This window comes from Stenella coeruleoalba (assembly GCF_951394435.1).
Source record: "Stenella coeruleoalba genome assembly, chromosome: 8".
Lineage (NCBI taxonomy): Eukaryota > Metazoa > Chordata > Mammalia > Artiodactyla > Delphinidae > Stenella > Stenella coeruleoalba.
The window spans coordinates 107,635,816-107,706,583 of record NC_137154.1 but is presented as its reverse complement, the minus strand read 5'-3'; the positions used below and the strand labels follow the sequence as shown (position 1 = coordinate 107,706,583).

The 70,768-nt window shown below is 52.8% G+C and overlaps 1 protein-coding gene and 2 pseudogenes across 3 annotated transcripts in view; 2 read left to right on the top strand and 1 right to left on the bottom strand.

The window, feature by feature from the left end:
* Positions 1–18,882, bottom strand: part of JAM3 (junctional adhesion molecule 3) — a 60,352-nt gene extending 41,470 nt beyond the window's left edge. The window contains exon 1 of the mRNA XM_079928612.1: positions 18,686–18,882. Coding sequence (XP_079784738.1) covers positions 18,686–18,815 — 130 coding nt within the window. The 5' untranslated portion in view covers positions 18,816–18,882. The remainder of the gene's footprint in view (positions 1–18,685) is intronic.
* Positions 18,883–26,644: 7,762 nt separating this feature from the next.
* LOC307190294 (protein FAM162A-like) lies at positions 26,645–28,217 on the top strand (annotated as a pseudogene). The gene has a single exon. The product of its transcript is annotated as a protein FAM162A-like (transcript).
* Positions 28,218–52,286: 24,069 nt separating this feature from the next.
* On the top strand, positions 52,287–52,840 carry LOC307190252 (glutathione S-transferase Mu 1-like; annotated as a pseudogene). Its single transcript has one exon. The product of its transcript is annotated as a glutathione S-transferase Mu 1-like (transcript).
* The last annotated feature ends 17,928 nt before the right edge of the window (positions 52,841–70,768 follow it).

The window sequence follows — 70,768 nt, the reverse complement described above, 5'->3', positions numbered from 1 at the left end:
TGATAAAAATTTTTGGAATAGAAAAGAACTTCCTGAGATAGATAACAGAAAAAAAAAAAAAGAATCAACAAACCAGCTTGAGAGAATTTCCTAATCTTTTTTTTTTTTTTTGTGGTACGCGGGCCTCTCACTGTTGTGGCCTCTCCCGTTGTGGAGCACAGGCTCCAGACGTGCAGGCTCGGTGGCCATGGCTCACGGGCCTAGCCTCTCCATGGCATGTGGGATCTTCCCGGACCGGGGCATGAACCCGTGTCCCCTGCACTGGAAGGCGGACTCTCAACCACTGTGCCACCAGGGAAGCCCCGAGAATTTCCTAATCTTGATAAACAGTATCCACAACAAATCTACAGCTAAGATTGGTTATGATTAACGATAAAAGACTGCTTTCCCCCTAAGATCAGGAACAGGACAGGGATATCTGCTCTCACCATTTCCAGTCAACACTGTACTGGACAGTTTAGCCAGTGCCATCAGGCATGAAAAGAATTTTAAAATGCATCCAGATCGGAAAAGAAGTAAATCTATCTTTATTTGCAGACATCTGGATCATCTATGTCAGGAGTCAGCAAACTATGATGCGAAGGCCGTGTACATCCTGCTCCCTGTTTTCTCTTGCTGTTGTTTGTTTATTTGGATAAATAAAGTTTCACTGGAACACAGCCCCACCCATTCATCTACTTACTGCTCTCACCCCAAAGCGGCAGAGTAGGGTAACTGAGACAGAGGCGTCATGGAAAGGAAACACAAGAAAAGATGCTCCCCATCTTTAGCCATTATTGAAACGTAAGTTAAAGTAATGAGACACCACTACACACCTATTAGGATGGTTAAAACTAAAAAGACTGACTAGGTCAAGTCTTTTCGCAACAAGGATGCGAGAAACTGGATTTCTCAACCACTGCAGGTAGGAGTGTAAAATGGCACAATCACTTTGGAAGTGAGCTTGGCAGTTCCTTTAAAATTTAAACACATGCCTATCATTTGGTTCATTCTATTTATCTATATATCATCCTCTTCCCAGATACCTACCAAAGAGAATGATGTTCAAAGAAATACTGGTACACAAATATTCACAGCAACTTTATTTGTAACAGCTAAAAACTGGAAACAACACAACCAACCATAAACAATGAACAGATGAACAAACTGCAGTTATTTCCATTCATCCGTAAAAAGAAGTGAGTTACTGATGCTGCTGCAACATGTCAAAATAATTATACTGAGGGAAATAAGCCAGATGAGAAAGAGTACCTATGGTACAATTCCATTTACACAAAGCTCTGTGGAATCCAAACCAGCGTGCAGTGAAAGAAAACAGTAAGTGGTTCCTGGGGCCAGGGCAGGATGGGGTGGGATGGAGACGGTGGGCAGAGAGGAAGGGGCACTAGGAAACTTGGTAGCAGTGGACAGAACCAAAATCTTGACTGTGGCAGAAGTCACAGGAGTTCATGTACAGGCCAAACTTAACAAACTACACGAAATACGTGTGGTTTATTATATGTCAATTACATCTCAACTGTTTTCTAAAAGTTTCCAAAACTGAAAAACAGGTTCAGGTGGGTGGCCCTGTGACATGGTGACCTGCAGAATAAGGATGCAGCAGCTCTAAGCCAGAGCCCTTGCTCCCAAGACTGGGCACAGGTACAGAGGTACCCGGACTTTTTCCTTTCTGAGGAGCTTAGGGCATAAGGATACAGGACCAACACGGTTGCCTGAAGATGCCGCTTTGTCCTCACTACACCTTTCCTACACCGGGGCTGCACGCCTGCCTGCACCCCACACATCCATTGTTTAACTCAGCTACAGAAAGACACCAGTGACAATTCAAGCACTTTCATTTCTGTCCTTCTGCATGATCCTATGGGTGAGTAAAATCATAGTTTTCAAAAGGAAGGAGCTCCTAATTTTTCTCAGACCATGTAACAATCTTCCCCACACAGCCAGAATTAAGTTTTGGGCCCTGTCTTTGAACTTTAAAATGGGACCCTACAAGGTACCAAGGAATAAAGCAAAGAATGGCAAAGTGCAGAAATGGTTAAAAATCACAAGTTAAAAGCAAACTGTAAGGACTTCCCTGGTGGCACAGTGGTTAAAAATCCACCTGCCAATGCAGGGGACACGGGTTTGAGCCCTGGTCTGGGGAGATCCCACAGCCGCGGAGCAAGAAAAAGCCCGTGCACCACAACTACTGAGCCTGCACTCTAGAGCCCATGAGCCACAACTACTGAGCCTGAGTGCCACAACTACTGAAGCCCGCGTGCCTAGAGCCTGTGCTCCACAACAAGAGAAGCCACTGCAATGAGAAGCCCACGCACTGCAACGAAAGAGTAGCCCCTGCTCGCTGCAACTAGAGAAAGACCACGTGCAGCAACGAAGACCCAATGCAGCCAAAAGAATAAATAAAATTTTTAAGAAAGCAAACTATATAAAATAAACAACAAGGTCCTACTGTATAGCACGGGGAATTATACTCAATGTTTTGTAATAACCTGTAAGGGAAAAACATCTGAAAAAAAATATAACTGAATCACTGTGCTATATACCTGAAACTACCACAACATTGTAAAACAACTATAATCCAATTAAAAAAAATTACACGGCACATATACATGCACCTTAAATGTATATGATTTTCATTTCTCAAAAATAAATAATTTGCAAAATGAAATGGAAAAAGCAAACTGGAGCTTCGAAAAAAATGTGTTGTTCTCATTCCAGATAAATAATAAAGCAGGAATCTCTGTGTTCTTTTTAGATAATTTGTCTCAGCAGACAAGTGTTTCATTTTTTCGTTTCTGTAGATCCATAAATTAACAGGATACCCACATGCCCAATCTCCCACTGTTATAACTCAGGCCCAGCGTATTCCCTGAGCCAAGCAACTCGGCTATCCGGGTCCGGCCTCTCCTCCCTCCTCCCCAGCCTCCTTATCACATGAAGGCGAGGGCGGTTTCAGAACCAAGGAAGACAGCAGGTCTCTAAAAACAGAAAATAGCTTGTACGTGACAAGCAGCCCTCTCATGTGGCAACATTTAACACAGAAAAGCAATTTAAAATGAGCTGTACACTCGGGAACAGGAATGACATGCAGGTTCCAAGTGAAAACTACAGCCATACACTAAACAAGAATGCAGTGTGTGTGTGTACATGACATGAATTACAGATGTCCACACAGATACAGGGCTGCGCGCCATCTCTCACACACGCACGCGCACCGACGTCCTCAGGAGCATGCCTGCGTGCCAAGCACCGGCCCCTGCAGGCTCTGGGCTCTCACAGTCCTCCGGGCAGCCCCGTGAGGCAGCACTGTGATGACCGCCTCCTAAACAGAGAGGAGGGCCCGCGGAGAGGGCCGGCGCGGCCCCACACGTGCACTCTCGCCCGAGCTGCTGTCCTGCCGCGTGCAGTTCCACGCATGCTGCCGCCAAGGAGTACCAGCTCGCCGCCTGCTGGGACACACAAACGAAGAGCGAGACCGCAAGGTGGTCTTAGAGCTAACGGGAGCCTGATGACAGGTTTTTTCATCCTGCTACCCCCCCCACCCCGTTCAGCGTACAGCTTCCTGAGGGATCTTCCTCGTCATCTGGGCCTGAAAAGCACTGTGCTTCCCCTGCATGGCGCCCCCTCGTCATCAGGAAAGGCTGTGTGGGTGGACCCTGGGCCCTGGGGTGGGGCTGGTGCAGGGGCAGTGGAGGAGCAGCCATGCCTCCGGAAATGCGGGGCCTTGCAATTAAGTCCCGGAAACTCGTCTGGATCAGAAAAGTGGTCATTCCACGGAAGGTCCAGAGAAAGGCACTGAAAAGGGGGACAGGGGGTCACCTCAAAGCCCTCTCCTAATGGAAGCAGAAGCTTGGGGAGAGTTCACCCGGCCGGTTGCATCATGTTTCACCGCGTGCACCGGACCCTCCACCACGTAGAGGGCGGGGGTGAGGAAAAGAACATCTAGCCCAGGAGCGGCCTCGGCGCCCTCCAGGCTGGTGCTGCTGTAACCGGCGCCCCAGCCCAGAGCAGACTCTGCAGGAGGTCGGGGGAGGGGGCCAGCGCTGGCTCTTCAGAAGACCATAAAAATCAGGCCTGAAAACACAAGAGAAGGCAGTGCTATTGGTCTAATTCACAGCCAGTCGTCAGCTGAGGGCCCTGACGGTGCCCTGGGGTGATGGATGCAGCGGAAGGCGGAAGGCTTCCCACCTGTTACAGGTGACACCGACCCACCGCACAGGGAACTCGGCCTGGGAGCCTTTCGGCTCAGGGACCGCTGGTTCTGGCTTTACATGCCTGGGAAAAGCAGATCTTGCCCTGGAAGAAACAGTTTGCACCTTTCCCGGCTCATTAAAGCTAATTTTGCAAATTCCGAATATCTCACGTGAACCTTCTAATGGGTTTTATCTGGCTTTGGTTACTGTGCTTTTTGTAAGAACTAGCTTGCTTCACTAACAGACCTCTTTCCAACGGAAGACTTTTGTTAGCTTGGAAGCGCTGAGCCTTCCTCTCCGAAGGTGAACTTTCTGGCTCTCTCCTTAGACAACAGCCGTGTACGCCGCAGTCTACACCGCAGCCTCCGCATGCGTTCGCAGGCAGGCAGAGGCCCACAGGGCGTGGAAGAAGCGGCCAGCGCTGTCTCCTCCCCGGGCGGGGAGGGGCACGGCCTTGGCCACACCTCATCGTGATGCCCTGTGCATACAGCAGTCACTCAGTAAATAGGGACTGGACTCGGGGTGGGGGTGGGGGACCCTGAGGTTTGGGGAATGAAGTGGTGAAGCTCAAGGGGGATGTTTCCCGTGCACCCTACAAAGTGGACAGGTTTGTCACGGACGGGGAATGACTGGAAAAGACGAAACCGTGCTCACAACTGCGGAAGCATGAGATGTTCACGAACTCAAGGGCTAGAGCCCTTAATAAAGGCAAGAACTCAGTATCCATCTTACGGCACCAAGAAGGGCACGGATCTGGAAGAGGAAAATTAAGAATAGGTTTTAAATTTAAAAACCCGAAGATCACACCTTAAAATGACTTTCCATGATTTGGGAGATTTTTAAAGTGGCATCTTGTAATAGAAAAAGAAAGCAAGAAAACGTAAACCTGAAGTAAACATTCTCTGGTCAGAAATATAATAAATATTATTTCAAGTAAAATACAGTTTTAAATTGTTCTTAATTCTTTGTAGTTTGGATTCTGCGTTCCTGACAATGCTTCCTTCTCCGCTAGTAGAAAAAACCCTGTAGAGCTGACTCACAGCCACAAGTCGGCCTTCTCCCCGCTCAAGGCCAGCCCAGGCCAGGAGGTGTCTCTGCAACAGACACTGAGCTTGTCACTGATGCCCGAAAGAGACCCCAGCAGCGTGAGCTGAGAATGTCATTAATCTAAGGTGAAGGTGTTGCTAAGGACCCTGTTCCCACACATGAGGCAGGGAGCAGGTGACCAGCCAGGACTCCATCCAACGTGCAAAAACGCCCTGAAACACAGAGCAGCAACTGCAGACAGTTTTTAGGAGGTGTTTCCACTCTGTGTTAAGGTAGGGGAAACTGGGTGTAGCTCCACACTCCCACTCAGGCGGGAGTCGTGACCCACGCTGGGCACTGCGCGTCTCTGGGCCTCTCACAGCAGAGGGTTTCCACTGCAGAGACCCTGCCACCCGGGTCACCCGGAATCACCTGGAGTCGTCTCTGGGTGTCACAGCTGGGGGTGCTAGTAGTGGCACGGAGAGGCCAGGGGCGCTGCTAAACATCCACAACACCCAGGGCAGCGCCCCCATAACAAAGGATCAACCGGCCCAAAATGTCAACAGCGCCAAGCCTGAGAAACCCTGTCTCACGGTCTCTTTCGGCTCCAAAATTCTATAACCTACATGTCTGTTGAGTTGAGGGGTAAATACTACTTCTTTGGGTATAAAGCTAACAAAGGGGATTGGAGGACTTGCTGAGACCAAGTGTAAACCAGGGTGAACTCAGGCCTCCTGTAACCAGACAGGTGGTGAGAAATCAGGCCTGTAAGACGGTTCCCTCCTCCACAGATGTCCGACACCAACATCCCTCATAGGAAGAGGGAATGGCTTTAAGTATCTTATCTCGCGGGTCTGGAAAGAGGCGGATTGCAGGACTCGGCTCTTCAGCTGACGCCCTGAACTGAGCAGGGACGTAACCCAGGAGAGCTGGGAGGCCAGACTCCATGCCTAATGCATGCTCTGTTTTAGCACTTTTTGGAACTACACGCCCCTTGGGTCTAAACAGAGGCAGAGACTTGCTGAGTTCCTCAGGGCTTTCTTTCATTCTCTCCCCTACTTTCTCTGGACACGCCCGCAGCTGAGGGCGCCCACCATCACGTGGCACCCTGGTCCCAGGACGCGGGATTCCTGTGGATACTGAGGCCTATGTACTCACGTGACATTTTCTTGTCCTGAACTCATCCATTCTTCATAGCTATTTATCTAAAAAGATGCTTATTTTTAATGTAAACACACTGATTTATATTGGCAGCTCCTCTACTTAAAGATATGCTGGAATTTCCACTGAAACTTTTTATTATTCAAAGTTTGCTAGTGCAGGCCTGAAAATGTCCCCAAGCAAAAGAGGCCTAATCTTTTCTACAAATATCACTGAACCACTTTTTAAATCCAAGAATGTCAGATAATTTCTTCTTCTTTACTCTTGAAACGTAAAACTGGATTTTTGTTTTTCTAAGAAAAAATCAGGACACCAATATGTACTTTAGATGAAATGTCTTTCCTACACAGAAAAAATAAATGTAAAAACTTGCTATCTCATCAAAATAAGGCATCAGGGAAGCTTTAATATGAGAAAGTTCCTCTAAATTAGGTTTGTAACCTAAACAATCAGAGGACTATATATAAAATAGATAACTCATAAGGACCTGCTGTATAGCACAGGGAGCTCTACTCAATACTGTGCAATGGCCTATATGAGAAAAGAATCTAAAAAAGAACGGAGATATGTGTACGTATAACTGATTCACTTTGCTGTACAGCAGAAACTAACACAACATTGTTAATCAACTATACTCCAATAAAAATTAAAAAAAAAAAGAACCAGAGGACTAATAAAATCCTAGAACCCAAGGGGAATAAAGCCAAGAATGACACTGTTTACATCCGCATAGCATTTTATAATGTACAGGACCACTTTCACGTACAGTCTCACTTGATGCACCTAAGAATCCTGTAAAGTGGGTATTTATCTATAGATAAAGAGAAGAGGGCTCGGATATATTAGGAGACAATTACAGCCTCAAAACTTGAAAGTATCAGAGGCCAAGGTAGAAACCAGGTCTTCTGACTCGAAATTATTTAAAATAACAATTAAGAAACATACAGGGCTTCCCTGGTGGCGCAGTGGTTGAGAGTCCGCCTGCCGATGCAGGGGACATGGGTTCGTGCCCTGGTCCGGGGAGATCCCACATGCCGCGGAGCGGCTGGGCCCGTGAGCCATGGCCGCTGAGCCTGCGCGTCCGGAGCCTGTGCTCCGCAACGGGAGAGGCCACAACAGTGAGAGGCCCGCGTACCGGAAAAAAAAAAAAAAGAAAAGAAACATACAAATTAGGCCCTGGTTTCTCATCTGTCCAGGTTGTAATTTGTTTGAATAGAAATACGTGTCGGCCCCCATCTAAAATGGCTAGTGAACCCCCTGCCCCTTTCCCAAACCACAACTAAGAACAGACACTCACCTCCCTGTGCTGGGCCAGTGCAAGGCCACGAAGGCAGCAGAGGGGAAGAAGAGAACTTCTCAGTCTTACCTGATTATAGCTAAGGCGTCTTAAGTTCTGCAAATCTGAGGACACTGCTAAGACGAAACCTGGGGCCTGGGAAGGGGCCTCCTTGTGATGGAGGAGTCCAAAAACCTACACTTGATAAGGTTCATTTTCCATTTGCCTCTGATTAATTGAGGATTAAATGAATTGTAGTAAAGTAGTAATAGGAGTATTAGCAGCAGCATCAACAGTTAGTAGTGACAGTAAATCTCTAAAACCCAGCACTGAGAGCTTATTATACCAGGCCCTCTGCTAAGCACTTAATTATGTAATTAATTTTAATTTTACTATATCGATTAGTGTAATTTTTGTTAGCACTCATACAGATAACTTTAATAGGAACACTATATATAGTCACTGGTTTGCAAAACAATCCTACAAAGTTATATGTTTTTCTGCTTTTTTATAGGCAAGGAGATTGACCTGGACAAGTCCTACAGTGGAGCTGAGATTCAAACCTTGGTGTAGCTTACGTTCTTCCTGATGAACAGGAATTCAGAAAGGAAGAGATCACTACAGGCTAGAGACCTAAAAAAGCCTTTACAGAGAAGTGTGTTGAGCTGGATACCAGGGAATGAGTGGAACTGAACAGAAAGAGGGTGATCTGCACTGGGGTAGATGGGCCATGACAATAAAACAAATGGCGACACACAAGGGTGATTCAGGAGACAGTGATGGAACACTTCTACAGAGCCCAAGACCATGCTCCAAATCGCGTGATTTCCCCGACAAAACTGAATTGAGTGAATACACTCTCAGGGTCAATTTTCTCTTTATGACATAGCCATTATCTTGTAAAAGAAAACGAAAAGGCTACGCTTCTCTAGAACCCTACTCCTCTACGGAGAGGGCTGGTGTGGACGGCAAAGTGCCTCGTCTCCGCCACCCGAAGCCCAAACCCGGCGATTCTCCCGTGAAGGCAGCGACCCTGCTGGAGCCCAGGACTTGTACAGCCCAGTCTTGCGGGGCAGGGCAGGAGAGCCAAGACAGGACCCCCAGACTGGAGTCTCTGAGCGCCAGTTAAAGAGTCTTCCTCCAAGTTTTGTGAGGAGTAGTTTCAAAACTGGGAGCTGAGGGCTTCCCTGGTGGCGTAGTGGTTGAGAGTCCGCCTGCCGATGCAGGGGACGCGGGTTCGTGCCCCGGTCTGGGAAGATCCCACATGCCGTGGAGCGCCTGGGCCCGTGAGCCATGGCCGCTGAGCCTGCGCATCCGGAGCCTGTGCTCCGCAACGGGAGAGGCCACAACAGTGAGAGGCCCGCGTACCGCAAAAAAAAAAAAAAAAAGAAAAGAAAAAACTGGGAGCTGAAAGGCTCTGCTCGCACAAGGACAGAAACACCAAAGTCCTAACACGTTTTATTTACTCTGCACATAGAAAACGTACCTGCCGAGAACAGCACAGAAAGCAAATGTGTTAGTGGAAGAGGGAACAAAACACGAAAACGCACTCGTCCCAGAGAAAGTCACCAGCCTGAGGATGCCCAGGGGGAGCAGCCCTCTGTGCTGCAAACCACATGTAGGGGGCAGGGGAGGGGGGTCAGCCACGGGGCCACCAGGAGGGTATTTGTTCTGGCTTCAGCAAGGGCCAGATCCCTCATCCAACATCACGAGACGTCCTTTAGGCCTGTTCTCTCATCACCATTGCCTAGGGTAGAGACAGACAGACACAGACACGGACACCGAGGGAGATGGAAAGGCAGCTCCAGCAGGGGTTTCTCTGTTTTTCCTGGGGCTTCACCCTGCACACCTCCTGGACGTGTGCTAACACGACAGAGCACTGCAGAATTGCAGAATTAAGCATCTCTGAAGCCACGTGCATACTTTGTTTTCCATTTAAATCAAAGTCTTCCCTCTGACCTACCCACAGAGTGAGCTAAACTGGAAATGTACGGAAATTACGACCAGATGCTTCACACGGACAGTCACCATCCATAACACAGCCTCACAGAAGTCAGGCTGGGACGGAGTTAAGGGCAAGAAGAAATAACAGAATAATAAAAGAACACACTTGTATACCAGTCCTGAGCTCTGCATGCAGTCAGCATCTACTTCAGAAGACACACACTCCAGGGACCCTGGGCCCTCGAGGAGGCCTCTCAACCTGAGGTCACAAATGATCTTCTGGGGGTTGTAACCCCCAAACAGTATATAAAATTTCCACATATGTACATGAAAGTACTATTTGGAAAAAAGGGCCATAACTTCCATCATCTACACAGTGTTGCTGACATAAACTACTCCACAGACGAAGGTCTGAAACAGGACCTGGTGAATTAAAGACACAAACATTTGTTCTTACTGAACCACTGCTCTAGAGGTTCACGGCTAACGTTCTCTACCGGCAGTGGACTTAAAAAGCAAGACCAAATACGGTCAGAGTGAAAACTCCATATCTGACACTAGATATCAAACAACAGATTACCAACCCAACCAAATAGTGGTCTATTTTTTTCTTCCTGGTAAACAAACACAGGAACTCTTAAAACACTAGATCCAGCAAGTAAGGTTGTAGCAGATTAAAAAAACAAACAAACACAAAACCTGAGCTTCTGAAAGATGTAATTTCCTAACCTCTTGGAGTAGAAGAGGGCTTCAAACCAAAGTTACCTGGCTCTAAAAACTTCCAAACTTTCAGAAGAGGAAGACATTTCTATGAACTGGGCTTTCAAAACCTTCAAATGAATTTTTAATTAACAAATAAAGTAATTCAATGAATCAGTTAAAAATTCTCTGGTATTCCCATAAAACCACTTTTTTGGATCTGAAATTCACACTGTGAGTTATCTAACAGGGGAAAGAAATGTGAATGTGTTGGTGGTAGGGGAAGAGGAATGCTGCTTAAATTACTTTCAAGCGACTTGGATTAAAACCAATATTATTTCCCCAAGGTCCCCCAATGAATCACGTGCAAAGCTGGGAAGTGGGTCCAGAGTTCCTGACACCCACGTGTGCTCCCTCCTCCACCCAGAAAAGGATCTGAGAGGCAGCGGACAGCGGAGCCTGGGATGGGTGGTCCCTCTCACCTCACCCTGTAGGCATCTGAATCTGAAAACCTGGAGAGCTCTTCACCTGTCCTGTTACCAGCAGAGTGGGGAGCTGCTGTCCCAGACACCTGTATAGTGTGGCACAGCAGTAATTCTCCAAATTTTAAGTTGCTGCGTCTCAAATGATCAATGCTCATTACTCTTCAGATAAACCCACCCAAGGATGGGGATAACGGCTGTGCAGCTGGGTATATATATGTCTTTATAACAGGACAGCCCCATCCTGACAGCAGTGATGCTTACTTAGCAAGACTCATTCAACCCCTTCCCCCAACCCTATCAGACCTTCGTGGGCGTATATGTGCTCTGAAAAAGCAGAGCCAATATTTTAATTTCATTTTATACTTGAAAAATGAAAACAAAAGCATTACCTTCAGAATATAAACTTTTAAAGGAAGGTGTGTGACCCTTAAGTTATATAGAAGGGGGCCTACGTTAGGTAAAGCCGAGGTTCTTGTTTCCAGCTCCAGCTGTGGGTTAGCTTCTCCAAAAGGCCTCGGCACTCCAACTTTGGAGAGCCCACGCAAGCAAACTGCAGTTTTTACTGCACCTCTGGGCTCTCGAGAAGGGGGTGATCTTTAACGCAGCAAGTAAAATAGCTGTAGGCCGAATCCAGAAAATAATAGGATGGGTGGAGCATGACCCTGAGGGTCATTAGGGAGACTGCGCCAATGGGCCAGCAGGAAGGCAGAGCTGAGCCTGAGACTTCCCAACCCTGCCAGGCCCTGAAAGCCATCCCAGATGACCATGTCTCTCACACAAAGCGTCCCCAGATCTGCACAGATTGCGATCAACCAAACGTCATTTACGAGTAAAGAAAAACAAGTCACTGCAAGTAAAAGTCATAAGAAACAACAAACATTAGATTTAGACCCCCAAGAACGTCAGATATTTGAAGTCTCACATGCAGAATATAAAACAGCTGTACGTGAAATGTTTAAAAATAAAAAAGTAAGGGCTTCCCTGGTGGCGCAGTGGAGAACCCACCTGCCAATGCAGGGGACACGGGTTCGAGCCCTGGTCCAGGAAGATCCCTCATGCCGTGGAACAACTAAGCCCGTGCACCGCAACTACTGAGCCTGTGCTCTAGAGCCTGTGAGCCTCAACTACTGAAGCCCGCAAGCCACAACTACTGAAGCCTGCACGCCTAGAGCCCATGCTCCACAAGAGAAGCACCACAATGAGAAGCCTGTGCACCACAACGAAGAGTAGCCCCCGCTCACCACAACCAGAGAAAGCCTGTGCGAAGCAAAGAAGACCCAACGCAGCCAAAAATAAATAAATAAAATAATAAAATTTATTTTTTAAAAAATAAATAAATAAAATTAAAAAGGAGTGAAAATGAGCAGGCAAAAGAAACCAGATTATAAAAAGAATCAAGTAAACTTTTAGAAATGAATATAATGGGTTAAAAAAAAAACTTCATACATTGGTTAAATAACAGATTAGACATGGCTGGCAAAAGAAACAATTGTAAAACAAAACTAAATAAATAACCCAAAACAGCACAAAGAAAGAAGAACATGAAATTACAACAGAAAGGTTAACAGTCTTGGAAGATGGAAGACTGAATATATCTAATCAGAGTTCCAAAAGGAAAGAGTTATGAAAATAGAAGCTGGGCAGTATTTGAACTCACACTACCTGAGAATTCTCCAGAAAGATATAAAGTCACAGATACACAAAGTATAACAAATTAACAAGTAGAATAATTAAAAAGAAATGCACCCTAGGCACACATAGTAACATTTCAGAACGCCAAAGAGAAGACAAGATCTTTAAAGTGGCTGGAGAAAGACAGGCTGATGACGTGACGGCAGGTTTCACAACAGGAACGATGGAAACCAGAAAGCATCCGTGTAATGGGGCCCAGGCTCCAAGTCAAAATAACTGTCAACCTAAAATTACATACCCAGTAAATCTATACTTCAAGAACAAGATGAAAATAAAGATATTTTCGGATATAAACAAAAATGAATTCAACATCAATAGACCTACCCTAAAGGGAGTGACTGTGAACTATTCTAGAAGCTTCCTAACTGACCTACCCTCTCCCACCATCTTGAATATAATATCAGTCCAACACATGTAAAATCATTTGATCAGATCACTTCCTGCTTCAAACTGCCACATGAACTTCTAGAATCTACATAATAAGGTCCATGACCATCTATCTGGCTCCTCAACTTACCAGCTGTGACCTGGGCCAGGTAACTAACCTGCCTGAGCCTCAGGTTCAGCACTTGCAACGTGAACCCTATAGGGACTGACCGCTGACATGGGCTAAGACCCCCGTACCGTAGCGCTCTCCGCAGTGCCTGGCAGCTGTTACTAGTTATCATTATGATAACTCATTGGTCCCAAAATACAACATATGCATTCCCAATGCCACACCTTTGCTCACGGTATTTCCTCCACTTCACTGGCCCCTAACACGTCCATTCCCCAGAAATCTGCACTAAGTCAACCAAATTACTGCCAAAAGTCCAGCTGCTTCTTGAAATTTTCCTCTACCAGGCCAGCCCAAAGTAAGTGCTCTCACTTCTAAACACGTAAAACATTTACCCAAAGCGCTACTCTGTTCATTAACTACCTAAACTGTGTGATGTTTCTGGTCTGGGGAAGCGCTTATCTCAGCTGTCCCTGTTCCGCCTGTGGAAAGCTCTACTGCCATGAAAACGGAGATTTTTGCCTAATAATGATGGATTGGCTGATTGAGCTCCAGGGCCCTGGTAGAGACACTTTAGAGGAAAATCATGGCACCAAATTTAAAAAAAAAAGAAAAAAGGAAAGAAAAGGCAGTTGTCTTAGGATGTGCTGCATTCCTTGTAATCCTCCAGACAGCTGCACTTCATTCTAAAGACGTCAAATATTTTCCTTAGAGAAAGACATCCCACGAGGAAGTCCTGGTGGGCAGGAAGAAGTGATAAGGGAACTTCAGCTGTCAGCTTACTTCAGGAAACATCTTTCAGAGTCTGTTTCCCAAGGAAGTCAATTTGGCCTGGTATTTGTATCACCCAAGACAAAGAAAACAGTCCCCCAGGAGCTGCCCGGCTGGCACGAACGAGGGGTCCAGTAAACACGGGCTGATGCCGAAAAGGCAGAGCAAAGCAGCTCCTCAGATGATTCCGTTTGTTTGTTCAAAAAAAGGAAGAGGCAGGTATTCTCATCAACCCTCTTTCAGTTTTCCAGCTAAGCACTTGCTGAGGATGCCACAGCTGGCTGCCCAACCCAAGAGCCAGGAACAGCAAATCTCAAATGGGTCACAAAGAATGCGTGATCAAACACAACTTCAAGGCTGCCCGTCCTTCTTGCACTGCAGCTGACATTAATTCAGGAGCTAGAAAAAGCCACGATCACATGCTATCACTTTTAACTAAGTTTTCCCACTTTAAAAGAAAATCTTTACTAAGTGTCAAATTGAAAATTCCACTATTTTGTCTAGGAGGCCCCCAAAATGCAATTGTTTTCATTATATAAAAAAAATCCTTATCAAAGAAAACTTGGGGGAAAAAAACCCAAAAGAATCAGTCAGAAAAACAAGAGAAGAGTAGAAAACAATCAGCCATAACACCTGGTGGTCCAGTGGTTAGGACTCTGCGCTTCCACTGCAGGGGGCACAGGTTCGATCCCTGTTCGGGGAACTAAGATCCCACGTGCTGCACAGCACAGCCAAAGTAAATAAATAATATATATATTTTTAAATCAGCCATAAGACCTGCTACTCAAAGACAGCACCTATCAACCAATTTTGGTTCACTATCTTCCAGATGTTTTTCCTCTAAGGAAAAGATGTTTTGTGTAATTGGAATCCTATGGTGTATGACTGTGTTACTTAAATGACTCCACAAGCATTTCCCCATGTTTTTCTTCTTCATAACCTCATATAACTACATAGAGTAGATGAGAGAAAGAAGATGTTTAAAGTAAACCAAGTCAAGAAATGCCATTCTCTTTCTTCCACAAAAACTCCTGTTTTTACTGTAGTAAAAACCAAGAATTTCCAAAAGTTTCTGGGGTCACTGGAGATAAGATACATAAAAAAATGCTTGGACGCATAGGAAGTGTTTAAGAAATGTCAACTGACTTTCAAGTGACAAAGGCAATATTTACTATAGTCCCTGGAAAGATACAAAAGAAATTAAATTCAGCCTCTGTTCCCAATGGATTTTTAATAACACTGAGAAGATAAAATGCATTTACACCCAACAACTAAAGTGCAACATAATTCGGCATGCAATAGCCCTGGCTCTTCAAGGCCTTGGGATGCCTTGTCCCTTTCTGCACCCCTAGCATGAAGGACATATTACAGATACTCAGTAAATGTCTGTTGTACTGAACAGAACTACAGACTACAAGCTACGCTTCAGAGACAGTAAAGATCACTGTGAGCTGAGGTTAAGCTGGGCAAAGCAGACAACGTGAACATGGCAGAACTTGATTTGAGCAATATTTTGCAGAAAGAAAGCTGAACCATAGAAGCCTTGGGATGCTGTGAAAATGAAAGACGGCATAAGAAAAAATGTTTGTATAGTCCTCATCTATTAACGAGTTAGATGTTTCTACACAAACAGCTTTGAAACCTCAGCTGTACATACTAACTACTCATGGGAAAAATAATATATATAAAACACATAGTAGATATTACTTAAAAACAAAGAAAACACACCAACACAAAGTACTACAGCATTCCTAGACATCAGAAACAAGGGCTAATTCTCAGGAAGCTTTGTGTGTGTCATGACATGTGGGAAAAGGCAGAAAATTAAGGCCTTAGATCTCCATATACAGAACCACAGTGGATACTGTCTTTACTAAACTAGGTGTAAAAGAATGTGCGTACCAAAACTTTCTTTCAGGAACCCTTTCGACTCCACTGAAGCTATCTGCATGTACTGTGAGCATCCAGGGGGTAAACACAGGAGATGTGAAATCGGCTTCAGCCCTAACAGCATCACATTCACCACCTGATTATACACTTGTCTTAAAGAGAATCCAGTGTCATGACTAGGGTATCATTTAGCAGACTCCATACATCCTGACTTCATCCACACACAAATTTTCCTTTGTTTTACTCCACTTGTGCTTGTGAAAAAATGCAAAGAATTTATGGAGAAGGAATTTGCTAAGATTACATCGCTAACAGCTGCTGGCTGGATTGTACTAAATCGACAGCCTCTCCGGTCACATTATATGGCCATCTCAGAAAGTGGGCTATTCATACAAACCTGGTTTCTTTCAAAAGAATTGATTGAAGCCTACCCCGCCAGGCTGCCTTAAGAGCAAGTTTCCCAGAGCTTGGGGTTGGGTGTGTGAACATTCTGTCTGTATGTACCGCTGCAATTACTTGTGATTAAGAATCTCTAATAGCTGCCCATTCAGTCTCCTCAGCCTGAAGCACTCAGAACAAATGCCTTCAACAGGCCCTTCAGGAATGAACAGCTGATCTGTAGCAGTGCATGCTTCAGGGCAGGTGGTCCTTGTTTTTCTGAACACACACATGCACATGCATGTCTGATAACGCTTATATCAGTCAGATATAATTAATTCAAAAGACTGAAAACAACACAAAATAGGTCATTTAAAAATGTTTCAGAGGTCCAAACATATGCAAATGGAAAATTTACAATTTTTTTCAAAAATTTCCTGGAAATTATGATTTTCAGATTTTGCTAAACTTTCACACACAAATTGTCTTACCCCAAGAATACACAAACTGTAACTGTTTTAACTCTAAATGAAGCACTTCTCTAGGACATCAAAAGATTTGGAAACCTGACAATGATTACCACATAATCATTCAAAAAAGACATGTGGTATATAACATTTGCAAAGATGAATTGCACCTGTCACCAATTCAACAAAAGAATACTTTATCTACAAACCACGCAGCGTTGAACATTTAAAAATCTGGTTAAAATGATCCATAACAAGAACTCCATGTCAAACAGAATAGTACAAGTAACCAAAAAAATGGATTAACACAAATGGTTGATTTCCACATCTGAAACACATGGGATGTCACCCTGAGCAAGTTACTGAATCTCTCCGTACTTGTTTCTTAGTCCACAAAATGGGCAAGATGATACTAACAACCTTTTAGAGTTATCAATATTAAATTAATACATATTAAATTTTTATAACAGAGCCTGGCAAAGGGTAGCTAATAAAGAATGTTTGTATTATATCAGGAACCAGATTTTTTTTTAAATGCGAACACGCATAAATAATAGCAATTGAAAAGTGTAATCATGAAAATAAAAGAGACACAGCTGTGATGCCCTGTGACCGAATACAGTTTTCAAGATATTACTGTATATTTAGAGCATAAGCAAATAACAGAAAAGAGCTCCCTACTAAAAATGATAGCTACATCCCTTCAAAGTGTATTAATACATCCTACCACCTCTATTCTTTGTCATTAGTGCTATTTTGCAAAACTGTGATTATCCCTCCTGTGTTCTACAGGTGAATACCAGTCCTTAGCGTTAAGAAAGGCACACAAGTAGCCCCTCCGGGATACCAAAATAAGAAGTTAATGGGGACTTTCCTGGCGGTCCAGTGGTTAAAAAAAAATTAAATTAAAAAGAATTTTTTTTAAAATAAGTTAAGGGGATGTGAAGGCCTTTAGCATCCACTAGTTTTACTAACAAACCACCAACTTGAAACTCATTCCTGAACTAAACTGCCAAATGTTTCTGCGATAAAAACTGCAAACTCTCATGTGAACAGATCTTCTCAATAGGGAGTTGTTCCAGTCTGTGAATAGGACACTGTCAGTGTGACCAACAAAGCCGGGAGGGGACATTCCTGACACCCCTGTCCCCTGGCTAGCCTTTGATCATTCATCTCTCCCAACCACACGTTTGTGGAAACCACTTTCAAGCACAGCATAGGGACAACATCTACTCCCTGAACTTCGTCCTCATCACAGAGCCCTGCTCCCCGGCTTCTGCCCGGACCCTCACTGTTCACGTCACCCCCGAGGACCACCCCACAATGAGCCTCCAACACAGGAGCCTTTGTTTTCCTAGTACGCCGCCCACCCCACCCCCAAACAGTCACTTGGGGCTTCGCTGTGTACACTCTGGCAAACATCACGGGATGACGATGGCAACTAAGCAGACCACAGACCGACCCGAGAACGGGGGGAAACTGCTGATGCCCCAGGCGAGGCTGGCGCGGCGCTCGGGACCCCGGGTCTGAGTGTCCCTTGCTCCCGGGGGCAGACTTCGGGCTCAGTGCTCTCTCTGGACTCTGCTCTGAGGACTACGTGGGACCGCGGTCTCGAGCGCCTAGCGAGCGCCCACGGCCCCCAGCGTGTGGTCTCGCCGTCCGGCTGCCCGGGGCCTCCAGCCGGGGGTTGGGGGTGTTGGGGATGGGCTGGGGGGAGGAAGGACAGACCAACGCCCCGTCCGAGCCGCCCCCGGGCCACTCCAGGGCGGGCTGCAGGGCTGGGCGCCGGCGGGACAAAGGGGACCGGGAACGGGTCGGCTTTGTTCGAGGAGTGATGGAGCGCAGGGCCACGGGCCCCGGGTCGGACCCCGCACCCCGGGACGCCCTGCACCCAGACCCCCAGACCGCCAGGATTCCCCTACCTCTGGGACCCCCGACGCCCGCACCTCTTCCCCGGCCCGCACCCCCTACCCCGACCCGGGGCCCGCACCTCTGGGGCCCCCGCACCTTCGGGGCCGCTCCCCGCCCCTCCCGGACCCCGGGACCCCCACATCCCTGACCCCGTACATGGACCGGACCCCCGCATCCCCGGGATTCCCCTCCCTGAACCCAGGACCCCCCGCACCACCCACCCCCGGGCCCCCGCGCCCGCCCCCCACTCCGCCCGGACCCCTCCGGCCGCGCCCGGCGGAGGCCCGCGTACTCACCCCGCAGGAGCAGCACCAGGGCGAGCGCGGGCCGCCGCCTCAGCGCCATGTCGAGAGCAGCTGAGGGGCCGAGGGCCCGCTCCCGGCGCAGGCGCCCTGCCCGCGGCCCTGCGCCCGCCCCGGTCACCATAGCGACCACGGCGGCGCGCCGTCGCCATGGTGCACGGGAAGCCCGAGACGAGTCTGGTTGCTATGGAGGCAGGGATGCTCTGGACCGGGATACCGGGGTCTCTTTCAAAGAATTTGGTGGAAGGAGGTGAAGGAGCGCGTTCAAGAGTGGGCGGGGTTAATTTCCACATCTATAAAATGAATCCGTCACTACAGATCCGGGAAGGAACGCTCCATTAAAATTTGAGAAATGAAGTGCTTCTTATTTTACAAATAAGGATGGAGCCCAGTTACTGTGGAAGCATTATTGCCTGCGCCTCTTTTGGGGCCCAGACTGTAAATGTGATGAGAGGGGAAAGCGCTGAAATCTGTATAAAACATAAGCAAGACGTGCATTATACAGTACATAAAAATGATGTATTTCTAAAATAAACATAATCCTTCGTTTCTGTGTTAGATCAAAAGCATGATGGTATACCAAATAGTTTGTTATGCAGAAAAGCAAGATAATTCTTTGCTCTGATTTCTGAATATTGGAAAATGTTAAGGTTAGGGAGGAAAAATGGAACAGAATCTTTTGAGGACCAACACACAAAATGAAGAGGATTAAACATACTGGAAATTGGACTCAAGGATGCAGGAGATCTTGATACATTTAATACTGTGGGAAATTCTTTTATTATTTATTTATTTGGCTGCGTGGGGTCTTAGTAACAGCACACAGGATCTTTGTTGCTGCGTATGGGATCTTTAGTTGCAGCATGTGGGATCTAGTTCCCTGACCAGGGATCGAACCCGGGCCCCCTGCATTGGGAGCTCTGAGTCTTAACCACTGGACCACCAGGGAAGTCCCACTGTGGGAAATTCTTGAAATAGCTTGTTTTATATCCAACGTAGAAAGTACATCCCTAATGCTCCAGGAAGCAACAGAGTCAAAACAGAATTCTCAGTATAGTTATTAGTAAAATATGACAGAGTTTCTTTCCAATGACTAATATTTTTTAATGTTTAACTTAGGGACTTCATTTTTCATACAGTCACCCTAGGTTTTTTTTGTTTGTTTGTGGTACGCGGGCCTCTCACTGTTGTGGCCTCTCCCGTTGCGGAGCACAGGCTCTGGACGTGCAGGCTCAGCGGCCATGGCTCATTGGCCCAGCTGCTCTGCGGCATGTGGGATCTTCCCAGACCGGGGCACGAACCCGTGTCCCCTGCATCGGTTTTACAAAAGTAGAATTTTGTAAGTGTGTATATATGTATATATATACAGGGACTTCCCTGGTGGCACAGTGATTAAGAATCCGCCTGCCAGTGCAGGGGACACGGGTTCAAGTCCTGGCCCGGGAAGATCCCACATGCCGCGGAGCAACTAAGCCTGTGCGCCACAACTACTGAGCCCGCACTCTAGAGCCCGTGCTCTGCAACAAGAAAAGCCACTGAAATGAGAAGCCCGCGCACTGCAATGAAGAGTAGCCCTCGCTGGACACAGCTAGAGAAAGCCCACGCACAGAAATGAAGACCCAATGCAGCCAAAAATTAATTAATTAATTAAAAAATAAGTATGTATACACATATATAACTTACTATACTAAATTATGAATGCCAAGAAACATGAAATAGATTGACGTTGTTGACAAGGATATGCTTCAACTGTCATCACTATATGATCTTCTTTATGTCTTTGTAACTGCTCACACTTTTGTAAGTGTGAATTAATTACATTCCTCCAAATCTCATAAAGACAGAATAAAAATATTGAAATAACTCCATCACCTATTGTGTTTCTATTGTCTTCCTTTACTAAACCTTCTTTCTGCTCTAGTTTACCATGTTCCCAAGTCACAAGTAAAAATTATTTTATGGTGATGGTCTGTCCCATCACTAAACACAATAGAGAAATTAGAAACAGTAGAATTCTACTTAGGCTCATTGACTTTCCTTCTGCTCTCTCTTTGCTCTGCCATTCCCTTTAGCTCCCTTTATATGCTCCCTTTATATTCCCTTTATATGCTCAGGCATGTTTGCCATTGTGGTGACCTGGGAAATATGAGGTGGTGTCTGATTGTGGAAAGAGCAGTTTTCAGTATCAGTGTCTCTTTTCTCCTGCTGAATTTCCTGTGTTTGTGTTGTGAAATTGTTCTGTCTGTTAAATGGTCTTTTCCGCGAGGGAATCTTTTGAAACTCAGAACGAGATCACAGAGAAAGGCTCCATGAATATTCTATATGGAGCAGAGGTTCCTATGAGAGTGAATGCAGGTGCTTCGTTGTAAAACACTGATTTTCCTCCACAGATGGAGTACACATGTCATGACTAGTGGCTGAGACAGGATCCTGGAATGGAGCCTAACTAGTGACATGGTAGGAGGCACTTGACTGTCAAGTGATCTGCTCCTCCTTATGATTTCACTGTTCTCTGGAGAGCTCTGGCCCTGTGCAGAAAGGCAGCAGAGCCCTGGACGCATTCAGTGAGCAAGGCTGTGGAGTCTGTGCTTCTATCACCACATTGTCCAACTAACTACGCTTGTTTCTAATGGTGGCTTACTAAGGAGAGATACATGTCTTAAAAGAGCTCAGGGAACTAAATACATTTGTGCTAAACTTGAACAAAAGCATTTGCAATGCTTTTCAAACCAACACAAAGCGCAAATCAAGTAGCAAACGGGGAGTTGAATTCTCCTTCGAGACTTGAAATCAAGCAGGATCCTGTGGGGGTACCCCTAGGTACAAAAGCCTTTCCGTGTCCCCCGTTTCTTATTTGTAGTGTTGACTGAAAAAAAATGCACAACCTAAAAGTTGACAATTGGGTTTCATTTGGTGGACTTGCTGAGGACTTAAGCCTGGGTGGCAGCCTCTCCGATAGCTCTGAGGCACTGCTCCGAAGAGGTGAGAGAAGAGCCAGGATATATAGGAATTTTTGCAACAAAAACCACATGGTCAGAACAGCAAGAGATTACTGTTAATTAAAGAAAAACCAGACATCTCAAATTAAGGAATTAAGTGCTTTTCTACATATAGGAAGATGCAAGAGTCTGGACTTATTGAAATCATTCCTTTGATATGCTCCTTAACTATCTAGGGCCAGTATCCTGTTTTTCTCCCTCCTGAGTCCCTTCAGAGTATACAGTTGGGGGCAGCTGCAGTGGCTGAGGCCTTGATGGCCGAAACATCCTTTGTTTACTGATATGGCGGCCGACACTCTTCGTCTACAGCAGGGAAAAGGCTTCAGCCTCCTAGACCTTCCCTGCGTTCCAAAGGACAGATGCAAATGGTTACTAATTAGAGAAGGGGGGGGCTGCAGAGACAAGGGAGGAGCAGCTGAGAAACCATAGTGCTTCCATAAAGAGGGGTCCTGTTTCCTCCTTAAGGGATTTACATAACAATATGTCTTTGAGTTCTTCAGCAGGAACCAGGGCCCCCACCAGGTGGAGGATGGTAATTTCAGGCTGAGCACAAGATTCCTGGGGCACTGCCCTGTTACGTCCCCACCAACCAAACAGAAGGAAGTCACACACCTTGAAGCCCTCACCCCCAATTTGGCCTTTAAAAACTGTTCCCCAAAAACCACCTGGGAGTATGGGGGTTTTGAGCACGAGCCACCCATTCTCCTTGCGTGGCCCTGCAATAAACCTTTCTCTGCTCCAAACTTCAATGTTTCGGTTTGTTTGGCCTCACTGTGCGTCGAGCACACGAACTTGGGTTCAAAAAAAACTCACCTCCAAACAGACTGGAGAGATGCTGGAAGCAACATGGGGGGACATGGGCTCTGGAGTCTGAAGGACAATGATTCCAATTCTTGGTTTTTGTAAACTTGGGAAAGTTGCTTAACTTCTCTAAGCCTTGGATTCCTTGTCTGTAAAATAGGGATAACAATACCCACCTCAAATGGTCATTTTGAAGATCATGTGAGATAAAGATTTGGAGCATACCAGGTGCTCAATACATGTTTGTTGCCTGGATCCCTTCCCTTTCCTACTATTTTGGTTCAGATTGGGCAAAATGGTATAACAGTACTGGAAAGTCTTGATAAAGAAAAGAAACTTAAGTCTGCAGATGGGTCAGAAGGAATGAGAAGCAGAGAGGGAGATTTACATCAAAGTGTGTTTATTCTTTTCGTTTTGATGCCGAATTCAGCCTCTGTACCCCAACACTGAATTAAATCTCAGAGACAGAGCTTTGGGTGAAGTAGAAAAACATAGCTTTATTGTCTTGCCAGGCAAAGGGGGCCTCAGTGCGCTAATGCCCTCAAAACTGTGTGTCCCAACCTGGAGCGGGTAGTGAGGAGTTTTATAGTAATGGTTGAAACAGGAGGGTGTGATCAGCTGGTGGACATTCTTCTGCAATCAGAAGAATTGGTGGTGAGGTAATCAGGGGTCAACGTCATCAACCTGGCTCCAACTGGGCTGGGGTCTACGTGCTTGCGGGCAGCATACAGTTAACTTCTCCCACCTGGTGGGAGTTTCAGTATCTGCAAAACAGCTCAAAGACATTGTTATGTGCATCCCCTGAGGGGGCACCAGGACCCTGCCTCAAGGCTGCACTATTGTCTCCTGACTGCTCCTCCCTTGTCTCTGCATCCCCTCCCTTCCCTGATTAGCATCTGTTTGAACCTGCCCTTTGGAACTCTGGGAAGGTCTTGGAGGCTGAATGAAGCCTATTTCCTGCAAACAAGAAATGGGGAACACAGAAAGACTTTTGTGTCCTGAAGCCCCACAGGGTCCTGCTCAGTTTCAGTGTGACTAAGTTCTGAAAAAGTAACAGGACTGTGCTTCTGTTCCTTTGCTGTGCATTCTACACCACAGCAACGACCTGAAGTCAGCCTCCGGGAAGGAGAGAGCAGGATCCACTGACAGGGAAGTCACTGACCCCAGAGCCTCCCAGTAAAGCACGCCCTCTGGGTTGATCCAAGGTTCTGTGGCTCCAGGTTCCCTCTTGTCAAGTCCCAACTTGTTGCAGTATTTCCAACTCTGTTCTCGCATATTTGTCTCGTCTACCATCTTCTCTTTCTCTTCAATGTCTTTCCTTCGTTTTTTTTTGAATAGAAGGACACGTCTCCATAACCTGAGGAAACAGTATGTGGACTGAAAAAAAACGCACAACCTGGAAGTTGAAAGTTATGTTTTATTCGGGACCTTACTGAGGTCAACAGCTGGGGAGACAGCCTCACAGATAGCTCTGAGGGACTGCTCCAAAGAGGTAGGGGATAGCCAGGATGTAGAGAAGTTTTTGCTGAAAAAAAATCACATGTAGTCAAACATCAAAAGATGACTGCTAATCACAAAAATAAACAGACATCTCAAATTAATGACTTTAGTGCTTTTCTATGTATGGGAGGATGCAAGAGTCTGGGCTCATTGAAATCAGTCCTTTGAGGTGCACCTTAACTAGGGCCTGTATCCTTTTTTTCCTCCATCCTGAGTTCCTCTCAGGGCTCACAGCAGGGTGGGCTGCAGTGTCTGATGGCTTGCTGGTGGGCAGCATTCATTGTTTACCAGAATGGCAGGCAGCATTCTTTGTTTACTGAAATGGCAGGCAACCATTTTTTTGTGTGCAAGTAGCAGACATCCCCTTTAACGATAGAGTAGGGGGTCCCCAGAGAGAGAGCACCAGGCATGGCTTTCTAGACATAAGAGAAGGCATTTCTGGCCTGAGCCATTTTGTGATCGAATCTTGGCCACAGCGCTTGCCCTTGAACAGGTCTCAGTAATCAATGCTCTCAGAGAAGTAAGGGAATGTGGGAACACAGGAAAAGCAGTCAAGAAACAACAGCTCAGAAGTAGAACAGAGTCCCATTTCCTCTTCAAGGGCTACATATAACATGGGATCCAGTCTCTGAGTTCTGCAGGAACTAAGGCCCCCACCCAGGAGGAGGACGGAGCAATGATGTGGACCCTCAAGTGTGGACTCTGTTGACCTTTGCCCCAATTCTATGCTGAGTTTGCCTCTGCTCAAGCCCCTTCATGAGGATGCATGTGACCCTTAGGGTAAAACTTCCCCAGTTTTGCTCTTCGGGGAGACACTGCTTCGGGGAAGATCCCCTGTGTTCTCCTCACTTGCTGCCAGTAATGAATCCTCCCTTCTCCCACTCTCTGGCTTGGTTGTGTCTTCTGGCTCCACACCCACCAAGAGGTGAACCCCATTTTTCTGGGGGTAACAACCAGACATGCTGCTTATGCTGGATTAAGAAGCAAAGTCTGCACTTTGATTTATTTGCACGTTCCTCTCCTTTGTAGGGGTTCACTCGAAAAAGGTCATATTAATGCTAAAGTTTGGGCTTACAGTGACTTCCTAGAGAGAAACTTTTTTAAGAAGCGATTGAGCAGGCCTTACACGCTTCACCCGAAGGAGGCTCTGTGCCATGTGCTAGAGTGTGTCAGTGTGTGTGTGCATTTAAGTAAAGATATCATACATGCTGTGGGTGGAAGAAAGAGCCCCTCCCCTCTGCCCAGGGTCAGCATCAGTCAGGGCCTCTTTATTCACCGGGGTACAGGCAGCCATGGTACCACCAACAGGGATGGACAGCAACATGGCCACGAGGAAGCCTGACATAGGAGTTGCTTCTCCCGGGCTGAGAGCCCTAAGAATTAGGAACCCCAGCTCCCTGTCGGGGTGTCAGTCTGAGCACCTTCTCTGAGAAAGCAGAGAAACAGGGCTTGGCTGGGTGCCAGGATGCCAGGGAAGAGGGGTCAGGGATGCTGGTAAACGACACCCCCCATCGCCTTCCAGAAGGACATCTGCTGAGACAGAAAACAGACCAGCTCTTTCTTTCCCTCCACTTGGTCTCAAGAACTTTTCCACTGACCTGGAGAAAAGTGAGAAACTTTTCCTAATCTATGCTCCAGGGCTGGGGACACGTGTGCGACCCGGTTGTCCTGAAGCGGAGCCAGGAGCACCTGTGGGGGTGAGAAGACGCAGGGCAGACAGGCACCTGCAGCCCGTGGTGCTCCAGTCGTGTGCCTCCAGGATGCCCCAACCGATGTGTTTACAGACTGGAGATATTTTTACCCCAACCCTCCAATGAGAGCTAATTTTCTCTTCACACAAATGGTACGACGGAGTGTTTACTTCCTGGAGGCACCGGAGAGAGACCAGGGTGTCCTCTTCTGCTGCAGGAAGGCTGTCTGTCTTGGAGTCCCTCTGGGGGTCAACCCCTCCTCCAGGGTTTGGGGTTAGGGGAAGAGGCTTCTCCCTGCTCCTGCTATGATGTTTATCTCGGGGTCTCTGTCCACAGGGGCCAGACTCCAGCTGCTCAGCCTGGGGCCCGTCTGTCTCCTGCCTCAGTTAGGTACAGACTCCTGGATATACATTCAGTTAAATTTATTTATTGTGCCACTTAAGGTCCATATCTTTGCCTTCCTTTTTTACTTTAGTTATTAATATCTGGGAAAGTTTGGTTAAATATCAGGCTGTGATTGTGGATCTCTCATCATTGCGTTTCTATGTTTGCTACACGTGCGCAGGTTCGGGAGCACCGTGCCATCCCGAGGACAGCATGGGGCAAGCTTGTGGCTTTCACCCTCCTGGCTTCCACTCCTCCCCTCCCCCTCTGCCTCGGCCTCAACCAGGAAAATGCTGCCCTTGTCGGCCTCAGGCCTCAGCAGCCTCTCCCTGTCAAGTTCCCTGAAGGCTTAGCTGCTCTCCCAAGTAGGCCTGGTGAACATTTTCCTCCAAACAAACACAGTCCTCTCCATAAGTGAAATCATGGCAAACGATCACGTGATAGACATGCTTTCCAAGTCACGGCCTCCAGCTGGAGGACCACGGGTCAGTGCTGGCCTTGTGTCACGTCTTCTGAGGGCCTGCCACGCGGTGCTGGCTTGATGACCACATTAGAATGTTGAGAAACACATGCACATAGATGTCATAATAATGACATATGCTACAGAATCACCTGTAAAAGATTTTTCAGAATAAAAGAATATCTTTGTGTTCGGAATGATTGAGGAAATCTTCTTCCTGGAGATGTGGAGAGAGCTGTATAACCTTTGATAATCACCTTCCATCATTTAACTATCCACCCGGCAAAGGCCATGCGTATTGTGTTTGTGCCCGGTACTGAGCGAAGAACCAGAAATAATATGGGCACAGTTTCCTTCTTCAAGGAGCCCACAGTCCGGTAGGAGAGAGAGGAGGAAAAATAATCATGCCCTAGGCATCAAGTAACTCACAGAATGAGCTACCATGGATCTCCACTGCTCTGTTCCATCACACAGGGAGAGTCTCAATAAAATAGGATCGAAAAATTAAAATGCATATTGAGTTCAAAATAAAGAAATCCATAAGCAACAGAAACGAGGAAGGAATTTAAAGCCAAAATAGTAAGTCTGCAAACTGAAGCCATGGCAAAGCTAACGGGAGGAGGAGGGTGCAGAACCAGGGGAGCAGTTCATCACCACACCGGGCAAGGGGACAGGCCTTAGGACCCATGGGCAGCAGGACTCTGGATGGAAATCCCGGCTCCTTCAGGGGAATTTGGCTAGGAAAAATCTCCATCCATCATTTTCTGCCCTAGGCTCTGGGTAAGAAAAAGAAAACAGTTTCCTGTGAGAAACTCAAATTTCCAGGTGTGGGAAGCCCCGCCCCAGAGTCCTGCTCGGGTCTCTGTTCGCAGCGCTAGGCGACCTTGAGCTTACCTGTGCCACTGCCGGCCTTGGGGCACTGTGTTGGTCGGCGGAGTAGGCGGCCATGGGGAGCCTCCTTGGCCTGTGCCCAGCGGCCGGAAGTTATTTTAGGTTCTGTGAAAGAGATGCTTTCTCATCTTTAAGGCTTACCAGAAACTCTGATTTGAAGAGAATAAATGAATTTTGCAACAAACTCCAGGAAAGTCCAAAGCCTCCAGCCCACACTTACGGCCACAGAGCGCCATTGCATAAGCCTACGGATTGGGAGAAGAAGATCCTAACATGGTCAGGTCGCTTCAAAAAGGAAGATGAAATCCCAGAGACTGTCTCGTTTGAGATGCTCGATGCTGCAAAGAACAAGGTCCGGGTGAAGATCGGCTATGTAATGATTGCCTAGACAGTGGCAGGATGCACCTTGATGGTTACTGAGGGCAAGGAGGCTGCCAAAAGAAACGAGTCTTTAACAAGCCTGAACCTAGAAAAGAAAGCTGGTCTGAGAGAAGAAGCTGCTGTGAAGGCCAAAACAGAGTAGCAGAGATATCCATGTTGGCTGGATTTGGAAAATCTAGAAACAATGTTGCAGTAACAGGCCTTATTCAAATGAATGTGGTATGAGTTCCCTAATTCTGCTCTAGAGCTACAAATAAATTTTCTTAAAGAAATGACTTGTCTATATTTTACAGCTTTGATCCAGGTTAAAAGCAGCCTCAGCTTTTTTGAGAAAAATGAAAGAATGAAAAGTGAGACAACTTACTTGAACTTTAATATTAACTCTTCTTTAGAGAGTCAGGTCCCGTACCTTGCTTTAATTCCCATTACCAAAGTGACATCTCCCCAGAAGCCAAATGGTTTCTAGTTCTGCATTTCTCTCTCTTCTGTGTCCTCATTTATGAAGAGAGAAGGAGGGCCAGCTGAGTACACTGCCCAGGTGCATGTTGGAGAGCTAACCTCCCCAAACACCCTGGTGTTTCTCGAGAGCCCTGGGAAGCAGCCAGACGACACTATGCCTTTGTCAGGCGTGCTGGTTGGTAGACAGAGGCTTTTAGGAGAACAGTCTTTGAAAAAGTCCCGGCAAGGTGATGATGGAGGTCTGGCCACAAGTTTCTGAGGATTTTGAAATCCCAGCGCTGTGGAGTTGCTTGGGACCCGCACAGTCACCTCTTCTGCTCCACGGCTTACAATCCCCAACCGGTCCTTTTCCGTCTGCCTTTACACTAAATTTCTCAGTTATGAAAATCTATCAAATGCATTTTCTTATTGAATTAGTGTTGAAAACTAAGCATTTGCATCTGCTGTGTATCTTACTTACAGTGCGACGAGGGTGCCAGGTTGTCTCACATTTACGTATGGATGCCGGTTTCCATTTCATTTATTCTCACGTGCTTCAAGAGTATTAACGGGTGGCAGGTCCGCATAAACATCCCAACCTGCTGGTTCTCTTCAGAGGGTTATAGCAGATTAAAAAGCAATATATGCAGCTGTTTGGGAATTTGGTTTAATAAAATACTCAGTAAAATGTAGTGCACCACTCTACCTACAGCTCCATAATCTATCTGATGACGTTAATTGTGTCTGTCTACGTACTTTACAGTACTTTAACCTTAGCTTCATCTTAGATATCAAGCTCTTTGATTTTTATCACTTGCAAATGTATCATCAGAAAGCATTGCTTTGTATACATTTTAGCAGATTAGTTTGTGTTGATTATTTTGGAACACTTATGTTACGTCTTATCTAAATACGGGTTTTAAATATGGGTAAAATCTATTGTACTTCTTTTTAAAAGTGTATCATCTTTCTTCATAGAACAATACCATTTTTAACTTCTAAAGAAGCATTTTAAAGTGTTGTATCTTGGAGATATATTGAAATAAAATGTATGATTAAGTCAAAGCTCAAAAAAAAAAAAAATTTCCAGGTGTGGGATGTGAACTTACACCATCTCTCAGGGTGTGGAAATCCCCAAACCCCAAAATTAATGTAAAACTCGTTCTCACAATGGGGAAACCTCGGGGCAACCAATTGAAGCAAACCGACAACTCTTCCTGTAAAGGCCCCGTGGAATAAACAACGTGGCAAGGATGCTAAGCATGATTTACAAGCTCCGGAGAAGGCAGCTTGCCTCAGAGGCAGCCCGTGACCAGCGGGAGACTCCCCCCAAATCCTGAGATAATGAAATAATCCAAAAGAGACAAGAAAATAAGTTGCCCTACAAAGTGCACAGAGATAAGAGGACTAGAAAAATATGGAGGAATAAAAGGGCACCGGAAGGACTAAGAAGACAAGAAAAAGAGCCACAGAGAGTTTCTGTTAACGCAAGTCCGTGTGCCCGATTATGTACAGTGAGGCCAAACAAACTGAAACGTCAGAGTTTGGAGCAGAGAAAGCCTTATTGCAAGGTCAGGCAAGGAGACAAGGCAGCTCATGCCCTAAAAAGCCCCGAGCTCCCTGAAGGGTTCTGGCAAAGCACTTTTAAAAGTTTGGGGTAGGGGGGGTGGGGGGAGGTGACGCAGGGTATATGATCAGCTTGTGCACAATTCTCCGACTGTCTGATGGTGAGGCAGCAGGGTGGTGTCACCGGTTAACATTATCAGTCCTCAGGCAACAGGAGGCCTGGGGTTATGTGCTCAAGGTCCTCAAGGAGTTAACCTCCTCCATTTGTTGGAGAGGGGGGTTTTTTACATCTAGAAAACAACTCAGGAAATGTGCATCAAACACTATTATCTAGGTACTTCAGAGAGGAGCAAAGCAGAGGATCTGGGGGAGGGCCTGTCCCGGGAAGGCCCCCATGGGGTCCTGCTCACATTTCTAGGAATGAAACATTTAGGGGGGAAAAAAAGAACTCAGTGGATGAATTGACAGTTGACTGAAAGAAAATTAGCAAAGTGAGAGATCTTAGGAAATTACTCAGGATGGCACAGAGAAGTAAAGACATGAAAATGTGAAAAAGGTGTTAAGATGTGCAATAGAGGATAAGAATTGTAGAGGAATAAAATAAGAACAAGGAAAAAGCAGTAACTGAAGAGATAATGGCTCAGAAATTCCAGAATTGATGAAAGACATGAATCCTTAGTTTGAGGGGGTATCCCACATGATAGCCCAGGATAAAGAAATGTCTCCTCTTTGTTTAATCACCCAGTCACATGGACCATCCCTAGATATAACAGGGTGAAGTATCAGAACCCAAAACTAGAAGAATCATCCCCAAATTACTTACGTTGAAAAGATGGGCTATTTACAAGGGAATAACAGCAGCAATAGTAGAGGCTGGAACAAAAGGAGATAACTGCCCCCAAGAGCTGAGGGAAACGAGGAGTCAGTCCAGGATTCTACCTCCCAGTAAAGCAGGGCTCAAGAGTAAGGGTACAAATGTGAGAGCAGATCAGCTGCTCATGTGCTGAAAGAGATGCTCAAGGATGCTCTAAAAGAAAAGCATAAAAGGAAAAGGAGGAGACAATCCAGAAGGAAGCAATGGGATGAAAGAAGCAAAGATGAGCCAAAGCTTTGGTAAAAGCAGGTGGGCATCTGCAAGTAAGCACTGGCTCTAAAAACACGCAACAATATAATAATAATAGTAACCTAGCCTGTGAATTTTGAAAAATAAAGCCAAACTACTAGACACTAATAACATAAAAAACTAGGGGTGGAAGACACTTAGAGCATAGGGAGGACAGTTAATGTTTAAATTAGACTTAAAATTCGAGCATATGGAGTTGGAACATTTAGGGGGTGCTCCTTAAAAGGAAAGAAGTTTTCAACTTCCAGATCAGTGGAGAGGTGAAGGGGTCTCCAGCAAAGGTCCTTGGATGGCAGGCTGAGCTTTGTACCACATCCCACGGGAGACGGGAATTACAGAAGTCTTTCTAACAGGGGATCGAGCCCCACCTTACACTCCCGACACACCCTGGGCAGAACTAAGCACTTACTCCGTGTTCCAAAGCCTCTTGGAGGGTATCTCTGAAATAGCATCTATCACAGTATGTCATTATTTATGTGCACGTGTATATAGCATGCAACTGTCTTTCTTCTGGTCTGTGAACTCCTGAAGGGAAGAAACATTTCAGAAATCTAAGTTAGCTATCTTTTATGGGAATGGTGAGGGTCTGACACCAGCAAGCCTTCTGTGAGTAGCAGAGAGTGCCGGCTCTATGCTCCCCCAGCTTCTGTTCCCTCCCTTGGGTGGCCGGTCCACCCCTCTTCAGGGCACTGCCTGGGGCCCCCGGAGCACTCCCCTGCTCAGGGAGCCCAGTGCCTGGGAGTCAGTGTCCCAGGTGGGGAGGGGCTTCTTCTCCTAGGATGAGGCCCAGCTCCCTGGCTTTCCCTCCAGGCTCCTCTAAGGATGGGCTGGGGCTGAGGCTTTGCCTGAAAGGCACCCTTTCTCTCCCCACCCTCTGACTGCCCCCTCCGGGGGGGGGGGGAGGGCACTCTCTTCCACACAAATCCTCATCACCTTGAGTCTGCTTCCCACGCTACCCGGAAGGAGGCCGGGGTCCTCAGTCACAAAGCACTGGGTCTGGGCTCAGGGCATGCTGACTCTGACCCAGCCACCATCGCAAGTTCAAGTCTCTCCAGCTCTTTTCTTTCCTCCCCTCCCCCTCCCCCGCCTCTCTCCCCTCCCCCGCCTCCCCACTCCTCCTCCTCCTACCTCCCCCCAACTCCCCCACCTCCCCCCACCCCATCTCCTATTTTCCTTCCTCCAGGAGCAAATCAGCCACCATCTTCTCAGGCTGGGCTGGGCGGGGAGAAAGGATGCCCAGAGTCGTCCACCGAGCAGGCAGTCCTGGGTTAAATTCTCCCAGTTCTCTGGGTTTGTTCTCCTAATTCTTTCACGGGCATGAATCGCGTGGTCTCCCGTGCTGTGATGATCTACGGGAAACAAGGGACACGGACTTTGGAAGAAGGAAAAGGAAAGGGCACACGTACAGTGCATGGGTGTTCTGTGCAGCTCGGTGGAGAAAGTTTTCCAGCCACCACGTCCTCCTCCTGCCCCTGGCTAGACGCCCCGGTCAGCGGATGCAGGGAGGCCGGTCCGGGTGGGGAGGGCCGCCAGGTCCCTCTGCAGGCCTGAGAGCACTAACGGAGCGCGGGAGGATTAGCCGCACGCCACTAATTCCTGTTAATCAGGATTGAGGGGCGCGTGTGCTCCTAAGTAGCGGCTGAGCTGCCAACCGGCCGCCCGGGCTCCCCGCCCCCGCGCTCCCATCGCCCCAGTCCCAGGCTGGTCCTCCTCCGGTCCCCCTCAGCTTCCATCCCCTCTCCCGCGTCTGGGATTTTTTTTTTTCTCTGACTGGCTCCTTGGTCCCCACCGTCCCAGCCCTGCTCCCATCTCTGTGGTGTGGTCCTTCCCTTCTCCTGCAGGTTCCCCCTTGTTTTGAACACACGCAGCCCCACGCTCTTGTAACTTCTGTTCCTGCATCAACAAACTCCCTTGGCTGACCTGCGAAGGCCAAGTTCAAAGGCAATCTTTCCTGGCTCCTGCGGAGCCGAGCGCATCTCCCTCATCCCTGACCTCACAGAAGATTCCAAAGCCGGGGCTCCCTCTCCTCATTGCCGAGGACAGACTGTCCTGTTTCTCCTCGTCTCCCTCCTCAAGCTGAGCTCAGAGCCAGCCTGTGCTGAGAGGGAAACAAACTGCCCACCCAAGGTCAAACGGTGATCAGGCCTCACCCTGCGTGGGGTTGTTATTGTCTCTGCATCACCCTGTGTCTGCTGTCTCGGTGTCTCTGTGTGTGTGTGTGTGTGTGTGCATGCGCGCATGTGCGTGCACAGGGGTGTGCATCTGCCTGTCTGCGTGGAGCAGTGCCTATGAGGTAACATGCATGAATTCTGTGTGGAGCCCCCGTGTGAGAAGCGTGGGGAGGTGGAGTTGGGGGGATGTGGGCTGGTGTGGGGAGGAACCCATGTGCGCAGATGTGTGTCTGAGCTGTGTGTTGCAGAAAGCTGTTGGGGGTATGTGTGTGTGTGTGTGTGTGTGTGTGTGTGTGGAAAATGACATTTGTAGAAATGCATATTTAACCACAGAAATGAACTGAGGTGGGAGAAGTGTTTGATTGTGTGGACTTTGGGAAGGCTGGGTTTTGGATGAAAAACAGAGAGGAAGCTTCTTAGAAGCACCCAACCGGAAGTTGACTCCCTTTTATGGTTATCTCATGGGTAAACCCCTTAAAATGTCTGACTCTGGGGCAGCAGCAAACATCCAGGGGTTGGCTTCCCTCCAAGAACTGGCTTTGTTTCCAAGAAGCTTGTTAGACTAAGAAAATAGCATCTTTGACCTGTCCCACCCTGACTCTCAAACTTCAAGGACAGGGACTTCCCTGGTGGCGCAGTGGTAAGAATCCGCCCGCCAATGCAGGGAACATGGGCTCGAGCCCTGGTCCGGGAAGATCCCACATGCCGTGGAGCAACTAAGGCCGTGCGCCACAGCTACTGTGCCTGCGTTCTAGAGCCCGTGAGCCACAACTACTGAGCCCATGCACCACAACTACTGAAGCCCGCGCGCCTAGAGCCTGTGCTCCACAACAAGAGAAGCCACCGCAATGAGAAGCCCATGCACCACGACGAAGAGTAGCCCCCGCTAGCCGCAACTAGAGAAAGCCCGTGTGCAGCAATGAAGACCCAAGGCAGCCAAAAAAAAAAAGCGCAACTCCAAGGACACACACACACACACACACACACACACACACACACACACACACACACACACACACACACACACACACACACACACCGCTCCTCCAGCTCCCCGCTCCCCACGCTGGCCCTCCCACCTGAGTAGGATCCAACCGCGTGGTCCCCAACGGCTGACAAAGGAGAGGAGGGGGCAGAGGGTAGCCCCGGGTTGGGCCTCCCCCGTGCTCCGATCCCGCTGGAGAGCGCACCGTGGCCCCTCGGGACAGCCACCCGGCCGCCCAGACAGCAGGTGTCGGCCACCAACGGGCTGGCCTGGCGCCAGGCTCATGGCGCCACCTGGCGGCCGCTCCTGCCACCACGGCTCCTTCCCCACCGACCCCGCCCTAACGCAGGCAGCGCTGTCTTCCAACCCCAGCTGTTGGTTCTGTGCCCACTGTTCAGAGGGACTTCTGGGGACTGACGTGGACGGCGCACAGAAAGGGCTATAGTAAACCCACGGGTCAGCGATCTGGGTCGGGTGAGGAAGAGGAGAGGGGCCAGCTAGGGAAATTCCAGGTATTTCAGTCTGGGCTGGGCCGGGCCGAGTCCCTAACCCAGGCTGTGAGATGACTTTTCTACCCTCTTTAAGAGCATTTCCGTACTCATCTAAAAATGCAGGATTGGGAGCCGGGCAGCCTGCACTGGCAGCCTGGGATCTACCAGCCGGTGAGGGCAAGACCCCTGTGGCGGGGGAGAGGGGAGTGGGCCACAGGGAGGGGCCCCAAGCCTGGGAGGGGAATCCGTGGCCTAGGGCCAGCAGAAGGAGCGCTGGAGGTGAACTCTGCTTCTCTACTAACTCTGTGACCTTGAGAAAACTGCTTAGCCTCTCTGGGCCTCGCCTTAAATTTCAGAACCACCCGTTGTAAGGCCTCGGTCTGTGTTCAAGCCACAGCCGCCATCACATCCTCTTTCATGCTGCAGTCACACCGGTCTGTTCTCCTCCTCCCAAACAGACAGCGCTGGCTCTTAAAGTCTGCTGGTGTCCTTCCGTTTGCTTGGGGTGCCCACCCCACCTCATCTGTGCCTCTAAGTTCCATCCATCCCCACAGTGAACCCAAATTCCACTCCTTCCCTGGAGCTTCTCCTGACCTTCCGAACTGCATATCCATCCCCTCGTCCTCTCCTGGACCCACGCGGGGACTCACGGACCCTTCTCTTGGGTGGTGCTTCACCGTACAGCCCGGGCGTCTGGGCCTCTATTTTACACCCTTGCCAGGTGGCCAGCTCCACTAGTGGATACCATCCTAGCTCGTCTTTGCGGAGCCTGCCTGGCACTGCTCTGGCCACACTGCGTGCTGAGCAGACCCCTTAGTGAATAAAGGGGAATGTCCTTCTCGTTCATATCTCAGCCTAGGTGTCATTTCTCTCAGTAAGTCTCCACGCAACTCCCACCCCACCCCTGCTGCTTCTAGAACGAGCCTTCTTCCTGTCCCCTACTTAGCGCACCGGGCTGCAGCTGCCTCCTTGCCTTTCTCACCTACACGGCGATTAGCTCCTTGAGGAAAGACTAGTCTTTGGGTCACCATTGCCTGGACCGTTCATGACACATGGTAGGAGCTCAGTAACTATCTGGTGACGGAATAGATGGATACATGCGTGGATGGGTAGGTGCCTGGAAATGGGGTAGCCGCGGACGGGCTAAGGGTGGTCTTTAAGACCCCTTTACAAGCTAATATTTGTGATTACAGAGCTGGGAGCTCTTCTTTGAGGGAGAGTAGCCCCGGCTATTAGAGAAACCACACGGTGATCTTGGTGGGCTGCAGTCGTTGTTGTCCCCTGACTGGACGTTGTTTGCTTCTGTGGGGATCCGGCCTCCCACTCCACGGGGAATTTCATGTTCCCTGGGCTCAGCCTGGCCCAGAACTTGGCAAAATCTCTGGGGTGTTCTTTTTGTCACCAGCCCGGGTAGGAGGGCGGACGGGTGGGCGGGAACCGTTTTGGGAAAGAGTGTTGGGGAGTGTTTGTGTGTGTGGTGAGTCAGGGCCTCAGAGCCCTAATCTCTGCCCCCCTCTCCATGGGGGGGGGGTTTCTCACCACTCAGAGGGGGTGGAGGGCCACCAACTGTCTTTGGAAAGTTTTCTTAGTCATAGCTTCTACCAAGTCAGCTGGGGCTTATGTAACGGGGCCTCTGTTCTAAAGACAACAGGACCTGATGGGCCAGGATGGCTGCTGCACCCCCAGCAGGATCTACCTGCTGCAGCCCCTCTTACCTGCCCAGCCAGGTGGTGGCCCCTTTAAGAAGTAGCACTTTGACGTTTATTCCCACTGGAAAGGGGTTTAGGTCATCCTCACAGGCCCCGTGGGGATGCCTTCCTTTCCCTCCTGTTAGTCCAGCATCAGGCGGGGCTGATGGGAAGATGGGGCGCCCACAGCACCCTGTGACTCCTGCATCCGCCCGAGCCCAGCGGCAGGTGAGGTCAGGGCCGGCTCCCAGGTCCCTGGCTGCTGCAGGGCCGCCCTCTCTCTGCTCTCTTATCACCTCACTCTCCAGGCAGAGGGAGATGCAGCTTTGGGCTTCCTGTCTCTGACACCAGAGCCCATTTGCCTGTCACAACATGGTTCTGTCAGGGAGCCCAGATAAGACCCAGAGTGATTTTGTAGACAGACTGGGGAGAGGCTTGGCCAAGGGACGCAGGCCCCGGGGCCCCGGGAGAAAGCAGGGCTCGGGAGTCCATGCAGAGTCGAGGGGCTTCCACGGGCTTCTGTGAGGCAGCCGGAGGCCCCTGGGGATGCCCAGTGTTGCTGCCCTTTACGACTTGCTGGAAGGAAAGCGCTTTTTCTTTTGCCTCAGGTTCAGGGGGCTGGGACTGGAAGCTCTGGAAAAGTGGAGAAAGTAAGGAGGTGTGTTTTGGGGGGCGACACCATTGCAGCGTCCTGCCGGCTACTCCCCAGAATGAGAGGGAGTGACACCAGGCTGGGAGTGAGGATGGACTTCCCGGTGGTGAGGATGGCCACACGGGCCCAGTGGCCTGGGAGGGAGCATGTTGTGGACAAGAAGGAGAGCTTGGGGGGGGCAGTCGGAGCAGCTGGTGGTCCGCGGGAGCCTCCGGCCCATCGCGACCCTCTGCCCCTTCCTCAAAGCGAGGACGTTTCATGGGGGCCCAGGTGGCCCTGAGCCTAGACGGGGGAGCTAGAGGAAGGACCTCAAGGGGCCCTGAGATGAGTGGGACCAGCTGAGAAAGAGCCGGGTGGGCAGCAGGGAGGGAGGCAGGCAGTGAGCCGGGCCCAGATGGCCCAGGTGGATGTGGACAAGTCCTAGAGGAGAGGACACAGCCTTCCCTCTGCCCGGGCACCTGGCAGCAGGAGAAGCACAGCAGACCTTCCTGGGTCCCATTGAGCAAAAGCTGGGGAGACCTGGGAGGGAAGGCAGGCACAGGAGAGGCAGAGAAGAGGGAGAAAGGACAGAAGTGCCCAGCGACCAGCAGGGCTGGTGGGGGGGGCGGGCGCGGGTTACAGTGCAGGGGAGGGAGCTGCGGCCCTGGGCAGGGCCAAGCTGAGCCAGGATTTCTGAAGTGAGCTGGAATTTCATTTCGGGCTGCCGTGGAGCGGAGGGGGGGCAAGATCTGTTTCACCCTCACGGGCTGAGCCCCGAGGTCCTGGAATTTCAGGCCCTCTTGCCTTCTCTGCAGTCTGGGTTAGGTAGGGCCTGGGGAAAGCGTCCAGGAGCCGGGACCCAAGCCTGAGGCGCTCACTGTGGTCAGCGCCCACACCAGTGTCCCTGGCTGAGGTCTGTCGGGCAGTCCACTTCCCCGGGCAGGTCTTTCTTCCTGGGATGCAGCTGTCCCTGCCCTCCTTCTGGATCTCAGAGAATCTCCACTGCTCTGAAGAGGAGGGAGCCACAGAGCAGAGGTCCCGCCTGCACGTCGGAACCCGAGCCATGCTGACCCCCAGGCTCTCCCTGAGCCAGTCACCCCCGGCCCTGACCTGTGTGCCCTCCTCAAGGGGAGGCTGCTGACGGCGCTCACCAGGGGGCATGGGCGAGGACCCCTGGGATGACGTGCGCAGGGACATCTGGCTCTTTGGATTCCCACGGAGTTGGCTCTGGTTTTCACGCACCACCGACCTCACACATGTGATCCTGTTTGGCCCAGACGGAGACCGCGTGTTCCGTGGCGCCAGCCTCCTCCTCCTGCACCGGAAACAGCCCCTGCTCAGCCCCCTTTTCTTGCCCATAAATGTCCTCCCACCTCCAGTACAGAAAACGCACTAGGCAGCCGCACGGCTTCTTGGAGTGCCGCCTCCTTCCCAAAGCCCGCGCTGAGGGTTCTAACCCACTCAATCCCCTCCTGCTCTGACTTACTGTGTTTCCAGCCAGTGCCTGGAAATTTAACATTGAAATCATAGAATGATAGAGTTTGCGGGCAGGAAGAGCCCTTACAAATGACCCCTGTCCGTTGCTCTTAATCAGGATGGTAGAGAAGTAGCAACATGTTGACTAGCATCCCCGGGCATTCCCCACAGGTGTCACAAATCAACCACAGCCTCAGAGTCCTTGTCAACCCAGTGGTCCAGGCAGAAGTGCTACCACCATCCTTAACCTAGACAGTCAGAGGTCACCCGCACAGGTGAGGAACCCGCTGCGGGCTGCACGGTGTGGGCTGGAGCTCTGGTCTAGTCCCTACCCAGTGCTCCTTGGACCACGCCGGGGCCTCTCTGTCTTCGGGCTGTCCTCTGCCCTCCCCATGAGGTGATGTCTTAAACTGCTCTGGCGTCAGCTCAGGACTCCACCTGTTCACCTGCTGATGGCGTGGCCGCCGGGGGTTTCTCCCCGTGTCCTGTAACTTGTCTTCAGAACCTGTGTGAAGGGGCAGGGGAACCGGGGCTAGAGGGGGCTCAGTCTGCGTGCTGGTCAAGCCCACCTGGCTTCACGTCCTCCCGTTTGCCCCCAGCAGCTCCGGCCCCTGGGAAGCTGCAGAGGGTGCTGGTCTCAGGGCCAGAGTGTCCTCTTCTGTCTGCGGCAGGTCGGCTGAGGGGCCTCTATCTCCACTCATCCAAGGGGGAGGAGGAGGAGATCTGATGCCCATCTCTCGGGGCCCCAAGGGCGTGCGGAGCGGTCTCCTGAAGGGGGCCCTGGGGGAAGGGTGGGGGCAGTGGAGGGGACACGGCTGATGTCCAGGTTGCTGGAGGTGCTTTCGCCCCAACTACGACTCCTGGAGGCCAGACAGAGTCTTTCCCTGCCCGGTCCCACAAGCTAGAAGCCTTAGCATCCCCCCGGCCCCACCAGTCCTCCCTCCCCGGCCCCGGCCAGTTCTCCGGGTGCCCCCTTCCTGGTCTCCCTGCCACCCCGGGCCCCTCTCATGGCACCTTGCTGATCTGCAGGTCTGCAGGGCCCCTAATTGAGCTCTGTAGTCATGTCACAACTTGGCTGGACTTTTCTCTCTAGAGCCGAGATTTCCTTGTGTCATTCTGTGCTTCAGCTCGTCATCAGCGTGTTGCCTTCAGGAGGAACGCAAGCTCCTCGCCCCGGTTCCCAGCCTCTGCACTAGTTGCCTCTCGGATTGCGTGCTCCGCTGTGCGGGGGCATCCTGTGCTCCGCAGGACGCTGGCAGCATCCCTGGTCTCTGTCACCTGTGCGGGGGCGTCCTGTGCTCCGCAGGACGCTGGCAGCATCCCTGGTCTCTGTCACCTAGAGGCCAGTTCCCCCAGCCCGGCAGCTTTCACCAACCAACATGTGTCCAGACACTGCAAGACGTCCTCCGGGACACCATCGCTTGAGAACCACTGTCTTCGCTCACAGAGCAGCCGATGATAATGACTAATAAGTTAGCGCGTATTTCACCCTTCCCCTGAATGAATCTTCAGAACCTCCCTGTGGGGCAGCCCCATCAGGATCCCCATTTTATAGACGCTTAGAAGGCACCCCTTGGAAGGGATTCAGATCTTTCAAGAAAGCCAAAGATTTTCCCTTCCATGTAGGGTGAGAAGAGAGGATTATAATTCAATACCTCTTCTCCTTGAGGCCAGGCTGCTGAGCCAGAGTCAGGGCAGGATCTGAAACTGGGCAGCCGGCTGGCGGGGTCGGCCTCCAACCCCCCTCCACCACCAACCCACCCCTCCCCCTCCCCCAACCCACCCCACCTCCCCCCACCCCCGCCCCATGCGGCCTGCTCCTTCCGCCACGCCCAGGCTCTGTCTGCGCAGACAAACCGGACACATGCCCCCTCCGGGCACATGGGCTGGGTTCGGGCCCCTCCGTTGGCCAGGGCCTTTGAGCCGGGCGTGAACTACAGCCCAGCTCAGCGGGACGTAGCAGAGCTCAGGATGCCCAGAGGCTCTGTAGCTCCTGGTGTGCAGTGGACACTGGGCATTAGCCCTCGGAGGGGCTGGCCCTCTGTCCCCCCCTCCATCCCTCCCCTGCAGAGGCCAGAGCAGCTTCCGGTGAAGGCCTTCCGGAGCATCCTCCTCTGCCTCCGCTTCCCAGGGAGCAGTGCAGGGCACTGCCATGTGTCCAGTTTGTCTGCCCACGCACACACACAGTGGGCACACACCTGCACGCACCCCGCCCCCCGCGGAGGTGGCCACGCCCATGCGCAGTGACACTGAGAGTGTCTGTCACACGCTGTGCAGAATCTGCACGTGTGCACGTGTGCCTCATGACACCAGGACACGTGCTCATATATGGTCACGTCCACATAGACCCTGGGTAAGGGACACGCAGGCCTTCTAGATCCCTGAAGGACGCAATCTGCGCCCTGCGCTGTCCCTGTGGAGCGGGGGGAGAGGAGGCCGCTCTGGCCTCTGCAGGGGCAGGTCCCGAGGCGGAGAAATCAGAGAACACCTCCCCTCCTCCTGTCCCTCTTTCTGAGCAGCCTCTCTGAGCAGTGGCCAGGCCCCCAAACCCCTGCACAAGCTGGCCCCAGCTAGCCGGACCACTGCTGGCTCTCAGGGCCAAGGCGGGTGGGTGGGTGGGTGGGTGGGTGGGAGGGATATGTGAGTCTCCAGAGAAGCCCAGTTCTTGTTCCCTAGCGACAATCAGAGCAGAGAAAGACCTTCCTGAGAAGATGTCAGTGTTTTGGGGTGAGGATGGCAGGGCAGAGAATAGAGAAAATTCAGGGTCCAGGGCCACTCCCGAGACAGGGGCCCAGGACTGTGTCTGTGTCCACATATTCACGTGAGGGCACCCACCTGGGTGGGTGTGAGGGGCTGGGGCCTGGGAGGAGGCAGAGGTCAACGGGAAAACGCAGAGATACAGCCCAGCCCCGTCAGAGCGTTCCTGCAGGTGGGGGAAGGGCAGGGACCTTGCTTGTACGCCCACACGTGCACGTACCAGAGCAGGGGACCAGTGTGCACCCGCAGACCCCTGTGTGCACCGTCCCTGCACCCCCAGGGGTCCCCTCTCAGCCCAAACTTTGCCTCACATGCATACACACAGCTTTCACTGCCCCCAAATTCCTCCACTTCTGAAAAAGACAAGGGGAAAAAGGGCCAAGATACAAGAGGAGATAAAAATAGCTGAAAATAAGCTCTTTGGGTCAGAAATCTCCCTTTTTCAATGAGTCACCAGTTTTCCAGACTGAGCACACACGCACACACACGTACACAATCCTGTCTCCAAGTCGTGCACAAGTCCTTGCACAGATCCTTGGTCTCACGCTCTGTCCTCAGAGGTAAAATTACCCTCCAAGGGGGGTCCTGTGGCTTTGGGGAGTTTGGCAGGCAAAGTCTCCACCCTGTCCTCTGGGGTCCCTACTCACCAGGACTTAGCTGGACATCATGTCCCTGGGCCTTGTCAGGAAACGGGGATGTGGTGGCCAGAGAGGATTTACCTGAAAATTAGGAGCAAATCTGAGGAAGTGGCTCTGGGCCTTGGGACGTGTCCTGTGTCCAGGATTACGCTGAGCCCTTTGGAGGGTGGTGCTGGGGCCACCGCGCCCGTCTCCTCGGGGCGGCTCTGGGACCCCGTGTCCTCTTCCCAGACGGTTGTACCCAGGCCAGCTGGGCGTCGCCGTGCTTGGGGTGGGCTCTGCATTCGGGCTGCGGCCTCCACCTGATGGCTCCGTGGCTTCCGAGTTCGTGTCTCTGGGCCTTTGTTTCTTCAACTGCCAAAGGGAATAATAATACCACCACCTACATCATAGGGTCCTTTTATGTCTGTGGTGCTTCAACCAGTGAAAGCAGGCACCTGGCAAGTACCTCCTAAGGGCCAGGTCAGCTGGCTGAGTCTTTCCACGCCTCCTTCCCCTCAGAAGCACTGCCCCGAGGAACCCCATCCCTTCCCTGGGGGAGTTTCTGGGGCGTCAGAGTCAATATGCAGGACCTGAGTCTCCTGTCTCCCCCAGGGGGTCTCCCGTTACCCCCAGGGGGTCCCCCATCTCCTCTGGGGGGTCTCTGTCCCCCCTGGGGGGTCCCCTGTGTCCCCTAGGCTGTGCCCGTTCGGGCAGCACTTGAGTGTTCCCCACCTGTTTCCCCTCCTGCGCGTGAGTCCCCCTCTCAGCCTTGGCCCAGCCTGAGCTGGACAAGGGCAGAGAGGAGGCTATTTTTAGCCCCAGACAGAAGCAGCAGCTGTGCAGCCACTGCACAGAGCTCGGCTCCCCAAAGGAGTGTCCCGCCCCCAGGCAAGCCTGAAGAAGGAGAGGAGGGCGGGTCCAGGTGGCCTGGGACCCCAGCTCCTGGTCCGTCCTCCCTCCCTCCCGGGAAGGCGGCCCCGCCCCCAGATGAGCTGCCCTCCGGCCCCCTCCTCCAGTGTCTTAATCCCCGGGGGGCTTAGTGGCTGAGCTGCAGAGGCTACAAAGTGGGAGAGGAAAGTAGGGTCAGAGGCAAGGTGGAGAGGCCGGGGCTTGCAGCCTGTGTCCTGAGGCCAGGCACGCTGGTCCTCGGTGGACTCAGAATTCTTCTCTTTGCAGCTGAGGACTCAGACTCCCCAGGTCCGGGGTCTGAGACATGCCAGGCACAGCTGCCCTGCTTCTGGAAGCTCTGCCCTCCTGTCTGCATGAGCAACCTTCCCCCCCGCACCCCACCAAATGGTCTTGGGCAGTGGTGGAACGCCTCCCAGGATGCGTCAGGAGGTCTGGGTTTGCCTTCACCTCCCCAAAGGTGATCAGTCTTTCACAGGAGATGAAAAGGGTGCTGAAAAATCAGCACTGAATCATAAACTAATTCGTGCAATTCTTGAGTCACTGCCTCCATATGACTGCGATTCTTGTCATCTCTGCAGACCAGGTAGTGGTGGGCATGGAAGAGAAGCGCCTAGATCAATACATTAATCGCCTTTTCATCTGCCCAGGCCCTGACCCAGGCTCCGAGGATGGCTTAGAGAGTGAACAAGTGGGCCAGAAACTTGCCCTTGAGGAACTTACATCCTAGAGCTTAGAAGCGCTTTCATATTGAAAAATATACACGCATAAACCCAGGGAACAGGAGCCCAACGCTTTTATGTCTGTAAATGCTGCAAAGGCGCTTAGCAACTGGCTGTGAAGATCTGATTTCTCTGGAGTCTGGATTCCTGATGCTTTCAGGCAACAATTCTCAACCTTTCACCTCCCGCATCTCTTTATAAATCAATTAAGGCTGTAAGCTTCTCTCCAGAAGAATGTCCAGAGCACAGACATTCAGAAGTCTGCCGAGCCTTGGAAGGGCTCACAAGCCCGGGAAGCTGACGCAAGGCCTTGTGCGTGGAGGCCCTGTTTGAGGAGCAGAAGCAGCTGCCTGGCCTGGGCTGAGGGCTCCATCGCTGCGTTTCCCAGCGAGAGGTGTGCGGCTGAATTTTAATCACAGTGCAGATTAGGGCCCAGACAGTCCAGGCTATGGAAACATTTCTAAGTCCTACCAAACTATAGAAGACCCATTTGCAGAAATCCTAACACATTAAAGTCGTGGTGCGGCCTGACAAGCTCTGTGACCCTGGCCAAGCCCCCCCGCTTCGGGGGTCTCAGCTTTCTCATCTGTGGAATGAGGGGGCTGGTCACTGAAGTAGAGCTGAGGCTCCTCCCGGCACGGATGTGCCCAGAATCTCTGCCGTGGTCCCTACAGGTGTGTCCTCCACTGAGGGGACGGGGAGAAGCGCTTCCATGTGCTGACGCCCCAGGGGGGCTGGGACCTGGGCCCAGACCCGCGCTGTGCTCCCGGCCACCCGGCCCCGCAGGCCCGCCTCCTTCATCAGTCACATGCCCCCCACCCCCCCACTTTAGGCCTGAGGCCGAGGTCGCCTGCTCTGACAGAGGTAACGGCCTCACAGATCAGTGCAGCCCAGACACCTGGAGATGGAGGGGGTGGGCTTCGACAGGGTCGGCTTCCTGGGCAGCTGGGCGCCCTGCACGGGGGACGCCCCGCGTCCTCAGCCTGGGGCACCTGCTGGGAGCAGACGGGGTGGGCGGGGGAGATGCAGCCCCTCTGCTCCAGGGCCTGTGGGCTGCGGCTCTGGGCATGGAAGGGGGCAGGTCCTGGCGCCACCTGGCCTTTGTGCTTCTGGCCCAGCGTGGCTTCAACAGGACTCAGGGGCTCCAGGTGCCGAATGGTAAGATCTGCAAACTCCAGTCCCTCCATCGGAATCCACGCCGCCTTTTCCTCCCTCTTCCTGGGCCTCCTCGGCACTCCTGGAATTTAAATGTCTCTAACTGACCACTCAGGTCCTCTGTGAACGGCAGATGTGGAGGGCGGAGAGTGGAGGTGCTTCTGCAGGGGGAGCAGGCTCACTCACCTTTTTGTCTGGGGAGGAAGACGCCCTGAGGCCCCTGGGAGAGGACAGCAGAGGCGCCTGACTCAGCATCTTAGCGGCAGCACCAGGAAGCGCCTGGCCCAGGTGTGCTAGTTTCCTTTACACACTTGCTCACCGGCGCCCACACACAGGTCCACGTGTGCACACCCGACGCAAAGGCCACGATCGTGGACACATGCGTGAACCTGTCTGCAGAACTTCCTTCTTACCGTCACCCAGACAAACACACCCAGACCCTGCTCACATCTCCGCAGGAAGACATCCTTCCCTTCCCTGGGCATCTTCCCGTCCCGCGTTTGTCATGGCTCGGGGGCCGACATGCACGTTGCACGGTGACCTCCAGCACGCTCACGTGCCTTCCCCAGCTCACCTGGAAAACGCGCAGTGCAGTGCGTGCTCACACGCCCTGAGCCCCTCTGTTCCAGGCCCCGTGCAGGGTGACAGTCCACCCGTCACACACCCCCTCCTTCCTCAAGCAGCATCCCTGGGTGGACACGTCTTCCCAGCCGCGTCTCTTCCCTCAGGGCTGAGTACGGGCAGCAATGTCATGTGGGGAAGGAGGCTGGGAGCCTGGGCTGTCCGCTCAGCCCGGCTCATATTAAGTTCCTTGGTTCATTTATCCTTGCATAACCTCACTTGCCTTGTGAGGCCATCAATAAACAGATACTCAAATCCAGCCTCACTTTCCTCATCCACAGAGTAAATGAAAGTACCATCGCTTTATCTCCATCATGGCAATGTTATGGGAACCAGCCCTGATATATGAGGAAGCAGCCTGGGAAGTGTAACACGCGTGACACATGGGCTCTTAGGGCCGTTGGGCCCGTGTGTGATGTCCAGTCCGAGAGCCAGCAAAGGTAGGGGCAGCATTTTCCCGGTGTGAGTGGGTCCCGCAGCTGCTCTTGCCAGGGCTCCTGGTCCAGGGCTCAGTGAACCAAAGCAGAAATTTCACTCCCAGTCCCCCTTCCTTCCCGCTGGTGTCACCCTCATCTTCACTCTCGTCTGCCCCAGACACGTCCTGGCTACAAGGCCAAGGGCTTAGGAAGATCCAGGAGTGCCGGCACGGGGTCCAGCATCTGCCCTGGGCGTGTGGGCTCACGTGAGCCCTGCTCCCAGGCTCCTGTGGGCTTGTGCCTGGGAGAGCTCCTCTCTGCTCCTGGGCCCTGGAGCCATGCCAAGCCGCTGCCAGGACGGGAGGCCCTGTGGTGCGGATGGGCTGCTCTTGAATCTGCGATACCCCAGCTCCACTGGCCCGAGGCAACCCCCACTAGCACCCTGAGCCGGGCGTGGGAAGGCCGGGTTTGGCCGAGCCTGAGTCCTCAGTGAGCTGTGCCATGGTGGCTGGTACAGGCCGGGGTAGCGCAAGGAGGGCGGGCAGCACGCTGGGGCCAGTGCCAGCTATGGAAGGAGGCCAGCAGCTGGCCTCTAGCTGGCTTTTGTCCACAGGAGCATGTGAGAGGTGATGGGGCCATTCTGTAGGAGGGCTGTCTGGCTTTGGGGCTCAGAACAGTCTCAGATTCAGCTCAGAGCTTTTATTCCTTTAGCTCAGCGCTAATGAGCCCAGGACAGGGCCTGTCTCTCTGGTCGTCCTCCCGCAGCACTATTTAGAGAAGACATTCCACTGGGACACCTGGTACTTTGCAGAGCAGACGAACATTTCTGGACTTTCTGGGGGGAGAGGGAGGCTGAGGCTGGAATACCAGGAAAAGGGCCTCCTGCCAGCAGGCTCGGGGCCTTGGAAGCTCGGGGTTCCCCTAGGTGGACGGCGATGGGGTGGATGAGGGCCCCAGGTAAGCCTTCTGCAGGGGTGAGTGTGCGGGGGCCCCTCCTCCCTTCTCCCTCCTCGGGCTCTGCAGTTTCCCGAAGGCAGGCTGGCCTGGAGGCCTGCTTGGAGCCGGGCAGACAGGGCCTGCAGCTGAGCTGGTGTGGGGGTGGAGCCTGTGAAGTCCGCAGAGCTCCAGCCGGGCTCCGCCCCGCGGCTCGAAGGGATGACATCACCCGAGTGAGGGCTCCGGCCTGCTTGGGCTGCGATCTGGAAGCTGGCACAGCGGGGCTCCAGGACTTCCTGGGTAGCCCAGGCCTGCTTCTCTGCTCATCCCCTGAATCCTGCTCGGGCCCTGGGTCTCTGCTTTGGGGTCCTGGAGCCGGCACCTGGATATTCAGACGTCCAAGACTGGGGCTCGGTTCTTCCGCCAGAGACCATCCCTGGGGCAGGCGGCCGGGCGTTCCTCCCCACCCGGCCCGCACAGGCTGCTCCGTGGTTCTGAGGCTCCACGGAGGGGGCCTCGACCCCTGGTTCCGGCCAGGCGACAGTCAGCCGCAGCAACTCCACCGTGCCCTGCCGTGGGTCCACACCTCCCCACCCCGCTGGGTGCCGGGGGCGCCTGCCGTGGGTCCACACCTCCCCACCCCGCTGGGTGCTGGTGGCGCCTGCCGTGGGTCCACACCTCCCCAGCCCGCTGGGTGCCGGGGGCGCCTGCCGTGGGTCCACACCTCCCCACCGCGCTGGGGGCCGGGGGCGCCTGCCGTGGGTCCACACCTCCCCGCCCCCTGGGTGCCGGTGGCGCCTGCCGCGGGTCCACACCTCCCCACCCCGCTGGGTGCCGGGGGCGCCTGCCGTGGGTCCACACCTCCCCACCCCGCTGGGTGCTGGGGGCGCCTGCCGTGGGTCCACACCTCCCCGCCCCACTGGGTGCCGGGGGCGCCTGACGTGGGTCCACACCCCCCCACCCCGCTGGGGGCCGGTGGCGCCTGCTTGCGGAGCATATGCTTGGCTGGTTGCTTGATGTCTGCTGTTTATCCGTCTCTTCCCACTTAACTTCTGTTCCCGCCAGGCCCATCTGGCTCCCTGGTACCTGTCTTTCCCGCGGGTGCCCCCCGCCCCGCTGTCCTCCTCCACCACTTCCCTCCCAGGGCCTGGCTCTCCCCTCTGGGCCACCGAGGGAGCCCTTGACCTTGGGTGGAGGGGCAGTGAGGGGCATCGGTGTCCCTGTAGTGTTCGGGCCGCCCTTGGGAAGGGAGGTTGAGGTGGGTGGTGGAGGGTAGCGTGGGAGGGGCCTGGACTGAGGAGGGGGCTGGGGCCTGTGGGAACCCCGCCCTCCCCGGTCATTCTCAGCGTCCTTCCCATCAAGGGCTTTGCTGGGTTGCAGAGGGGCCGGGGTGTGGGTGGGACACCATGTAGATACTGCCCTCGTCCCGAAGCAGGGGGAGGAAAGTGACCGTGAGTAGCAGCAGGAGAGAATGAGGACAGGGAAGCCCCAGAACCCGGGGTGGACCCCAGCCCTTCCTGCTGAGCGGGGCCGTGGCAGTCTGGTGGTTTGGGTGAAAGGAAAGTCGGTGGCAGCGAGAAGCTGCAGGTGCTCCCGGTGGGCACGACGGGACAGGCTGGCCTCCCCTCGGCCAGCAGGTCGGGCCCGCCCCGGCCCATCGCCCCCGAGTCATTGCCCCTCCCCTGGCCTCCTGCCTGCTTGCACACCCGCACACACATTGCACACACTCACCCCCAGAGCGCATCTCCCGGGTGAGATGTGGTGGCTTCTGCCTCCACCAGGACCCACGAGGGGCTGGCGGAGCCTGAAGGAGGGTGGAGAGGAGGGAACAGAACCTCGCAGGGCAGGGACTGGGTCGCTCCTCCGGGCTGCGCTGGGCCTGAGTCAACAAGGATCCGCCGCATGCTCCCTGGAAGCGTCTGCTTCCCTCGGAAGCCGCGGGGCTTGGCGGCCAGGCCTTGCCGTGTGCTGCTCCGTCTGGCCGCTCCGCCGGCTGCTGGCCCGCTCCCTTGGCCTCTATTCCTCTTCCCTTTCCTTTCTCCTGAGCCTCCTTTTTCCTGCCTCTCCCCCCATCCCTGTCCAGCCACGTCCATCCGTGCCACAGTCCCACCTTCCTCCCCTCGGCCTTCATCCATCCAGTTTCTTCTCGCGTCTCTGCTGTTTCTCCCGTGTTCAGATTCTCTCCATCATACATATTCAGCAGCTCCTTGAAAATCCACCTAGACTATTCTCAGTGCTAACAGCCTGGATCTGCTTCAGGAATAAAGAATAAAACTTCTCACCCCATAATTCTGCGTCCCTGTCTCCGACCCCAGCCTGGATTAACTGCCTGGCAAGTATCGGTGAGGCCGCCTACCCTCTCGGTGCCTCCTCCGGTGTGAGGCCTGCGCTGCAGGGCGAGGACCAGCAAGACAGTGAGGTCAGGGGGCAGGAAGCCCCACACCTCGGGGACAGGTTCCCGTGGAAGGGATTTGAGGAGCTCAGTCCTAGAAATTAACGTAGGCCCCAAGCACCTGACCCTTTGGTGACTGACAATCCTTTTACACCTGCCCTATTGCACCCCCCTTACAACTCGTGTGGGAGGTTCAGAAACGAAGGAACTGTGGCTTCGGGCCGGGACTTGCTCCACCAGCACCTGCAGCGCTGGACAAACAGCTGGGCTTGGGGTGCCAGCCCTTGGCCGTGGCCGGTGAAGGACAGAGAAAAGTGGCAGTTGAGGGAGGAGGGCCTGAGACACTGCCCCCCGGCCCCCCCGGGGGGAGGGGACAACAGGGAGGAGGGGGGAGCAGGCCCAGAGGGGCCACAAGCCTGGGAGGTGGGGCGGGGCTCACGGTCCCCCGGCCCCCCTGGTTGCCGGCTCCTCTCTCTGCCTTTTTATCTTCTGGCCCTGGGATTCCTTCTCTGCTTTATTCTTCTTTCTCTGCCTAACCTTCACGGCACCTGCCTGTCTTCCCCCATCCTCGGGGTCCAGCCCCCACCTCTGCTCCCTTTCTCTTCCGTCTTTCCCATTCCTCACATCTCTTTGCCCCCTGACCACCTCCTCGTAAGCTGCCCGGCCTTTGTCTCTCAGTGACAACGTGGTCAGTGCAGCCTCAAGGTGGCTGGGGCGACCCTCCTTTATGAAGCCCGTGGGCTGTCGGAGGGGACCGCATACCTCCTCCACAGCTCCTGACTCTGGTCTAAACTCCCAGGGTGGGCCCTGTGCACCCCTTCCTTATGAGCCCCGGCACCCAGCTGACGGGCACCTGGCCACACAGACTCGCCTCAAGGCTGGTCGTGGGGCCTCCGGCAGCTGCGGTGCAGGCAAACCTCCTCTTCTCCAGGGAAGGCTCCCGCCAGCCCCTCCCGCCCACACAGCCAGCCTCCGATGCCCAAAGAGGACGCTTCCGCCCCGAGACACCTACCTCGGTTTTACATGGGACTCCTGGGCCAATGTCCTAATATTTTCTTAAACATTCTTTTATTTCTGTCTGGAAAAGAAAAACAAATCTAACAAACCCTTCAACACCCACTCTGTTTCAAACACTCTATCCCACCGAGGAGGTTCCGTCGGTGTGGTCCTCAGGTGGGGAAGGGCAGCCATGCCCTGTGGCTCCCTTTCATGAGTGCTGCCTTCCTTGCTGACCCCCCCTGCTCTCGTGTCCTGAGCCCTGGCCTCCTGTGCAGTGTGAGGCGGTGGAGGGAGAGCTTGGGCTCGGGGTCTCCGGGCCCCCTGCCCTGGGGCTGCAGGTGGCATCAGTTTTAGGAGAGCAGTGAGCTGGGGCCCCTCGGATTCCCCAGGGAGATTCCCGAGGGCGCAGCTGGTGCCGTGAGAGCTCAGTGAGCCCAGCTCGGCCCGGCCGGTCCAGCTGTGAGGTCTGGGGCGCTCATGAGCCTCTCCGAGCTCAGGTCCTTATCTGTGAGGAAGCAACAGTAAGAATCCTGCATCGCCGCGTTGCCGAGAAGATGAAATGAAGAAGCAGGGGTGCGAGCACTGGGTGCACGCACAGAGCTCTAGAGAAGCAGGCGTGGGATGCTGAGGCGCCAGCACTGCACGGGGAAGACGGGCATCCCCTGCCCTCGGGGGGGCTCAGCGAGGAGCACGGATGCCCGGGGCCTCCAGAGAGGCCAGCGACCTCACTGTCTCCACCAGCTCCATCAGCGTCCCGTCATCTGCCTGGATGGGCGCGGCTAGCACATCAACATCTTCAGACCCTCGTCTTTGGTGCCAGAGATGCGGGAACTAGGTCAGCCCATCCAGGTTGGAGGTGAGGCCCTGGCAAGAGAGCAGCCTGATCTCCTGCCTGGATGAGAAGGCAGGAGGCGGGCACAGAAAACATGATCTCACTATAAAATCGACAAATACCATTGGTGCGGGAGCAGAGGCACTGAGGAACTCTTTGTCCTTCCGCGGTCTGTGCCGTATTCTTGGGGAACCACAAGTCCTCCCGACAGCCCTTGTCGGCTTGGATCACACGTCTGCACCCAGCCTCGCGGACACATCCACTTAATACAGGTTACTTGACTGAATGACTGGGAAAGAGAAGGAGCAAAGAGAGGGAAATAAAGGGAAGAAGAGCTGAGCTGTTCTATATAATCCGTCGTGTGGAAGGCCCGAGCTTCCCGGCTTTTGTGCTGATTGGGGCACAATTTAAATTCGACTTCCTGCCTCAAAAGGAATCATAGCACCAACAAACCAAATGCCTTGCGCACTTTGCATTTTGGCAGGTTGGCACAGGACAGGGGCACCTGGCTGCTGGGGGTGGAGGCATCGCTGGGTTGGGAGGGGGCCGAGGAACTGCAGAGCTTGGAGGACAGTGCAGGGTGTTAGGATGGGCCAGCTAGTCCAGAGACTACAGGAGAGGAAGCCGAGGCCCAGACGCTCAAGATCACCCAGCTTGTTGGTGGCAGAAGTGGGAACAGTGCAAAGATCTTCTGACCCCCAATCTTGAGCGCTTCGCAGGATTGCAAGCTGCCCCCTAAGAAACAATTCCAAAAGGGGACATGACTCCAGAGACAGGCTGAGCTTGGTCAGAAGGCGTCCATCCCAGAGAGAGGGGTACTGAGGACACCCTGAGATCCTGCCGTGGCCTGCAGATGTGAAGGCTTCCCAAGGAAGCAGAGATATGGAGGAAAGTTTGGAGATGCACAGCCTGCAGCTTGGGGCAGAGACCCCGTCTCCAGGCTTCCCCGATGACCCTCCTTTGTACTCAGGCTTGGTGAGGACCCCAGTCTCCACCTCTGCTGTGGTCGGAGCAGGGCATGGGGTGAGAGCCTTGCTCTGGCTTCTGCTTGTTGGCTGTGCCTCCTGGTCTCCTGCTTGGATGGAGCCAGGAGGGAAAGAAGGATGGAAAGAGAAATAAAAGTAGCTGGAGGATGAAGGATGCCCATCTGCCGTGTAGTGATGGGGCCTGAGGAGGAAGGAGGCTATGTAGGCTCCCAGCTAAGAGGCTGAATCGGGGCTCCCTGGCGTCCACAGGCCCGAGGAGCAGCCCGTGCTTGTGGGAGGTCAGAGAATAGAAGAGAAACCTGACAGACTTGGAGCCAGTTAAATCTGGGCTGAAGTCCTGCTGTTCTGGGTCAAATCGCCAACCTCTCTGAGCTCACTCCCTAACACGGGTAGCACTACCAACCTTAAAGGGTTCGAGTGAAGATTCAACAATAAAGTTCCAGCCCAGCTCCTGTGAAGCATCTCCACTCGGAGCACAGAAACCAGCACCATGCCCACGATCCTGGGTTACTGGGACATCCGCGGGCTGGTGCACGCCGCCCGCCCGCTCCCAGAGTACACAGACTCGAACGATGTGGAGAGGACGTACACGATGGGGAATGCTCCCGACTATGACAGGAGCCAGCGGCTGAGTGAGAAATCCAAGCTGGGCCTGGACTTCCCCAATCTGCCCTACGTGACTGACGCGGCTCACGAGCTCACCCAGAGCAACGCCGTCCTTCGCAAGCACGACCTGCGGCGAGACAGAGCAAGAGAAGATTCGCGTGGATGTAGGAGAACCAGGTTTTGGATGTCCGCTTGTACGTGGCCAGGACCTGCTACAGCTCTGACTGTGAGAAACTGAAGCCTGCGTGCTTGAAGGAGACCCCTGGAAAGATGAGGCTCTTCTCAGATTTTCTGGGGAAGAGGCCTTGGGTTGCAGGGAGCAAGCTCACCTATGTGGACTTCCTGGCTATAACATCCCGATGTGCACTGCATACGTGAGCCCGAGCGCCTGCATGAGTTCCCAAACCTGAAAGACTTCATTTCCCATTTTGAGGGCCTGAAGAAGATCTCTGCCTACATGAAGTCCGCTCACTTGCCTCCAGGCCCTCTGTTTCTAAAGATTGCTCTATGTGGGGCAACAAGTAGCGTCCTGGAACCAGGAGATGGGAGTGGGGAGCTGGTGCCCTGGAAAACAGCTGGATCTCATGCACCCAGAACCATCTGTCTTTTTCTTCCTCCTTCTGTTCACTCTAGATGCCTTCTCGGCCCCCTTATCTCCCTCCCAACTCCCTTTTCATCTATCCTTTAAAGCTTCCGTCCCCACTTTTCTTCAGCAAAGTTCCTCCCCACCCCACATTGTCCCTCCTGCACTAAAGACAACCAGACGACCCTTCCCTTCCATGGTGGCTTCTGCTATGGGGAGCCCAGCCAGACCCCTGGCCCATAGCGCTCGCTCTGAGCTCCCAGCCCTGCCCTGAAGACCGGAATTGGCCTGGTGTGCCGGCCCTGCTTCCCGGTGTGGTTCCAGCCCAGCCCTGTCTGAATCCCAGTAAAGCTTTCAACATACCTGCAGGAAAAAAGAAAAAAGATTCAGCAATAAATGTACTAGAATCCCTGGAGTGTAGTAGGTGCTTCTAACTGCTGGTTCCCTTCCTCTCATGATCCCAGCTGGCCCAGCCCCCTCGCTTTGCCCTCCAAGCTTCTGAGAGCCGAGACCAGGTGACGTCCTCCAGGTGCCCCAGTTGTTCTGACAGAGGAGGGCCCAGTGATTCCTGTCCAGGGTCTTCTTCCTGTGGAGCTTCCTGGAGTCACCGCCAGGCACCAGAGCCCCGGTCACAGACTCTCGGGCACGTGTCTTAAAGACAATGATGCAAAGTGGTCGCACAGCAGATCCCGGGGTTCAGGAGAAATGTAACTGTTGGTCTAAAGCCACAGGTCACCAATGCACAGCGAGGGGGCACTTTGACCGCGAGCGCCCTGAACCCCAGACCGGCTCGGACGGGCCTGCCCTTGTCTGGAGAGGTGAACAGGTCATAGCCCCGCAGCCTTGGTCCCTCTGCCACCTGCTGGCACGTCAGTAAGAGACGGATTTGCAGGCAGACAGACGTCAGTTCAAATCTCAGCTTTATCACCTTCTGGCCACACGACGTGGGCAAGTGGCTTGGTCTCCCTAAGCCCAGCTCTCTGGTCTCAAAAGGAGGACGATGGCTCACTCGGAAGGCGGCCTCCAAGAGCAAGCCGCGAGAGGCACACCATTTAATCACCACCCAGTGGAGATGACTGGACGGTGCTTCAGATGCTGGTGGTGTTCAGTGGCCCGACAGCCAGACCAGTGACTGGTGGCCTTGACAGTGTACTTCACTAACCTCTGACCTCCTCTGTCCCTTTGCCTCGCTTAAATCAGACCCAGTGCCATTAAGTCCCAATCTCCTGATTCCTCCTGTCAGCCTGACCCTCCGCGGTCCCCGCATCTTCTGAGTGGCCCTGCTGGAAAAGACCCATCCCACCTGGCCGCTGGCTCACCTGGGGCACAGCAGGTAGGTCTCCCTCCTAGGGTGACTCCTTGGGCCAGGAGCCAGCGGTCCCTGGCAGGAGGGGGCCGGGGCCCCTGGAAGAGGGATGAGCGTCCTGCTTCTGGGGTCGGGCCTCCGCTTGGGAGCTGGCTCAGGCCCATCACCGGTCGCTCAGCCTCCCGGGGAGCCTGCCGTGTGGGGTGTGTGACCAGCCCTTTGCCCTCTGTGCCCCTGGCCTGCATCCAGCAGACCCATTCACACCTCAGTTAGCCACTTAGGGAGAAGAAAGAGCAGGGGGAGCTGGAGAAATCTGTCCAGACCCTGATGAATAGTTTCCCAAGCCTGCCAGTTGCCATGGCAGCCAGCTGGGAGCACCGTTTCCAGGGCCCGAGGCACTCAGACCTGCATAAGGGGCAGCGCTGCTGGGCTGCGGCCCACTCACCTCCCCCACCCAGCCTCCTGGCTCCTTAGCAACTGCCGTCACCAGCGCCATCGCCGCCACCGCTGCAGCTTCTGCACTGGCGGCTGGGCGTGGGAGTGGGGCACTGTCCAGAGATGCTCTCGGGGGAGGCAGGGAGTGCATGTCCAGCAGAGCTGAGGTGCTTATGAGGTTGGGAGGGGAAAGCCTGGGCCAGCCTTGCTGCCACGGCCCCGAGATCCTTCGTGACTACATGGAAAAGCAGCTCGTAATCTTGGGGTCGGATGATCACCCCTGATTTCTAAGAACATGTTTGTGTATCTCTGTGTATGTGGATTTTTCTGAGAAAGAGTTTATAGTTTTTATCCAACTCTCAAAGATTAAGATCCCCAGTAGGTAAGAGCCGCAATTACGGAGGCTTTTGCTTTCAGAGTCAGAATGATCTCGGGGACTGGCTGATCCACAGGCTTGGGAGGTACGCACAGAGGAAGGGGTGAGTGCGGCAGCGTAGGGACAGACGGCGTGCTACCCGGGGACCCCCACAGGGACTGAAACCTACCATCTGCCCCACTGGGGATCTCTGGGAATAGGGGGTGGGGTGACCCTCCTGACCGTCCTGAATGTTCCGTCCTTCCCGCCCTCCTCCGCCTCGCAGCTCTCCCCCGAGGTCGGCCGTGTAAACCACGTGTGTTTGCTGTGCCCAGGCCCTGAGCTCCGCATCTTACACACCCTGTCCACAGGGTCCCATCAACCCTCACGCCGGGGGAGTACGTTCCCTCACCACTGCTGTTTAGAGATGAGAATATTGAAGCAACAAAAAAGTAAGCCATCTGCCAAGTCGATGCAGTTAGGCGTCGGAGGGGCGAGGGGCCGTGGACCAGGGCGCCCCGGCCGGACCCCAGCCTGCGAGCTCGGGGCCCGGTCTCTGGTCTCCCAGCCACACACCGAGGATCCTGACGAGTCCCACCCCAAAGGAGTTAAAAGAGGCAGCACGACATTTGAAAAGCACTTAGAACAGCCCCTGCCACCAAACGAAGCAGAGGCAGAGCAGGGTCCAGCCACATTCTGTCCGGTTCTGGCGCTCAGGCGCCCCGAGAAGGTGTTCACGGTGCTTCACGTCATCTCGCCAGGGCCGGACCACGACATGCGGAGTCCCTGCTCCACACTTGGTACCACAACACCGAGGTGGGACAGGTGCGTGGGCTCCTGGAGCTGGGTTTCCCTGTCTCCCAGGAGCAGGGGTCACAGTGTACCCTATTTTCTTGGGGGACGCTGTGTAGAGTCACTGTTGGCTATGCGCCGGTCAAAGCAAGCGACCTCAGGGCGTCCTTGTAGACTGAGCCATGCTACAGAGATGCGCCCATGCCTGTGGCTCAGGGCAGAGAGCCCGGGCTGGTGTCCCTGGGTGGGTGTCCCTGGGCAGGCAGATGGCACGGTGCCTCTGGGTACCATGTGCCTGGATCAGCAGCCAGAGCGAGGAGGCTCGGCGATTCCGAGGGAGCGGGAAGGCAGCAGGGGCCCAGCCGCCCCAGGCTTCGTTGGCAGGTGGTGGGGGGCTGGAGAGGGAGGTGAGGGGAGCTGCGGGGGAGCCCTGGAACGCCCCCAGGCCGGGTGGGCTGTTGGCATCCTCTCAGAGGGTGATGGGGAAATGATGGCTTTATTTGTCACTGCTGGGGAGAAGCACAGGGTACCATCCGATCCGCAAGCCGAGGGATCAGTCATCTGCAGGCTCTGGGGGGAGCAATCTCACGGTCCCTCTTCTTGCCCCAGAGGCGCACGGTGTTGAGAGCAGACGGTGAGGGGGAGGCTGGTGGGTCCTGATTCCTGAGTCACTTGTCTGCCGGGCTTCCTTTTGGGGGTACCAGCAAGTACAGCACGCTCCAGCATCTTGGACAAACAAGCAGCCGGATGGCGGGGAGGCGAGGGTCAGACAAAGGAGGTGACGCCGTGAGTGACTCGCACCCAGTCAGGAGCCGTAATCGGACGTGATTAATCCACGGAGGAGAAAGCCTGGGAGGCATGGCTGACTCAGGGCTGAAGCTTCCTCGTGGCTGCTCTGTTCCCTGCCTCACCTGCCCCACTTGCAGGCTGGAGGGGGAGGCTTGTTGGAAAGGTGAGTGATTCAGAGGCACTTTAAAAAGCAGCGTTTCTTAAGCTGATGAGCTTCTGATTCTGAATCAAAGGTGTTGTTTTTTTTCTTTCATTTTCCAATGGTAATGTGAGGAGGTTGGGGTCTTTTCTGAGAATTAGGGGCGAAGCCCAGGGTGGACACTGCCAGGGCCCTGGACAGGCGAAGCAGTGATAATGCCCACACCAGAAAAGTGAGGGGTCTGGGGACGGCCCTGATGGGAGAGGCTGGCAGGTTGTCCAGTTAAGACACTTGGCTATGAACCCAGTTTGGACTCCCTAGCTCTGCTCAGCTGACCCCACCTCTCTGAGGCTGTTTCCTCACCCGTAAGAAGAGAATAGAATTCCTGCTCATAGGGATTGTGGGGACCAGACTGTAGCAGCAGAGGCGGGCAGGGCAGCACTGAGCATCTGCCCTAAACGAAGAAGGTAACTTTTCACCAGTTTCTCGCCTCTGTTCCAAAGACAAGGAAGAAATCCTGACCGAGGGGACCAGGTTTATAGTACACTGTGGTCACATGGAACAGTAAGTTGGGTGACACAATGATGCAAATTGCCCCCCAAACACAATAAATATTTAACGAAAGAGGCCGCTTTCTTATTGGCAGCAGCCTTTGGGAAGGTACCAGAGGTGCACATACCTTGAAAATGCCTGATTGGCTTCTGAGGAGACCTAGATGGTACCCCTTCTGTCTTGGGTTTGGAGTCTTAGAAACTAGAAGTCGGGGAAGTGTGAACCTTCAGTGTAGAATGATCAAGATACCATTTTCATAAATAATCAAGATACTAGACCTTGGAGGTTTCGTCAAATGCTCCATCTCAGGCCAGGGCGACACCAAACATATGCCTTGAGGAAGAGTCTAATTCTTTTCCAACTTTTCTTTTCTTTCCTTTTTTTTTTTTAATGAGCTTTTTATATTTATTTATTTATTTATGGTTGTATCAGGTCTTAGTTGTGGCTCGCAGGCTCCTTAGATGTGGCACGTGAACTCTCAGTTGCCGCATGCATGTGAGATCTAGTTCCCTGACCAGGAATCGAACCCAGGCCCCCTGCCTTGGGAGCGCAGAGTCTTATCCGCTGTGCCACCGGGGAAGTCCCTCCAACTTTTCTTTATCCCAAAGGAGAAGCAAGAACCCTTGACCGGTGAGAAGAACAAGGATGGGACTTCAAGTGGCTGCCAGAATGCAAACACGGGTGGCTGACACGAGGTGCAAAGGTACAAAGTTCGGGATGTCACCACGTTAACCTCTAGGAGGCCTCGGCCAGAGCCTGCAGGGCGATCCCAGACCAGCGGACCACCCGGCAGGCCCAGAGCCCCCGTGAGATCACAGCTGAGGCCACCCACCCGAGGGGGCCAGGGCTCTGCTGGGGCTCCCGCCGAGATGCTGCCTCCATCCTGGTGTCCGTGGGCTCCCTCCTGCCCTGACCACCCTGACGGCCTGACCATTCTGGGCACCGCTGCCATGAGCCGGCCTGTTCAGCCAGTGTGAGGCACTCACACACAGCTTTCCTTCTATTTCCCGGTGTTTATTATGACCTTGGGGAGAGCAAAGGCCATTTTTCCTTGGCAGATGCCTGGGCTTCGGGCCTGTCTGAATTCTGGATGCAGAATGCTTCCAGAACAGCCCCACAGACCCAAGGGCTCTACAATCAGGGCGACTGAACCATCAGATTGGGAGCCAAGCCACCAAGATCCTGGTTCTTGCACCTGCCGGTGGGAGGGGCCTGGTGCCCGTGAAGCACCGTTCTCTGCCCCCAGAAGCCCAGTCCTTCTCCCAAGGTCCAGCTCCTCACACACGCCCCGGCCTCCACTGGCCTCAGAGCAGCAGAAAACGCTCCTGGGAAACTTCCTCCTCGCTTGGCATGTGTGGGCTGTGGCCTCTTGCCGTTGAAGGCCAGGACAACAGCCATCAGTGTATTGATTGAGCTGCTAGTACGGGGAGAGCAGAGTGGAAAGGGGGGTTTACAGAGCTGAGGTGGGTTCTTCTAGGGGCAAGGTGGCTTCTCAGACGGGGGGTCAACCAGCCGCTCCTGCCACTGTGCCAGGGAGAAGGGGAGGGGCCTGGATGGGGGGTTATCACAGTGCCCGCCCCCCATAGGAGCAGAAGGAAGGAGCAGGAAGACAAGCTGGCTTGTCTCTGTCCCCTCCAGCTGTCAGTCCCAGGCTGCCACTCAGGACACGTCCCTCATGCTAGAAGGATTTCTCCTGTCCATCCTCTAGTTGGACATTGGGTCTTGGTCCTCCTGTGAATTTCTGCCACAAGCAAAACTTGGCTGAGTCTGTGACCACGAGGCATTTAAGATGCAGAGTTTGTCCCCCCGGGGTGGGGGGAGGGGACAGGACAGAGGGTTGGGGCCCAGGATGACGCTCCGTGGGGAGCCAGAGGGGCAGGTAGCTTCAGGGTAGCTATGTGGGAGTCCAGGTGAGGGAGCTGACACCTGGCGAGATGAATCGGTTTGTTTAGGAGCTCATGCTCATTGGCGGGAGAGCACGACTACGCTCAGGTCATCAGACGCCTGGGCCTTCCTGCCACCGCAGAGGCCGTCCCGTCCAGCATGACGTGGTGGCACAGCTCTGGGGGCGGAGTGGCAACCTGTGTAACCTCGACCCCTTTCAGGCATCCCGTGCCCGGCACTGAGTGTCACGGGAGTCCTGAGGTCTGCCTGGCCTGACAGCCTCGGCGGTGGAGCACGGGGGGCACCGGACCCTTTGGGGTTTCAGCCTGGATAAGCCTCCTGACTCTGCAGGAATCAACGCTCTGAGGAAGTCCCACAGTCTCTGCTGCAGCCTCTGTGCCTCCCATTTCCTTGATCTCTCCTGCTTCCAGGGCGGCTCGTGGCTTTCCTGGCAATGCCATCACTTCCTTACACTTGGACTTGTCATCATCACACTCCCACAGCTGAGCCCGAGTGTGCCCCCCACCGCCTCCTCTCCACGCGCTGCTCCGGGTGCAGCTGCTCTGTCCCCACCAGACGTGCTCTCCAAGCCTCGCTCCTGCCCGGGGAGGGGCGCCCACCTCTCTGCAGACCAGACTCCTGCTGGCCACGTGAGCTCTTCTGCACACACTCAGCAAACGTCTTGTGCACCCTTGTTATGTGCTGGGTACGATGCTACAACTGGGTCTCTGCCCTCGAGCAGTGCTCAGGTGAGTGAGGAAGCCGCCAGGTAAATCAATGGCTTCACTGCAGCGTGATGACCCATGTTTGGCCATAATGGACACAGGCAAAAGGAGTTTAAAAGCAAAAAAGAGGGACAGTCAAGTCAACCTGGGGAGCAGGAAGCTCCCAGAGAAGGTGGTGCTTGGCTGGACCACTGGGGGTCAACTAGGGGAAGGGTGTGAGGGAAGGGAAAATGCAAAAGGGGCAGCGCCAGGCGGGTGTCCAGCTGCCTGGAACTCACTGGAAATCTCTCCTCTCCTCACCGGGGGGAGGGTGTCATGGTGGAAATTTCCCCCAGCAGGAAAGTCAGATACAGGTGTGGACCCGGGGCAAGTCACTGACCCTGACCTCATGGAAAATGAGAAAATTGGACACGATGGTCTCTCAAGTCCCTTCCAGCCCCAGAACTGTCCTCTCCCCCTAGACCGCTCTAGAAACCCACAGCTGATCAAGATGCCAGTGGGAGCCCTTCTGTCACGATGTTTCACTCCAGCGCCTTCATTTCTATTATTACACCAGTGATTTATTCCAAAAACATAAACCAAGCAGCAAGAGTAACTGGCTCCCTAGGGAGAGGTCTGTCCCCTGCAAGCCACCGCCCCAGCTCGGTGTGCCCGCTGTGCTTGGGCTCGGTCCCAGGTCCCACTCTTGGGCGGCGGGGGGTGGGGGATGACAGCAGGGCTGGCCAGGGAGGCTTCATCTCAGAGTCTGCCCGGACACTGGGCCTTACCAAACAGTACTGTCAGCAAGGCGCTGCTCTAGTGGATTTGAAACCTGGGTGAACGTCATTCTGCACTCCGAGCTGTAGTTTCCTCACCCCTGAAATGCAGGGGGAAATTCTTGACAGTTTACGAACCCAGGGAAATGCAAAGACTTGGGTCCTGGCTGGGTGACGGATTAGATGCAAATGGTGCCACGTCTCCTGCTGGCTGGCTCTCCGCATCTGAGAAAGATGAACACAGCTCCAAGCAGCGCCCCTTCTCCAGGGGCCAGCACGGGCACCTCCTGTTAGCTCTGCTCCCAAACCGCAGGGCTGGCGAGAGAGACGCTGTCATGGAAGGCAGGGCCTGGGACCACCCACTGTGTCCTTGAGACGGAAAAACCTGGAGTTCAAAACATCCTCCCAATAATCCATTGTGCTTGGCTTCTCCTGGCTGAGATGGAAATTGGTGAAGGTCGTGTAGGGGGGCTGGGCTGGGCAGACGTGTCACTGGGGCCTTCTGGGTAATTGCTTCCTCCTCGGAACCCAGGGGGACGCTCTGCTTTCACAATGCTGTCGTGTGTCACTCAGCATATGCTAGCATGTATTTCATTGACCTAAAAAAAATATAGCCCGTCTGCATTTCAAGCCTTTCAAGGGAAAGAGCAGAGTGATACACAGTATGTGTTCAATAAATGACTGGTTTTCTAATTGCTGATGATTATAACCCCAGTTTCAGGGTTTATGAGTTTATTAAAGAATTGGAATTGTGAACTGTCAAAACATAGGGGTCTTAAAGTCCCAGGCCAACTTCCTTACAGACTGCACAGCATAAGCTGTAATCCTTCTCTTTAAAATCCTCTAACAGGTGTGTGTGACTGGAAGGCCGACACCTCTCGTCATCTGACTCCCACTTTGCATCTTGCCCACGGTCCGTCAGCAGCGACAGAGTCGGGCTGGAACACTGACTCCAGGCTCGTTCTTTTTTCTACCACATCCTGAGTCTTTTTGGTGTGTGGACCAAGGCAGTGGTTTCTGGATGGTTCTGTGAACTCAGCTATGGGTCAGCAGGCTGAGGCTACAGAGGAGAAGGCGGCCTCTCCAAGTTCCGAAGTGCAGTGCTGGGCCCTCTGGGCTCTGGAGCAGGATGGTCACACCAAACCCCCCATACCCTCCGCCTCCCACCACCCCCCCCCCCCCCGCCGCTGCCATGTCTCCTTCCACCAGGGGAGGAATATGGTCACGGCCATGTCCTGTGGGCAGTAAAGGCCCACTGGACACCGCCTGGGGGGGCGTGTTAGACGTGTAGGAGTGGAAAGTAGTGGATTAAGGCTGCTTTCTCTTCTCTCGCCAAAGGGAAGTCCCTGCACAGCTATGAAATGGCAGCGAGCTTTGAAGAAGGCTTGCTAACCACCCAGAGCCAGTCCTGGATTTTGACGTTCTGTCACTTAGCACAGTTCCTTCCCCACCAACAGTCTGCTATGACACCACGGAGCTAAATAGCAGAGCTGCCGAAATTACAGTCAAAGGAGAGGGGAATTAAGACACCAGCAAGGGAGGAAAGATTTTTTTTTAAGCAAGGAAGGGAATAAGGCAGCAACCAATAAAACAGACAGAAGCAAGATGTCTGTTCCAGGTGGCGAGAGGCGGGGATGTCTTTTCTGTGGCAACTTAGTCTAAGATGACGAAGATGCTCAGAGAGCGTGTGGTGACAGCAGCCTCCTTCAGCAGGGAGCATCTCAGCGAGAGGTACTTATCCCATCACGTGACCTCGGGGGCCAACCAGATGGCTTACGAGCTTAGCAGTTCTTCCTTAGCTTCAGCAAGAGAAGACTTGACCAGAGGAAGGAGAAGGGGACACAGGGAGGGCACATTTGCCTGCTGGACGCCTATGATTTCACAGAGGGAAAGAGCGGGAGTTCTCGTAAGTAAGGGCAGACACCTGTGTAGAAGCCAACCACTGTGCTCTCTGACCAGGCTGTCTGCTCAGCCAGGACCGATGGATCTGCTCCAAGAACACAGAGGTGGGTTTTCCAGATGATGAGGGCAACGCAGAACAGGCACTTGGCACAAAGGCTTGACTAGAGGACAGTCGTCTTAAGACCCTGCCACGCTTCTAGCCCGAGTGATTGCTGGTGAGAGCGAGAGCGGTGGGTCCGCCCTCTCTGTCACCTGCCCCGTGTCTAAATGAACGGTGAGGATCCGGGCAGGAGTATCATGTTAGGGTCACCTGCGATTTGTCCAGGAGTGCAGGAATATATACTGCATGCTCTCCTCTGACATAATCTTTTCTCTTCCTTGGTCCCCTCCGCTCCCCTCCAAGTCCCCAAAGGGGGCGGGTTTCTCAAAAGAAGGTCTTGGCTCTCCTCCCCTAGTTTCTTGCCTCAGTCTCCCCAGCCCCCATCGTCCTCACTAACCCCCGCCAAGTGAAAAGGTCTTCATTTAATTAGAAGACTACTGGCCCCGCAGCCCCTGTTAGTGCGGATTTTCTGAGAGCTGGATTCTGCCTGGCCACGATTCCCTCTTCTTTGTGGCATCAGAGGCGTCCAAGATTCCACTGCGAATGACTGAGAAACTGACTTGCCAGTTACCAGTGGTGGAAACTTATAAACCCCAGGACTCACCATTTAGAATCAACTTCTTCTCAAGTTGGGTGAGATCTCCAGAACGATGCAGTGTTAGAGGCTGAAGAGGTCTTCACGATTTTCACCTTTTCGAGAAGGGGAACCTGAAATCCAGAGGTGACCAAGGGCTTCCTCAACGTTCTCCCCCTACCCCAACTCACCTGTAGCTCACCCTGCCCTCACCTTTAGATGTAATTGCTTTAAAGTCATCTCTCCTCTTCCTGAACTTCTTATAAGGGCAAGTGTTTTTAAGCTTCGTATGCAGAAGATGATCCAGACGTCTCTAAACCTCTAAGACGGGAGGGGCCATCCTAAGAGCAGGAAAGTCTTTCCATCTGACTTTCATTGGTTTTGCTGCCATCTTTCCTAAAGAGAGAAAGGGGGTCCCACCTTATACATACCCTTATGTGTTTTTCACTGGGTGTCACATAGGCAAATCTGCCCTCCCCGGGGCCTTGCTTCCCTTGTTGAAGTTGACATAGGAGAGCTTCCTTGCTCATAAGCCATCTGCTTAGCCCCTGAAAGTCAGATGAAGGTTGTCAGTCCATTGGAGAACTGTCTCTTTGCCTAATGACAGAAAAGTAATATCTTTAAAAGCTTTCTCTTTTATTTCATGCCAGAGTTCAGGTTGATTTATGGGGTGGATCCAGCCTGGGCTTCTGGCACCCAAGCCCGTCAGAGAGGAAAACTGGCAGGAGAACAAGACAGAGACCTTCGTAGGTGGGACTGTGGAATAAAGATGCAGTGGGCGGGTCTTGGGAGAGCTCCTCAGTTTTGTACTATGTAGTTCTCGAGACGTACCCGTGAGCATCTTGAAGCATCTGAGGAACTGCTAAGAAGCCAAGCTAAAAATACCAGGGAACAGCGCAGTCAAGGAGGAATGCAGAGCTGGGCGTGAGCTCCCCCTGGAAGGTGTGAGACTCGGGCATGGGGGCCAGCCTGCCGTGCACACCTCGGGCTGAACCCCGAGGCAGTCTGACACAGGTGGGAGGAGTGGATGTTTCTGGCTTTAGACCCTTTTATTTTTGAATCCTCCAGTCCTGTTGTGCACAAGTGTCTCATGAGCACCGACCATGTGCCTGGAACTAACAGGGGAGGACACACCACTCCTTGGGAACGTGAACTGTGAAACCTGCTGCTCCCCTCGCCCTTGGTGACAAGTGTAGCTTGGCTTTGGTGGCTTCTGACTCTCTGTCCACCCCAGTTTCAGGATCGTACTCCTTCTAACACTTAATCACGTGTCCCTGACAAATATCTTCTCTTGTCTGCTTTTACGAACCCTCCGTTCCTGATTATTGGGAACATTTTACCATTGTCACATCCTCCCACCCCTAACCTCCAGGGGTTCCATCAGCAGCTTAATGGTCTCCGGGCAGCAGGACCCACTCCCCTCAACCCTTCTGCTCGATACATTGTCAAATCTCAAAGGCCTCCCCTCAAGGTTCTCTTAACTTGAGGAGCAGGGGGTGTGGGGTGGGGGAGGAATGCTGAGTAGGGGGACAGTCTTGCTTTCTTCCTGAGGGTCCTGTTCTCCATGTTGGTGAAAACCACTCAGAATCATGTACTCTTTCATGTTTTAAAATAACAATTGTGGGCTTCCCTGGTGGCGCTGTGGTTGAGAGTCCGCCTGCCGATGCAGGGGACACGGGTTCATGCCCCGGTCCAGGAAGATCCCACATGCCACGGAGCGGCTGGGCCCGTGAGCCATGGCTGCTAGGCCTGCGCGTCCGGAGCCTGTGCTCTGCAATGGGAGAGGCCACAACGGTGAGAGACCCGCGTACCGCAAAAAAATAAATAAATCAATAAAAAATAAAATAAAATAACAATTGTTATTCGAGACAAGGACTTGTCTTTGAGGAATCAGAAGTCTAAAGACAGACATCCTGATATGGGCAGCCATCCACAGGACAAAAAGAGCAAACTTTAAAAAAGTAACACTAGACAGTAAGCATTTATATCATGCATACATTAAGGTAAGCGGGTTTGCACTCTGATATCATTTGGTTAATCTGTTCCTGGCTGCTCCCTCAGGAAGCGCTCCCTCCCTTGTATCCTAAATTATTTTCAAAGACTTAGAGGACAGAGGCGCAGATACGGGTAACCTTCTGGCTAAAGCATCTTGCTGCTGTCTTGTCATCTGTGAGAGGTGGACTGAGTAAGAGGTCACGGGGTGACTCGAGAGAGCTGAGTGCTAGTGATGAACTTTGGGGCAGCTTTTCAAAAAGGTAAAATACCTGTTTTCATTTGTTCAGCCTTGACCCCTTTGTTAAGCTTCCCTTTTGAGCGCCGCATGGATATAGCCCGTGCACACAGTGTGTGTGGTCTTACTTACAAGTCAACAAGTTTACCTCGGGGGTAGGTAGGTTCTGCTTTACCTAGAAACTCTGAAGGCTTCGCATTTTGTGAATGGAGAAATGGTAAGTTCCTTACGGGCTGGAACCTGGAGACGCTGAAGCAGCTCTGCTTTTCCCGGAGCCAAGACCCCCGTGTGGCCTGTGGGCTGCTCAACACACGGTGGATGCCTGGGAGGCAGTGAGCAGATGAGGAAGGACGTGCCAGTCCCTCCAAGCATCCCCGCTCCTTCCCCAAAGTGTCGTTCTTCGGGAAATTCCTGTAAGTACCAGTGCACCTCGTGTAGGAGTTGGATTGAGAGCAGAGCCCTGCCAAGTCCCCACATGAGGGCCTGACCACAGCAGCCTCTTCGAGGAAGTGGAGCTGGGGCTGTGCCGTGGGGCGTTGCTGGAGGGGAAGGACCCAGAGGCTGAGCCCCTCCCGGGGAGTCTGCCATGACTGTGTGGGTGGGGTGCGGGGCTTTCCCAGGCAACTGAGATGGGGATGGTGAACGGCCTTGAGCTGAACCGAGGGCTCGGGAAGATGCTGTTTTCTCTGCCCTCGGGATCTGGGCATCTGCGTCTCAGCTCTTCTTCTGGCAGTCCCGTCTGCATAATGTGATCTTGGCCAGATGTGCTGCAGCCTGGCAGGGATCCCGACACCTACCTCACCTACCTCGAGCCCTGAAGAGCGTGGGAGCTGGTGGAGAAGCTCTCCTCCCCCAGGGGGTCTGAGGTCGGTCTCTGCCGGCTTCTCCTGTCAGATGGCGTCATTTCGTGGGCGACAAGGTCCTGGCTGCCCTTCCATCTCTCCGTCGGCCTGTCCTGCCCCTGGTCCTCCCTCGAGGGACAAAGCATCTGAGCAGATGGGCCCTGATTTTATTACTCACCAGGGTAAATGGGATCATCACAACCCATGGTCTCTGAGCTCAGACTCACTGCTCCCATGGAGCTGGGGGCCGGGGTCACAGCCACCCTGTGCGGTGGCCCAGACAGAGAGTGAAGCACTGCTGGAGTTTCCCCGCACCTTCCTCGCCTTCCTTCCATTTGCGAGGCCAGCTTCGTCGCCGTCAGCCTCTCAAAGGTGCAGCCGAGGGCTTCCCTGGTGGCGCAGCGGTTGAGAGTCCGCCTGCCGATGCAGGGGACACGGGTTCGTGCCCTGGTCTGGGAAGATCCCACATGCCGCAGAGCGGTTGGGCCCGTGAGCCATGGCCGCTGGGCCTGCGCGTCCCGACCCTGTGCTCCGCAATGGGAGGGGCCGCGGTGGTGAGAGGCCCGTGTACCGCAAAAAAAAAAAAACAAAAGGTGCAGCCGAGCCGCTGCCATCTCTGCTTGTGGGCTTGGGTGCAGCCTCCAGGGGCACCACTTTGGGCAGAGGCCACAGGGCCACTCAGTGCCTGCAGGCCGCCTCGCTAGTCCTGTTCCCAGCCTTTCGGACCTGGCCTGCCAGTCTGGAAGCACTCCCGAGGGATGCGCCCCAGGCAAGGACACAGAGCCGCAGGAAACACACTTACCCGCTTCGTGAGGAGCCTCACAGGGTAAAGCTTTTAAATGTAACTCATGGTGATTTCTGTTACAACACCGACCACATAAATCACTAAAGGGAGAAAAATCCCAGCCAGACCCAGGTTCAGTGTCCAAGCTGCTGGGCCTCATGGAGGCTGATGTCCTGGTGAAAATTCCTAGGTCGAGGTCTTTATAAATGCTTCTTTCTTGGCATTGTCCTAGGACCACATGAGGAAAGAAAACGTGTGAGGCTTGGACTGTGGAACAAGGGAAGACCGGAGCCCCAGCCGGGGGTGGGCTTCGAGCACCAGTTGGATGGTTTCCTTTGATGGAAAGAGCACGGCAGCTGAGCGTCCAGGAGGATGGCGTGTCCCTCCCCAGGCTTGCCCGCCTCCCCTTTGTGTCCCAGAGCTTTGACTGCATTGCTTACGTGCTCCCCCCCCCCCACCAGCGCCCCTTCTCTCTGCTCGCCACCCCTCCCGCAAGGCAGCATCAGCCCTCCCACTGCCTCTGACCCCTCCCCCGCCTCTGTCTTGCCTTCACTTCCTGCGGCGGGGTTAGGCTCCTGGTGGCCAGACCACCACCCACCTTCCTAACGGGGCGAACGCTGGTGGCTTCTGCATGCTCTCTGATCTCTATCCCTATCCCATCCAACAAAGTGGATGGCTTTGTTCCTGCCTCTCCTTGCCTTTGGTTAGAATTATTTTCCCCTGTCCCCCTCCGTGGCCTAAAGTCCATTCTCTTTCTCCAATCATCCATGTGATGGCCAGTCTCCAGCATGGCCCCCGATGACCCTCACCTGCTGGGACCCACACCCTTCGAGGTCCCCGTCCACACCTGGGTGCCCAGTCGGAAGCTGTAGAGGCACAGAAGGGGGAAGCCGTGGGAAGCCGGCTGCCTCGTCAGGAGGTAGCCCAGCAGCCCCGTGGAGGGGTCTACCAGGGACAAGCTCCTGCCAAAAACCAGGGGAACTTCCCGGCGTGTGACTGAGCCGCCGGGAGGTGGGTCCTCCAGCCCCAGTCAAGCCTGTAGGTGACGCAGCCCCGGCTGATACCTGCCTGCAGCCTCAGGAGACGCCCTGAGCTGGAACCATCCGTCAGAGCTGCTGTCAGCTTCCTCCTGGATTCCACAAACTGTGCAGAACGATAAATGTGTATTGTTTTCAGCAACTGTTTCTTTCTCAGAGTGGTTTGTAAAACAGCAGTAGATTATTGATATGGTGTGTTTCTCTGTGACGAGGTTTCTTTCACCATGCCCTTCCCAATAATGTCTTACTGGAGCCGAGCCTATTGATAAATCAGCCTTCCTTTATCCAATCAAACTGAAGAATGTTCCTCTCATTTATTTTGTGGGCTTAGCATAGTGCCTGGTAAATAGCTTGTCTCAGTATTAAAAAATATGGAGCAAATGCCAGAGGAATCAGGCGAATTAATTAAATCAATAAATTTCAGTATCTGTCAAATAAGTGTTACTGATAAAGTTAAAACACAGTGAGGGGCTTCCCTGGTGGCACAGTGGTTAAGAATCTTTCTGCCAATGCAGGGCATTGGGTTCAAGCCCTGGTCCGGGAAGATCCCACATGCCGTGGAGCAACTAAGCCCATGCGTCACAACTACTGAGCCTGTGCTCTAGAGCCCATGAGCCACAACTACTGAGCCCGTGTGCCACAACTACTGAAGCCCATGCGCCTAGAGCCCGTGATCTGCAACAAGAGAAGACACCGCAGTGAGAGGCCCGCGCACCACAATGAAGAGTAGCCCCCGCTGGCTGCAACTAGAGAAAGACCGTGGGCAGCAATGAGGACCCAACGCAGCCCTAAATAAATAAATTTATTTTTTAAAAAAACCCCAAAAAACCGCAATGAGCTTTTACCTCGTTGCAGCTGAGAAAGCAACATGGGTCACCAGTAGCTCTACTGGAGCCATCTGGGAAAATTTGGCCAGGGTTCTCGCTCAGACCGGCACGGTGTGATCCGGGAATATGGCCTCAATATACGCCGCCCGTGTTTCTGCCCGTACGCGAAGGCCATCGGCTTCATTAGGTTGGACTAAGTGTGAACTTCTTGAATGGGTCATCAAGCGTATCTACCTTCCTCAGAAACAATACTAACTCTTTGTATATAAAATAAAATTTTTAAACTTCAGAAAAACCCACAGTGAAACTCATTTCTGGATATCTTCATGTGATTTATGGGGAAGGGGAAGTCAGGTCGTAAAGTTCACCTCTTATTGCTAGATTGATAATAAAAATGACTGCTATTCGCTAAATACACACCACCTGATGATGTTGCGGCACTGGACGTGCATTTGGCATCAGAGGATGGCAAATTATATATAAAAAGTGCCGAGGGTGGTCCTTTAGTTAAGTGACTAGTCCCATGGATGACTGGATCTGAGCCTAGACCTTCACAGTTACCTCGGGCGTCTAGAACATGGCACCCATGGGGTCACCGTTGCAGGTTCCCAGCCACAAACTCTCACTTCTCTCATCTAGCTGAATTCTGTGGCTTCCTTGACAAAGGAGAAGAAATTCTAAGAAAGAGGGAATGAAACTGTTAATGACCTGAGTCCTTGGACTCATTAATCAATAGAAATTGATCAGAGGCCAGAGGGGAAATTCAGGCAAGGCTTTATTGGGGCCCCTGCAGCACAGGGAGTGTAAGCAAGTAACAGGTGCCCTTGCTGCTCCCCAAGGAGGGCGGGCTGGTCCCTTAAATGGGGTGAGGGTAGGGATGGATGCAAGGGTTGGGCCAGAGGTGGGGCTTAGGTGGTCTGCCCGCCCCCTTGGTGGTGCTGTGTGCAGGGACTGTGCACAGGACCCTGCTCTTGCCTGCGGCACCTCAGAAGTGGCTGTTGGTTTGTGGCCTTTTTGTATCTTGTTGTTGATAATTTGCACCCCCTGCGGCTGGAGTGCAGTTATTTTTAGTCCCTTATAGTTTCTTTGTATCTGTTGCTCAAGGAGATGTTTGTCCAGGTGCAGGTCCTGCAGCAAAGGGCCCAGGGCCCAGCCTGTCTCAAAACCAGAATTTACTCTATGGCAAATGCATCGCTCACAAAGTTACATTTCAACTTTATGGCGACCTTGTTAGATGGGAGCTGTTATCCCTGTTTACAGATGAGAGCCAGGGTCCATTCTCTTAAGCAACATGCCAACTTCACATAATAGAGGAAATCATGAGACCATCATTCAGACCAGAATCTGCCTGGTTCCAGTCTTCCTGTTACCAGACACAAGTTCATGTGCCTGACACAGAGTGAGGCCAAACAATACCGAAACATCGGAGTCTGGAGCAGAAAAAAGGTTATTGCAGAGCTGAGCAAGGAGACGGGTGGCTCATGCCCCCCAAACCCCCCGAACTCCCAAAGGCTTTCAGCAGAGCATTTCTAAAGGCCAGGTGAGGGGGGCGGGTCGCAGGGCTTGCGAGCAGATCGTGTGCAGTTCTCTGGTGGTTGATGGTGAGGTCACAGGGTCAACATTATCAATCCTGAGGCTCCAGGAGGCCTGGGTCATCAGGTAGTTAACATCTTCCATTTGGTGGTGGTTTTAGCATCTGTAAAGCAACTCAGGAAGTGCGCATCAGGGACTATGATCTGGCTACTTCACAGGGGAGCCCAGGGGAGGATACGGGCAGGATATGGGCCCATACGGTCCTGCTCGGTTACATTCCCACTACCATTGTTCACAGAACCCAAGATT